The sequence below is a fragment of the Gossypium hirsutum genome, chromosome A12 (assembly GCF_007990345.1).
Source record: "Gossypium hirsutum isolate 1008001.06 chromosome A12, Gossypium_hirsutum_v2.1, whole genome shotgun sequence".
Lineage (NCBI taxonomy): Eukaryota > Viridiplantae > Streptophyta > Magnoliopsida > Malvales > Malvaceae > Gossypium > Gossypium hirsutum.
The window spans coordinates 98,520,110-98,581,662 of NC_053435.1; the positions used below are offsets into that span (position 1 = coordinate 98,520,110).

The window sequence follows — 61,553 nt, forward strand, 5'->3', positions numbered from 1 at the left end:
GTCAGAATTTATTTAAAAAAGATTCACTGATATCACTAATGTGTCAAACATTATCTAAAATTATTGTAACAAACATCCTATTTTCGCTCCCACTTTATTTTTATAATTAATTAATTTTATAAAAGAGGTAGTTGAAACTTAGGATTATTTATTACATTTGCCTCTCAAAATTGGGCTCCACTTCAGCCTCTTCTAAAATAGCCCATTCTATTCCTTCATGCTGAAATTTAACCTTTCAAGTATCATATATTGTTTTATGTCATGCCTTAATTATTTAGTCATTTCAACAAATATCTAGAACGGATAGCAGAGCATCTAAGCAATAAGAACTAAAAAGATGATACATTTATCTAAAAATATGAAAATTGAATTTTGGGATCGATTATGTTTGCCCAAAGAGAGGGTCAGAATTAGTGTATTTTGAGCAAATAAACATAGGTACCAAATAGAATCTCATATAGTATCGTGTGTAGTCGATAAATGGTAAAGACTTTTGTAAGCAGACCAATTTGCCCGGCCCATTGCAAACACAAAACAATAAATATAAAACCCAAATAAAACTTAAATCCTATAACAGTCCATTTACAGGTTTTGACCCAAACTAATACCCTATACAAGCCCAAATCAACCCATTTACAAATAAGCCCGAGCCCAAATACAATAGGCCTAAGTGGCCCAAAATTTAAAGCAAGCAAAAAACTCTAGCCTAATGCTTGCGCCGCAACCGGACAATGCCTCCATACGATGCCAACGTCTCAACCCCAACGCCGCTCGTGCCTCTACGTCGACAGCCCCGTACGCCACCCTCACGCTTAGTGCCAGCACACGCCCCGTACCTGCGAAAGAGAACAAGAGAATAGCAGTAGAATAGCAGCCAATAGGAGAACAAAAATTGTTGTTTTTTTTGTTTTGTTATTCAGCTATAAAGCCTTTCATTTTCGATTGTAAGGGCTCCTCTTTTATACGAACATAAGCAATACAAAGCAACAGAGAGAAAATGTGATTTCTACTCTTGAGTTTCTGGGTTTATCACGCTTTATTCTCGATTTATTCCCTTTGATTTTCTTTCTCTTTTCTTGTATCTAAAAATAAAAGAATAAAGGGAAACAAGACCTTACCTTGTAAGTTAGCCATCGTTTCCCCTTCGCTTCGTTGAAATCGAAGTCCAAATGGGGTCTCAAGGCTGAAAAATCACTCCTTTGGAGTTCGAATGCGCAGATCGCCGTTCATGGTGGCGCATAAATGACGAAGGGAGCATTCTGGGGGTTAACTGGACAGCAAAAGGGGGGAGGCTAATGTCCTGCTAGGGTTCGGCTGAATGAATCCACATTTAGCCTTTTAAAGAAGCAAAAACGGCGCCGTTTAGGCCAAATGTAATGGCCAAAAAACAACGTCGTTGGAAACTATGCCCGGTGACCCGACCCAATGGCCCCTGGAATCCGCGCGTTTTCGCGGTGAGGGGTTAATTCCGCATTAAATCCCTTCCCTTTTGCGCCGCGTTTAAATCAGCCCACCTGTTCTTCTTTTTGTTTTTTTTTTAAATTTTCTCCTATAATTTGCGCTATTTTGCAATCGAGTCCGCGCTTGTGCGCAGCGTTTTAGGGCCTGGATTAATTCCAGCTTGAGCCCCTATGCTTTGTGCGCTTCGCACTTCGGTCCTCTTTTTGTTTTGTTTTCAAATTATCTTTTTGTTTTGGATTGATTCAAATTAAATCCCTTTAGTTTATAGTCCTATTTTGTTCTTAATTTATTATTTTTAATTTTTAAACAACTTTAGGGAATTGTTATTTCATTATTGTAAATCATTTTTTTGATGTTAATATCACACTTTGTATACTTTAAATGATTATCTCCTTTATATTATTATACATATACACATTTTGTAGCAAAGTTAACGTATTTTCACGCATATAATATTTTTTATTTTTTTATTTTAACCATGTATTTTAACATATAATTTCGTTATGATAATATGTTTTGTATATATATGTTTTGTATAAAATTATTTTCATATACTTATTTATATTAGTACATATATTTGATTTATATACATTAATTTAATCCTATACATATTACCGTTTTTATGTTATTTTGCATGTACTCACTTTTTAATTTATATGTATATATATATTAATACACTCATTACTCTAATAGATTTTTCTACTCAAAACACTTTTGCTTTATGATTTCTCAAGTATTTTCTTTATATATATGTATATGGAATAATTTTAGAAACCTCATTTTTGTAATTATAAAATTATTATTTTTGGATGTTCCTTTGTATTAAATTACTTTGTGTTTTATATAGCCCCTTATTTAAACGTTTTGATATAAAGGTATGTATATAATTTTTAGACTAACTTAAAGTTTTTATATATTATTATTAATCTAATGATTATTTTCAAAGCTATTTATATGTACATATGTTTTATGAATATATTTTGTGTATTATGTTTTGTTATATATCTTCGTTATTCTTCTGTATTATATACTATGTAAATTATCATGTACTTTCTCAACTTCTAAATGAATTTGTGCCTAAAATATTTCACACGCAATTTGATTTAAACTCTCGTTCTGATATCTATTTCAAAAATTATATATTTATCCCTAGTTTTTTTTTTCATATACAAATTTGTCAACCTATATTTTATGCATCCATTTATGCGTCGTTACTTTAAAATAGTTTTATACCTCATTACTTCTTTGATTTGCATTTTGTTTTGTGTATCTCATATTATGTCATGCACATTGTCGCTGCATATTGTATTCATTGTTTTATATTGTCATGTTAATTATATTCCATGCATGATTGAAATTGAATAATATTTTCAAGCTAGTTATGCTTAGTCATTTAAGTTCTCGTTAGTTGGTTAAATAACTTGTATTGCCTCCACTCTTCTATTGTCGTGTTTTATGCGTACACATATTCCCCAAATCATGGTTTTCCACTTGATTTTTGAAATGTGGTTTTATAAAAACCAAATTTTATGATTAATTTCGTCTTATTTCAAATCGAATTAATGCGTTTTAAGCTAGTTTCACAACTATTAAAAATCCCTTAAATGAAGGCGATATGCGATATTTGGTAATTCGCGGAATCGTGCCCTAACGTGCTGGGCTGCAATTTCTCGTTTGGTTAAAGTAATCAAATATCCCTTCAAAATTTCACCCATGTCTTCTTAAAACCCTTTAAAATGAAGGCAATACTCGGTGTTTGATAATTCGGGAATCATGCCCTATCATGCTGGGTTGTGGTTTCTCGTTTGTTCAAAACAATCGAATATTCCTTTAGGTTTTCACTCATGTTTATTAAAAACCTTCCAAAACGAAGGCGATCTTAGATGTTTGGCGATTTGAGAATCGTGCCTTATCGTGCTGGGTTGCGCATTTTCGTTCGTTCAAAATAATCAAAGATCCCTTTGGAATTTCACTCTCATTTTCTAAAAACTCTTTAAAACGGAAGAAATGTTCGATGTTTGGCAATTCGTGGAATAGCGCCATATCGTGTTGGATTGCAATCTCTCGTTTGTTCAAAATAATCGAATATCTCTTTCGGAATTTCACTCGTATTTTTTAAGGTGAGGCAATGGTCAATGATTGGAAATTTGAAGAATCGTGCCCTATTGTGCTGGGTTTCGGTTTTTCGTTGGACGAAATAGTTGAGCATCCTTTTGTGATTTTCGAATCATAAATTTTTGGACGTCGAAACAAGAAGATTTTTGGCAATCAACTTGAGTTATTCAAATGTTATTAAAAAAGAACCACATTTCAAAAAACATTTTTAATTTTAGACATAAGGACAGTACTTAACCGATTTGGTACCAATTTTGGGCGGAGTGAGGGTGCTAATTCTTCCTCATACGTAACCGACTCCTGAGCTCGTTTTCTCATATTTTCGTAGACCAGAACTGTTGTTTTAGTAAACAAAAAATGTTTTATTAAAATAACCAAATTCTTAGGTGATCCGATCACACAAAAACAAAAAGATCGGTGGCGACTCCATATTTCTATTTTTCAAAAGTCGATTCCCATCATTTTTAAAACCTAAATTTTTTTAATAAAAAGGGTGGTTTCGACAGCTTGGCGACTCTGTTGGGGACTTGAGAGTCGAGCCATAAAATCGATTATTTACTGTCCTTTTGTCAAAAACTGAAATTTATTTTAAAAAATCATGATTGCATTCGTTTGTATGATTGTTATGGTTCGGATCTCGTAGAATAGTACCGCATTTCATTGCATGACCGCTGTGGTCACACCTTCTAAGTGGGAGTAAGAAACTACGCTTTCGTGAGGTTTTCACCTCCGCATGGGCTAGTGGATTGCTTCCAGGGTACATCCGTACCTATGATTTCGTGAGATTTTCATCTCCGCATGGTCATAGGGAAATGTATCCCCCTGAATCGAACTCGATCTATATGAGCATATAATGGGTGAGGATTGAGGAATCGGCTGGTTCGAGTACCTTGTCTCTAGAACCGAACCACATATAGTGAACCTTAGGAGCTATCCTTGGGTGGAGCCGCGTCGAGCCTTAGTACTTACCCGTATATGCATTGTAATTATCATTTATGTGCTTATCGCTATTATTTGATACTAACCTGTGTTTTGTTTTGATTATTTTTTGCATGACATTGCATACTAGATGAGGTGTTAATTCGTATTCAATTACCAAGTTAGAAAGTTTGACATGGAGAATGAATTTCTTAGTAAAGTCGAGGATAATGCGGCCGTTCGTGCATGGTCAGAGAAGCTACAATCAGAAAAAGGGGATAGCTTGGCGGAAGGATATATATCAGAGTTGCAAGATTTCACTCGTGTCAATGTAACATAGAATGAGTTGCAAGAGTTGAGAAATATTTGGGCTAGTTGGGATGAAGAGACCAAGCAGATGTTTTATCAAAGCTACGGAGACATATCCTACTTGCTAGACATTAGAGTGGATAAGCATCTATTCCGAGTTATTGTTCAGTTTTGGAATTCTGCTTACAAGTGTTTCACTTTTGGGGAAGTGGACTTAGTACCTACCATGGAGGAATACACTACCCTGCTTAAGTGTCTGAAAATTTAGGTCAGAAAGACTTATGCTCAGATTTTTAGTAGTCAAACTTTCATGAAGAAATTGATGAGCATTTCAGGGATGAGCGAGCCTTAGGTCACTGCTCGAATTCAACAAAAAAGAGATAGTAAATGTATCTCTTGGGAGAATTTGTTAGATTTGATCTTGACGCATCCAAATGAAAGAAAGAGGATCGACATCTTCGCCTTAAGCATCTACGGATTGGTAATTTTTCCTAAGGCTTTGAGGTACGTAGACGAGGCAGTCATTGACTTATTCAATTGCCTTGACAAGGGAATCATGCCGGTACAGGCGATATTGGCAGAAACGTTCAGATCTTTGAGCTCATGTCGGAAGACAGGCGATGGGCGGTTTATTGGATGTGCACAATTACTGATAGTATGGTTTCATGGGCACTTTTGGAAGGTAGACAAGGTTTCTTATCGGGTCTTTTCTGAAGGTTACTCCCCGCTGAAAGAGGAGGCAGCTATACAAAGGAGAAAGGATATCTCGGAGAAGTGGATGGAAGTTCTTCAAAACCTCAAGGAGGGAGATATCGAGTGGATAGCTTATTGGATGGTTCCTGATGAGATCATGTACCGATGTGGTAACTTTGATTGGGTGCCGTTGTTAGGAATTTGGGGAGCTACCGGGTATACTCTATTACTTGCGTTGAGGCAATATAAGTCGAGGCAGTTTGTACCCACGACCTACGGACTTGCTCAGAGTAAATTCTCTTTTAAAGGTGCTCACTATAAGAAGAAGAGTTCGGAGCTTGGGAAGAAGATCGAACAATTGGAGGAAGAGAAGATGCACTTAAGATTAGACGCTGATATCCAGAGGTCAGAGGCTGAAAAGTGGAGAAAAGAGAAAACTAAGGCCGAAGAAGATCTAAACAGCTTGAAGACTGACTATAAGAAGCTACGCCTATCTATGAGGACTGCGGGGTTAGGTAAGGCTTCAAAACAATGGCGCCATGAAATTTGAGAAGAAAAGGCCAATGCCGACCGGTGGGAAAGGAAATTCCGAGAAGCTCAGGCACGAAACGAAGATTTAGAGAAGAGTCTGTTGGAAAGCAGAAATGAGCGAGGTGAATTAAGGGCTAGAGTGGCAGAACTCAAGAAGTCTCTGCATCAGTATCGAAACCGCAACACCGCAATGAAATTGAGGGCAAGCTTGAGCAAGATAGAAGAAATGAAAGGAAGAATAGAAGAATTAGAGGCGTTACTGCAAAACTGCGAGATGCAGATTCAGTTTTTCGAGGCAAATGAGGACCGTTAGAAAGAGCAGCTTCACCATGCGCAAGACCAGGTCAGAAACAGATATTACCTTATGGGGAAGCCATAACCCAGATTCAGGAGGTAGCTGACTACTTGCAAGCTTTAGCGGTACAGGCAGACACACTGAGCGTGAAGTATGAGTTGGAGTCGGATCGCGGACAAGAGCTGACCTCGTTGCTTAGAAAAATTAAGACTTTGAGTGTTAGAGCGAAATTTTATCTGTAACTCAATTTTATGTAAAAGATTTTATTTTTAAGTGAAATTTTCTAAAGGCAATTGAATTAAATTTGATGCCTCATTTGTATTCATGCATTTGCATTACATCATATCATTATGCATTAAAGGCCATAAGAGGTTTCTAATTAATTAATTAAAAATCATTTCAGTAACCTGGAAACCAACCAACCACGCACCCTTACGGTACAAGAAAAAAATCAATGGATAAGAGACTCGAGAAATTGGAGCAAATGAAAAAGGACATGCAGGAACAAATGCAGTCTCAGATGCAAGAGCAACTAGCCAAGATTCAGCGAGAGATGAAGGAACAAATGATGGAATCCCAAAGGGAAATGATGAGTCAGTTATCCCAATTGCTGTTGGGAGGAACGGATAAGGGAAAGGGCCCCATAGACAAAGTCGAGGAAACTAATGAAGATCCTCAATACCCTCCCGGCTTCATTCCGACACATGTACCGATGAAGCCCGAGATTAATCTACAAAAATTATCTGTCACGATCATGCCCCAGCAGGTTCAAGCCGGAGCTTCAATATCGATGAACTTCCAAACTGGCTCAGGCTCTAACTTTGTCAACAACCCGAACTATCCGCCAGTTCCCGATTTGGATGAAGTTGCTGACAAAAAAAATGCGAGGATGGATTCGTAAAAACAATTGGAAGAACGGTGTAGATGGCTCAAGGAGAAATTCAAAGCCTTGGAAAGCGCGGATCATCATCAAGGGATTGATGCCAAGGACCTGAGTCTGGTCCTAGATTTAGTCCTTCCCCCTAAATTCAAAATGCCCGAATTCGAGAAATACAATTGAACAATCTACCCTAAAGCCCACATCACTATGTTCTGTAGGTGAATGACGGGGTACGTTAACAATGACCAGCTATTAATCCACTACTTTCAAGATAGTCTGGTCGGGGCGGCGTCTAAGTGGTATAACCAATTAAGCCGCTCTAAAATTAACTCGTGGAAGGACCTGGCTCAGGCCTTTATGAAGCAATACAATCATGTGACGGACATGACCCCCGACAGAATCACACTCCAGAACATGGAGAAGAAATCAAATGAAAGCTTCAGACAGTACGCACAAAGATGGAGAGAGGTGGCCATACAAGTTCAGCCGTCACTTCTAGAAAAGGAGATGACGATGCTCTTTATTAACACATTGAAAGCCCCTTTTATCACTCATATGTTGGGAAGCGCCACTAAGAGCTTCTCTGACATAGTGATGATGAGGGAAATGATCAAAAATGCTGTTAGAAGCGGTAAGATAGAATCAAAAGAGAGTGCCAGGAAGTCGACCCCGAGGAAAAGAGATAATGAAGTGAACAACACGAGCACATTCAATAAGAATCAGTCCAAGCCACTTACCGTAAATCAGCCAAAGACGGTAGCCACCAATCAACGTAGCTCCGTAATACAAGAACTTAACGCGAGGGAGAACACGGAAAGGCCATAATTCACCACTATACCCATGACGTATAGGGAGCTCTACCAGAACCTGTTCATCGCTCACGTAGTATCCCCTTTCTACATGAAGCCACTGCAGCCCCCGTATCCCAAATGGTATAACACAAACGCCCAATGTGAATACCACGCGAGAATTACCGGGCACTCAATCAAAAATTGCATTACATTCAAGAAAGTAGTCGAAAGACTCATTAAGATGGGGATCGTGAGGTTTGACAACCCAACTGTACCCAACATAGCAGGAAACCCGCTCCCCAAACATACCGACCAGGGAGTGAATGGGATAAGCGAAGGCAAAAACAAGAAGATCAAGTGTGAGGTTGCGGAAGTCAAGACTCCGTTGAGACGAGTGTGGAAGGAGATGGTCAAGAGAAATTTGATCGTGTTAGATTTGAGTAGAGAATCCAAAGAAGAGAGGAACTACTGCGAGTTCCACAATAAGGTGGGGCATGAAATCCAAGAGTGTGTGGAGTTCAGGGCCCTCGTGCAGAACATGATAGATAATAAAGAAATAGAGTTTTATCAAGAATCTAAAAACCTGGTAGAGGGAGATATATGTGCGTCGAAGGGAGAATCGACGGCACAGAATCAAACAGCTAACTATCCCGTTGTTATCATATCGAAACCTAAAAATAATAAAGTTGGAGTACAAATGCCACCGAGGGCCATAATCTAAAGACCTGCAGTCTTCCCCTACAAAGACAGCAAAAAGGTCTCATGGTATTATGATTGTAACGTGACGATTCCGGGGAAGAAAAGCCTGGTGGATGCTTCAAAAGAGGGTTAAGACAGGGGCTCCTATACACGTAGCAGGAGACGTTACGATACAGTAAATGAGGAGGCACAACCTACAAAAGGAAAAGCTCCAGTGGTCGAGGAAATGAAAGAAAAAGCAACCAAAACTGTTAACGAGCCAGTTAACAAAGAGGAGGCCAAGGAATTTTTAAAATTCCTAGCGAATATAGTGTGGTGGAACAGCTACGTAAACAACCGGCTCGTATCTCGGTGCTGGCCTTACTTCTAAGCTCGGAAGTTCATCGCAGCGCATTGATGAAGGTCTTAAATGAGACATATGTTGCCAACGATATCTTCGTTAGCAAGCTAGACTGTTTGGTTTGCAACATAAGTGCTGACAACCATATATTTTTCAATGACGACGAGATACCACCCGGTGGCATGGGGTCGACTAAAGCCTTGCACATTACCATGCGCTGCAAAGGGTATACACTGCCAGACGTACTGATTGACAACGAATCAACTTTGAATGTCCTGCCATTGACCACGCTAAACAGATTACCCATAGACAACTCTCACATGAAGGAGTGCCAGAACATAGTGAAGGCATTCGATGGCACGGAGAGAAAGGTGATGGGCAGAATCGAGATACCTTTTCAGATCGGGCCAAACACATATGATGTGGATTTCCTAGTAATAGATATCAAGCCCTCATACAACTGCCTATTGGGAAGGCCCTAGATACATTCAGCTGGGGCAGTGTCTTCATCGTTGCATCAAAAGTTGAAACTGGTATCAGAGAGGCGGTTGATAACAATCAATGCTGAAGAGGATATCATTGCAACTGTGAGCAATAACGCGCCCTATTTGGAGACAGATGACGAAGCAACCGAATGCTAATTTCAATCTTTGAAATTTGTTAATGCGACATTTATCGCCGAGGGAAGAAAGATTCCAGTGCCAACATTGTCCAAAACTACAAAGATGAGTCTACGGTTGATGGTTGGAAAAGGGGCTCTACCTGGAAGAGGACTTGGGAGACATCTCCAAGGAATGGTTGGAACGCCAGTATTGAAGGAGAAGAGAGACCACTTTGGCTTAGGATTTAAGCCAGATGTAAGACAAAGGAGAAAAGAGTTGGAAAAGAAGCAAGAGAGAAGGAGAGCACGGTTAACGGGGGAGGAAATCAAATGGGAACCAATGATATTCCCCCACATATTGAAAACCTTTGTGTTTGGAGGAATCATTCATCCTGAGAGAGGTACGACAATGAAGGGAGCCATAGAAGAAAGGCTAGAAAGCTTAGACATCAACGTCACGTACGACGAAGAGGCTAGAGGAGAAAATTTGTCAGGCATTTGTCCTTACACACTTGGAAATATTCTGGATAACTGGACTGCGGAAGAGATTCCTATAGTTTTTAGAACTAATTCAGAGTAATGTCCAAAACATACTTATTGCTCTAGGCCTAGGAGTAATATGAATCTTTTGTGAAATAGGCTGATGTTTAAAAACGTTATTTCAATGAAAGCACGGTTATTATCATTCTTGAGCGAATGTTCTCTCATTTTTAATCATATTATACAAACAATTACTCTCGAATTCTTTTATTCTTTAAACATTCTTCTAAATATTCTTTCATTCGTCATTCATAATCATACCATACTGATAAATGTTTTTGAATTCTTTTGATTCTTTGTATCTGCCGTCATCCTCATAACAGGTCCCCAGATATTAATGATACGAGTGACACTACTAGTGATTCAGAATTTCCTTTTGAGCGAGATGTGTGTATGGAGGATTCTCAGGATTTTGAGGATAACCAAGGCTGTAACCTATCTCCTGATTTGTTGAGAATGGTAGAACAAGACGAGAAACAAATCCTTCCTCACAAAGAATCAGTAGAAATTGTGAGCTTGGGAGAGGGACAAGAAGTAAAGATCGGAACGTGTATCACCATGGAGATGAAGCGAGACCTCATTGAATTGCTTCAAGAATTCAAAGATGTCTTCGCATGGTCATACCAAGATATGTCCGAGTTGGACACTGACATCGTGGTGCACCGACTCCCCATAAAGGAAGAATGTAAGCCAGTTCAGCAAAAACTCCAAAGAATGAGGCCCGATGTCCTGCTAAAAATAAAAGAAGAGGTTCGCAAGCAGTTCGACGCTGAATTTCTAAAGGTGGTAAAATACTCAGATTGGGTAGCCAACATCGTCCCCGTCCCCAAAAAAGATGAAAAAGTACGAATGTGTGTGGACTACAGAGATTTGAACAAAGCCAGCTCGAAGGACAATTTCCCACTACCTCATATTGACATCCTAGTGGACAACACGGTAGGACACTAACTGTTTTCATTCATAGATGGTTTCTCCGGATATAACCAGATCAAGATGCATCCTGAATATATGGAGAAGACCATATTTGTAACCATGTGGGGCACGTTCTGCTACAAAGCAATACCATTTGGACTGAAAAACGCAGGGGCAACATATCAAAAGGGTCATGGTAACCCTGTTTCACGACATGATGCATAAAGAAATCGAAGTTTATGTCGATGATATGATCGCAAAGTCTCGAACCGAGAAGGAGCACGTACAAGTCCTGAGGAAATTGTTCTTGAGGTTGAGGAAGTTTCAACTAAAACTCAACCCAACCAAATGTACTTTCGGAGCCAAGTTCGAAAAACTACTCAGATTCGTGGTCAGTGAGAAAGGGATTGAGATCGATCCAGACAAAGTCAAAGCCATACAAGAGCTATCTCTGCCGCGTACCCAGAAAGAGGTTCGAGGCTTTCTAGGAAGATTAAATTACAGTGCTCGGTTCATTTCACAACTGACCGAGAAATGTGACCCTGTCTTTCACCTCCTCAAGAAACACAACCCAGGTGTATGGGATGAAGAATGCCAAAAGACTTTCGACAAGCAGTACTTATCCAATGCTCCAGTGCTAATCCCACCTAACCCCGATAAGCCATTGATACTGTATCTGGCAGTATTTAAAAATTCTATCAGATGCATACTGGGTCAGCATGATGAGTCAGGAAGGAAAGAAAATGCTATTTACTATATTAGTAAAAAGTTCACGGAATGTGAGACAAGGTACCTACCGATAGAGATGCTGTGTTGTGCCCTAATTTGGACAACCCGAAGGCTGAGGCAGTATATGTTGTATCACACCACTTGACTCATCTCAAAACTGGACCCTTTAAAATACATGATGGAGTCAACAACTTTGAATGGAAGGATGGCCCGATGGCAGATTCTGCTTTCCGAATTTGACATAGTTTATGTGAATCAGAAAGTAGTAAAAGGGAGTGCAATAGCAGATTTCCTGGTCAGTAGAGCTTTGGAAGACTACGAGCCTTTGAACTTCGATTTCCCGAATAAAAACCTGATGTGTGTTGCGACCGCTGAAGAAGGTGATTCGGAAGAACTTCCCTGGAAACTAAACTTCGATGAGGCATCAAATGTTTTGGGTAATGGAATCGGGGCAGTCTTGGTATCCCCAAACGGAGATCATTATCTATTCACTAGTAAATTGGATTTTGATTGTATGAATAACATGGCGGAATACGAAGCGTGCATCATGGGTATCCGTGCTGCTATAGAACGCAAGATTAAAGTGCTAGAAGTGTATGTGGATTCTGCGTTAGTGATTTATCAACTCAAGAGAGAATGGGAGACCAGAGACCCTAAGTTGATCGACTATCGGAAATTTGTCATTGAATTGGTTAAAGAGTTTGATGACATCGCCTTTTTCTACCTTCCACGTGACGAAAATTAGATGGCCGATGCTTTGGCCACATTAGCTTCCATGATCAAGGTGAACAAACAAGAAGATGTCAAACCCATCCGGATGAGTATTTATGAAAATCTGGCTCACTGTTATAATATTGAAGAGGATGAAGAAAAAGATGATCACCCCTGGTATCACGATATATTGCAATACGTAAAGAATGGTGAGTACCAGGACCAGGCAAGCGAGAATGACAAAAGGACGCTGAGAAGATTGGCCATCGACTATGTCTTAGATGGGGAGATCCTATACAAAAGAAGAAAGGATCAAGTGTTGTTAAGATGTGTAGATATTGTAGAAGCTAAGAAAATCTTGGAAGAAGTCCATGAAGGCGTCTGTGGGACACACGCTAATGGCTTTACAATGGCTAGGCAAATTATAAGATTCGGGTACTATTGGTCCACTATGGAAGGGGACTGTGTCGATTACGCCAAGAGATGCCATAAGTGCCAAATCTATGGAGACAAAATTCATGTGCCTCATTCACCACTACATGCCATGGTTTCCCCATGGCCTTTCTCTATGTGGGGTATGGATGTGATTAGACCAATATCGCCGAAGGCTTCCAACGGGCATCGGTTCATCTTTGTGGTTATTGACTACTTCACCAAATGGGTAGAGGCTGCTTCGTATGCTAGTGTTACAAAGTCGACAGTGAGTAAATTTCTGAAAAAAAAAAGATCATATGTCAATATGGAATACCGGAGAGGATCATATCTGACAGTGCATTAAACCTGAACAATAGTACGATAGTGGAAGTCTGTAGTCAATTCAAGATCAGACACCACAACTCGTCGCCATATCGTTTGAAGATGAATGGGGCAGTGGAAGCAGCCAATAAAAACATTAAGAAGATTGTGGGGAAGATGACCGAGACCTACAGAGATTTGGCATGAGAAGTTACCAGCCCTCTTCGCTTATTGAACGTCAGTCAGAACCTCAACTGGGGCAACCCCTTTTTCTTTGATCTACGGAATGGAAGCGATTTTGCCAATCGAAGTCGAAATCCCATCCCTTCGAGTGTTGTCGGAGTTAAAGTTGGATGAAGTAGAATGAATCCAGTCTCGATACGATCAATTGAACTTAATCGAGGAAAAGAGACTAAAAGCTATTCGTCATGGTCAAATGTACCAAAGACGGATGATGCGGACTTATGACAATAAGGTTTGCCTTAGAGAATTTCACGAGGGAGACCTGGTTTTGAAAAAGATCCTTCCAATACAGAAGGATTTTTGAGGAAAATGGATGCCTAACTGGGAGGGGCCTTACGTGGTGAAGAAAGCTTTCTCCGGAGGAGCATCAATTCTAGCCGAAATGGATGGTAAAAACCTGCCCCATCCCGTAAATTCAGATTCCGTCAAGAAGTAATTTGCTTAAAAAGGAAAGGCCAAGGTGAAAACCCGCAAAGGTCGCTTTGAGACCAAATAAAAAATAAAAAAATGGAGAGGCCAAGGTGAAAACCAGCAAAAGGGCACTTTGAGACCAAAGGGGTTTTTGAGTTGAAAACCCGAAAGCGGGCAGCTCAAATTTTGAATGTGGGGCGTGTGGTAGTCTAGTTTTCCCGAAATTAATAAGAGGGAATAACAGTACATCTTGGAGCATCAATAAAATACGCGGGATCTCCTGAACACACATTTGGTTCGAAGAAGCCTTTAAGAAATTGGAATAGTGAAACTCGTGCTGCGATATCTGGGGCACCTCTTTTCTCATTTTGTTTTATGCCTTAGTAGATTTGCTATCCTGTTTAATGTATCCACTTCGAGTTTCGCTCAATAAAATTCCATTCTGTCCAATATGATAATCTTTTCCGAGCATTTTTGTTGAAATCACGATTTTTGGATTTATAATATTCACATAAAAGATGTTATGCATATTACTCTGGAAAGTCTCTAAATAGTACAAGGACCTGAAACAGGGCCACTAGTCAGGACTAACCAGGTTCAAAAGTTGGAAACATTCGAAAAAGAATAGTCCTAATTGTGACTATTCCTTTAAATTTTCTATCAAAGATAACGGCTAAGCAAGAGGGCGTGATAGCACATCAATGATAGAACCCGAATAACTATGAACAATAATACCTTAAGCGTTTAAAAAGGAATTACTTTTATGACATTTCTACATTCATAATCATTCATTTAGTTAGAAGCACTTGATTCATTTCGATCATAACATTCTAATTATTTGACATAAACACCACATTTAGTTAGGGGCATTTGATTCATTTTGATCATGGCACCCTAATTATTTGGCATACACAGATACAGGAAATCAATTCTACAAATCATGTCTTTTGGAGACAGTGTAGCGACATTGGTAAATTCTACAGATCTCGTTTCCCTGAAGTTGCAGTGAAGTAGATCGAAGACGGAAAATCTTGGCTTCCTAAAGTTACAGTGAAGCAGATTTAAGCCACCGGCCTAGCTCCTTAAAGTTGTAGTGGAGTAGGCTGAAATTTTAGATCTTGTTTCCCTGAAGTTGCAGTGGAGCAGATCAAAGACGGTGAATCTAGTATTCCTGAAGTTACAGTGAAGCAGATTCAAGCCATCATCCTAGCTCCCTGAAATTGTAGTAGAATAGGCTTAATATAGCAGATCTCATCTCCAGTCGAGCAGATAGAAGAAAACAAGCCTTAACCCCCTAAGTAGTAGGGCAACAGGCCGAAGACTGCAAGATCTTGTCTCCCTGAAGTTATAGTGGAGCAGATCGAAGTCACAATCCTTATCTCTCTGAAGTTCCAGTAGAGCAGGATAAAAACACACGAACCATGTCTCCCTGAAGTTACAGTGGAGCATATTGAAGTTATTTGAAGAAAAGAAGCACCGAAAAAGTCATGATTCAGTGAAACTGGGCAAAATTGGCCCTTTTTGAAGTCCTTGCTTTATTCTCGTTACACGACAATGAGCAAAGAGGGGCAGCTGTAAGCAGGCCAATTTGCCCAGCCCATTGCAAACACAAAACAATAAATATAAAACCCAAATAAAACTTAAATCCTATAACAGTCCATTTACAGGCTTTGACCCAAACAAATACCCTATACAAGCCCAAATCAACCATTTACAAATAAGCCCGAGCCCAAATACAATAGGCCCAAGTCGCCAAAATTTAAAGCAAGCAAAAAACCCTAGCCTAATGCTTGCGCCTCAACCGGACAATACCTCCGTACGATGCCAGCGCCTCAGCCCCAACGCCGCTCGTGCCTCCACGTCGACAGCCCCGTATGCCACCCTCACGCCTAGTGCCAGCACGCGCCCCTACCTGTGAAAGAGAACAAGAGAATAGCAGCCAATAGGAGAACAAAAATTGTTGTTTTTTTTTGTTTTGTTAGTCGGCTATAAAGCCTTTCATTTTCAATTGTAAGGGCTCTTCTTTTTTTACGAACATAAGCAATACAAAGTAACAGAAAAAAAAGGTGATTCCTACTCTTGAGTTTCTGGGTTTATCACGCTTTATTCTCGATCTATCCCCTTTGATTTTCTTTCTCTTTTCTTGTATCTAAAAATAAAAGAATAAAGGGAAACAATACCTTACCTTGTAAGTTAGCCATCGTTTCCCCTTTGCTTCATTGAAATCGAAGTCCGAATGGGGTCTCAAGGCTAAAAATCACTCATTTGGAGTTTGAATGCGCAGATCGCCGTTCATGGTGGCGCATAAATGATGAAGGAAGCATTTTGGGGGTTAACTGGACAGTAAAAGGGGGAAGGCTAATGTCCTGCTAGGGTTCGACTGAATGAATCCACATTTAGCCTTTTAAAGAAGCAAAAACTGCGCCATTTAGGCCAAATGTAATGGCCAAAAAATGACGTCGTTTGGAACTATGCCCAGCGACCCGACCAGATGGCCCCTGGGATCCGCGCGTTTTCGCGGTGAGGGGTTAATTGCGCATTAAATCCCTTTCCCTTTTGCGCCGCGTTTAAATCAGCCTACCTGTGCTTCTTTTTGTTTTTTTTTTTAAATTTTCTCCTATAATTTGCGCTATTTTGCAATCGAGTCTGCGCTTGTGCGCAGCGTTTTAGGGCCTGGATTAATTCTAGCTTGAGCCCCTATGCTTTGTGCGCTTCGCGCTTCGGTCCTCTTTTTGTTTTGTTTTCAAATTATCCTTTTGTTTTGGATTGATTCTAATTAAATCCCTTTAGTTTGTAGTCTTATTTTGTTCTTAATTTATTATTTTTAATTTTTAAACAACTTTAGGGAATTGTTATTTCATTATTGTAAATCGTTTTTTTGATGTTAATATCACACTTTGTATACTTTAAATGATTATCTCCTTTATATTATTATACATATACACATTTTGTAGCAAAGTTAACGTATTTTCATGCATATAATATTTTTTATTTTTTTATTTTAACCATGTATTTTAACATATAATTTCGTTATGATAATATGTTTTGTATATATATGTTTTGTATAAAATTATTTTCATATACTTATTTATATTGGTACATATATTTGATTTATATACATTAATTTAATCCTATACATATTACCGTTTTTATGTTATTTTGCATGTACTCACTTTTTAATTTATATGTATATATATATTAATACACTCATTACTCTAATAGATTTTTCTACTCAAAACACTTTTGCTTTATGATTTCTCAAGTATTTTCTTTATATATATGTATATGGAATAATTTTAGAAACCTCATTTTTGTAATTATAAAATTATTATTTTTGGGTGTTCCTTTGTATTAAATTACTTTGTGTTTTATATAGCCCCTTATTTAAACGTTTTGATATAAAGGTATGTATATAATTTTTAGACTAACTTAAAGTTTTTATATATTATTATTAATCTAATGATTATTTTCAAAGCTATTTATATGTACATATGTTTTATGAATATATTTTGTGTATTATGTTTTGTTATATATCTTTGTTATTCTTTTGTATTATATACTATGTAAATTATCATGTACTTTCTCAACTTCTAAATGAATTTGTGCCTAAAATATTTCACACGCAATTTGATTTAAACTCTCGTTCTGATATCTATTTCAAAAATTATATATTTATCCCTAGTTTTTTTTTTCATATACAAATTTGTCAACCTATATTTTATGCATCCATTTATGCGTCGTTACTTTAAAATAGTTTTATACCTCATTCTTTGATTTGCATTTTGTTTTGTGTATCTCATATTATGTCATGCACATTGCCGCTGCATATTGTATTCATTGTTTTATATTGTCATGTTAATTGTATTCCATGCATGATTGAAATTGAATAATATTTCCAAGCTAGTTATGCTTAGTCATTTAAGTTCTCGTTAGTTGGTTAAATAAATTGTATTGCCTCCACTCTTCTATTGTCGTGTTTTATGCGTACACATATTCCCCAAATCATAGTTTTCCACTTGATTTTTGAAATGTGGTTTTATAAAAACCAAATTTTATGATTAATTTCGTCTTATTTCAAATTGAATTAATGCGTTTTAAGCTAGTTTCACAACTATTAAAAATCCCTTAAATGAAGGCGATATGCGATATTTGGTAATTCGCGGAATCGTGCCCTAACGTGTTGGGTTGGAATTTCTCGTTTGCTTAAAATAATCAAATATCCCTCCAAAATTTCACCCATGTCTTCTAAAAACCCTTTAAAACGAAGGCAATACTCGGTGTTTGATAATTCAGGAATCATGCCCTATCGTGCTGGGTTGTGGTTTCTCGTTTGTTCAAAACAATCGAACATTCATTTAGGTTTTCACTCATGTTTATTAAAAACCTTCCAAAACGAAGGCGATCTTAGATGTTTGGCAATTTGAGAATCGTGCCCTATCGTGCTGGTTGCGCATTTTCGTTCGTTCAAAACAATCGAAGATTCCTTTGGAATTTCACTCTCGTTTTCTAAAAACTCTTTAAAACGGAAGAAATGCTCGATGTTTGGCAATTCGGGGAATAGCGCCCTATCGTGCTGCGTTGCAATCTCCCGTTTGTTCAAAATAATCGAATATCTCTTTCAAAATTTCACTCGTATTTTCTAAGGTGAGGCAATGGTCAATGATTGGAAATTCGAGGAATCGTGCCCTACTGTGCTGGGTTTCAGTTTTTCATTGGACTAAATAGTTGAGCATCCTTTTGTGATTTTCGAATCATAAATTTTCCGACGTCGAAACAAGAAGATTTTTGGCAATCAACTCGAGTTATTCAAATGTTATTAAAAAAGAACCACTTAACCGATTTGGTACTAATTTTGGGCGGAGTGAGGGTGTTAATCCTTCCTCATACGTAACCGACTCCCGAGCCCGTTTTCTCATATTTTCGTAGACCAGAACCGTTGTTTTAGTAAACCAAAAATGTTTTATTAAAATAACCAAATTCTTAGGTGATCCGATCACACCAAAACAAAAAGATCGGTGGCGACTCCATATTTCTATTTTTCAAAAGTCGATTCCCATCATTTTTAAAACCTAAAATTTTTTAATAAAAAGGGTGGTTTCGACAACTTTCAAAAGGTGACTTCTTCTCTTATTGAGTATACATTACTCTCTTGTATGAATATACATTACTCTCTTGTTTTTTTCTTAACTAATCTTGTAATATATTTCAACGCTTTTCCCTTGCCTTGAAGTAAAAGAAACCCCTTATTTACTACAAAGATTATTTTTAGTAATTAAGATTATTATATATCTAATATAAAAAATAAATTAACATTATTTTACGCATACATATTATATATACAATTACTTAATTTGAACAAAAACGAAAATTAAACTTTTAATGCTGTCCATTTAATAAAGCATATTTTTTTGATTAAATGTGTGAATTTATGAAAAGTGACATTGAAATCTAGTCAATTCCTTGATAATATTGGAATTTTTTAAATTTTGGTATCATTTTTTGTTAGTTAAGAAATTTAATACACGAGCTCAATTGATGTGATTTTTCCGTTCTTATTATTTAAATAATTTTATTAGATTTTTTGTGAATAAAAATATTACAAAAAATTACTTAGTGTGACATTCATGCCTCCAAGGAGGCGTTTTAAAAAATTGGATACAACCATTATTACTGACACTCATTTTGGCTAAATTATCAACCTCTTTATTATAAACTCTAGAAACGTGTTGTATTGACTAAAAATTCATTTTAGCCAAGAGTAAGATGATTCTCTGAACCAAAATGAAACTTAATTTATTGATAACACTCTCTTAAATCGTTTGTACCACCTCTATATTATCTGGAATGATAGATATTCTGTCAAATCTCTTATCTAAAGCAATTTTCACACCTTAAAAATGCCCCACAATTTAGTCGCAAAGAACTCTCCCCATAGTAGCAATCCCATCAATCTCTTTAACAGTTCCGTCGGAATTTCATTACCAAAAATAGTTGTTCTTTTCTAGAAAATATGAGAAGCATCTTGTCTGCTGGAGTCTAATTGTCTAAAAATGCGGGAGTTTAGCTATGCCAAATGGAAGTTTAAGGTGAAATGGTAATTAATATTTGTTGACTTAATAAAATAATTTTAATCAAACTAATAATCATGTTTAATTTTGACTTAAACATAGCCTCTTCTTAAGACTCTTAAAAAAATGTGAATCATGCATCCATGACCTATTAGGTTAGGTAAAGTCCAGTCCATCTATAATTTTAACACCAAACCTTTTTTTTTTCTTTTTAATTTTAAATCTAATTTGTTAATAAAACTTTAACTCAATAGTAAAATTTAAGTTATCAAAATTGTGTGTTTTCATGTTTAAATATTAACTTATGTAAAGATTTCAATTTTGTTTCAAAATTATTTTCATTAATTAAAATTTAATTAAATTCGTATAATTTTAACATCAGTTAGAACTGACAAAACAATGCCTTTGGTTCATTGTTTGACTTTGATTTTCTGACATTGGGGTGATGGAACAAGTTTCTTTGCCGTAAAGTGAAATTCCACACACATTACTTATTTCTTAAATTTAATGTTGCCATTTGTCGCTTCATAATTATCTTCAATTAATTAAAAAATAAAATAAAACTATACAGATAAATAAACTTGTCAAAATTTATACACACGAATGGAGAGATAACAAAATTTATATAAAAATATTATAATTGTTATGGGAATAACATATAAAAAGGATATAAATATATAAATAGGGGCGAAGTTAGGGGTGGCATGGCCCGGACTCGGTCCCCTTAAAATATAAAATTATTTTTTAAGTTTTTAAATTTTTTTAAAAATTTTAAATTAATAAAGGTAAAATTACACTTTGGCCCCCCTAAAATTATAAAAATTTGATTTAATCCTTTACAAATTATAAAGATATAAATTATAAAAAATTAAAATTTCATCCGGTCTCCCCTAAAAAAATTTTCTGACTTCGCCCCTGTATATAAACAAACATATAAACTTTTACAAAAGAATTTGACTAATCGTGGAATGAGTTTTGGTTTAATTCATATCATTATTATTACAGTAACAAGAAGGAATGTGCTTAAGTACGATTTTCTTTCAATTTAAAGGTTAGATATTATGCAGTGACAAAGTTTGGATTTTTTTAGAGTAGAATTGTATATTTTTATAAGAGTTAAAATGCAATTTCATTACTTTAATAGCTTATAATTTTATAATATTTTAACGGATTAAATCAAAATTTTATTTATTTTAGAAAGTCAAAATATTATGTTACCGTGTATTAATTTAAAATTTTATAAATTTTAAAACGCCAAAAAATAAAAAAATTTATTTTAAGGGGCAGTGCCCCTAGCAAGTCCCCTTGTGTTGCCTTTAAAATTATGATTAGAAGTATACATTATATAAAAAATTAACTAGTTAATTAATTAAATCGAGTTTAAATGAAATATTTTAAAATCAAATATGAGCCAAATTTATCTTAAATTTTTGTAGCTCTTTTATATTTTTAGGGCATGTTTAGATACCACATAGTAAATAGAAAGTGTCATTACTTTTAATTTCGTAAATATGTTTGGTTGATAAAGTATAATTATATTATAATTCTTTTGTCATGTATGGTAAGTAAGATGAGTTACTATAGCAGTGAAATTGAGTATTACAATAGTGAAATTAAAATCAAATGTGAGATATGTGTTTGGATTCAAATGCAACTATGTTGATGAGATGAGAATAGAAAACGGCTTTTAAATACATGAAATTAAAATGCAAATATATAAAAAAATATCAAAACATTTTACAAATTAAATAATAACTATAAATATCAAATATATTTATGCTAAATTATGAATAAAAATTATTTATATTAAAATTTTAATTAGAACGAATATTTATATTATATTAGATAATAATATACTAGGATTATGTTATTTATATTAAATAAAAAAATTATATTAAAAACAAAAAAAATAATTAAAAAATTGAAAGGGTATATAGATAATTTCCCTTATTTTGGAAAATAAGATTTTGAGGTTTCTATCTCACTGGTGGTGTGCCAAACACCCCAATAAATGGTTGCGTTTCAGTAGGAATAATTTTACTCTTTGAAAACTTAACGCACAAAAGGTGCCATTAATTCAAAGCATAGCTATATAATTTTAAATTTTAAAAAATATTAATTATTATAAAAATATTAATAACACTTGAAAAAAATTCTTTAATTAAGTAATAAAACCTAAAATGAAATTATTGTATATAATACATTAATCCAAGAAATTATTTGATAATATAATTATCAATAAAATTAAAAAGAAAGACAAATACTGTATATAATTTTATCTATTCACTCTAGCATTTTATATTTGTTGGCTTATTTTCTGTGACATTAAACATATACTCATTGTTATCAATGATTAGTTCTTGGTCGCGTATAAATAATTAATAATTAAATCCATACACTTTATTTAAATTTAGTATAAATAATTTATAAAAAGATACCATGTTATTTAGTTAATTATTTATGAGGTCAAAATGTATTAAGAAATTATCACTTATCAATAAAATTTTCTGATTATTTAAACAATATTAATAAAATTTATAGTATATGATGTACCTGATTAAGTTGGTGTTATGAGTTAACTGGACACCAACTCAGTTGGAAAATGACTAAAAGTTCCTCTTTTTACAAAGTAATAAATTAATTTGAGTTTTTTTTTTTATCTTTTTGTATGTTATATAAAATCACACAAACTAATATGATTTCTAAAATCTCAATTTTATCAATTCAACGAGAATATGTTTATTTTTAACATAAAATTTTTATAAATATTTTGTTATATATTTTTTTTCACCCACAGTTGGTATGCGATATGCTACTAACATATAATTATACTTTCAAAAAATAAATTATATATCTTAAAATTAAGATACTATTATTTTGTATAAAAATAAATTTTTAAACTTAATTCATGTATGGACATATTTGAAAAACTATAGAATAATTGAATTTGAATGTAATTATTTATAATTATCTATATAATTATTCTAATTCTAACTTCTAATTACAGTGATTATTCAAAAAGTAATTACACTAAAATCTAATCATAAGATACACTATCTCAATTATAATGTAGTTAGAGATAGATTTTGCAAATATAAAGGATAAATAAAGATTTAGATTTTAGGGGGGAAATAAATTTTTAAGGCATTTGTCACGTTGACATGTTACTATCAAAGCCATGGACATAAATACAATTTTTCTGTTTATCATTTATCCATCATTTTCGATCATATTATATATCTATATCATGAAATGGAAATAAAAAAATTAATATCGTTTATAAGGCAAGTTGAAATAAGAATAGGTGATATGTCTGATTCGATGACTTGATACTCTTAGGTACCTACATAATCTGGTCAAAAAAAAAAAAAGGTTCAATCGACAAAAGTTGATAAGAAATTGGACTGAATTTGTAAATAACTTTTTTAATATATTGTAAAAAAATTAAAGCCTTTAATCTCTCTCTCTCTCTCTTTTTTTAGTTAAAAGCCAAACCAGTAAATAATTTTTTAATTATCAACTACTTTAAATATTAAACTAATGTTCAGTTATTTTAAGAACAAAAAGTATTGAATCGATCGTGAATGCTAATATACTTTTTATTAGGTTTCGCTTGGAAATTTGCATACTTAAGCCTCCATGTATGTATGTATACAAAATAATTATAATTTTGAGTAAATCAAGCTTTAGTTTGATAAAAAGAAATGAATATTTACAAAGTTGTTTTCAAAATTAATTAATTTTGTTTACATGCCATTCATCATTGTTTGAAGCCATCTAAGCATAAATAATTGAAGTGCTAAAATATAGTAAATAGATAGGCACTTCAAATAATAATGGTAAAAATAAAATACATGTCATGTTTTTATTCCTATGTCGAGTTTAATTACTTGACAAAAAAATTTATAATTTTAATTATTAAAAAATAACTCAGATATTACATTTTTTTTTCAATAGTGATATATATGAATATATTTTTAAACAGGCCCAGTCTTTCTTAAAATGAATTTTTTTTCGTTTAGACCTTTTATATTTATAAAATTTTAAATTAGTAATGATAAAATTGCACATTGACCCCCAAAAAATAATAAAAATTTAATTTAATCCTCTAAAAATTTAATTTAATTTCGCTCTCCAAAAAAATATTCTAACTTTATCCGTGCCCCTAAATCATATTTTTGAATCCGCCACTGTTTTTAAAACATACTCAATTTTCAAAAAAAAAAACTAATATTCTATACCAAAAGCCTTGGTTTTGTTGTCATAAAATAAAAAATAAAAAATAATTCTAGAGCTTTCCTATAGTTCTTTCCAAAATATAGACATGCAAAATGTTACCATCGCTAATAGACTGGTGTAGAAAATATGTCATGCACAAAGAACCCAAGTTAAATATTTTTTCCAATGATAAATATGAAGGTGATCTTCTAAGTAGGACCACTCTGATTAATTAATTTTTATGCCCTAATTAATTAATTAATTAATTAAAATAAGGCGGCTTTGACTAAGCAACCAAAATAGTTTATGCATTATAAATAATGCTATATATAACAAGTCCCTCTCACTTTTGTAACATTACAAATGACATAAATATACAAATGTATTGAGATAAAAAACTTATATATAAAATATATAAATAATGGTCTTATAATGGAGTCCACATTGATTTCACACAATGAACTAACTATTTCCATTATAGTGTTATTAAATGGTTGAGATGTTTGATCAACCAATTAATGACACTGGAATTTGCTAATTTAATCTATTTTATTTATATGAACAAATTTAAAAAGGACAGCAAGAGTGAACAGGGAGAATGAAGTTAATTTTATCACATTCAAAGGATTGTAGTAGTTGAATGTTCAATTTTTACAGTTGACTAAAACTTATTTTACTCAGTTAGGTATTATCTTAGATATGTTATTAATATTATTGGATTCCTTTTGTTTTGACCAATATCATGGGAATAAATAATAATTTTAAAAAAAATATTATTTTTGTCTATTGAGTTTTAACTTAATTGATATCAGTATTGTTGTCAATATAAGAAGAAAGTGGGTTTAAGTGCGTTGAAGCGCATTATTCTTCTATTTATGAATTGGGAAAGGGTTATGAATAATTCTAAATATTATGTAAAATAGAATAGATATGATCGGAATTTATAATGAGATTGTTAAAATATATATATACATACATTTATAAATCCTTTTGATTTTCATATGCTCACGAGTCACAACAATAAAAAGAAATTAAAAAAAAACTTATATAATATTCTCATAATAAATGCATTCATGATAAATGCATGCATCTTTCTATGAGAGAAATCAGGTCGAATATATTCTTCAAAATTGTATATATTTTTTAATAAAAATATCAGTATATAAAATTGAATAAAATTGTTATTTCTTTGTTTTCTTCAAAAAATAAAATTGTTATAATTTCATGTTATAATTGGAGTTTTCAAAAAGTGTTGTTGCAATACCCCAAAAATTATTACAGTAAGAAAATAAGATATTATCCTTGTTATAGTAAAATAAGGAAATAAAGTGACAAAAAGGGAAATTTTGAGTTATGTTAACATTAGAAATTATATTATGATATATTAATTCAAGAAAGTGCTAAATCGCAAAAGTGAGAAAAGTTTTGTTGTCTAAGAGTAAATACTCAAAATTTGAGGGATTAAAGTGTAAATATAGAAAATTTGAAGGATCAATAGTGCAAATATTTCAAGGGTGGAATGATCTAGAAACTAAGGAAAATGGATGAATTAGGACCAAATTGAATAGTAAAAAATTATGAGGAACTAAATTGTAATTTTATCAAATTAAATGATGACTCAATGATGAAATTTTAAAAGACCATAAAAGGCAAAATTGTCAATTAGAAAGAGAGAGAAATCTAGAAGGCAATGATGATGTTGATGATATTTTATAATTATTAAATTAGATAAATATTATTTTATTAATATTTTAATGAGATATTTTATTATTATTTATTTAGTATATAAGGATGGAAAGATGAAGAATTCTCTTCATCTTTCCATGCACTCACGTTAGAAGAAGAGAAAGAGAAGATATTTTCTTTTTTTTACAATTTGGTCATTTACTATGAAATTCCACTTTTTTCCTCAAATTCTTTGGAAATTTTCATAACCACCGAAAAGAATAAGTGAAGTAGAGACATTAGAGAGTTAAATATCATGTTGGAAGAGAGAAATTGGAAGTGAAAGTGGAGAAAATGGTAGAAAATGTGAGGAAATTGAAGGGACAAGGTAAGTACTTTAAAAAATTTACTTTATTTAATTTTAATCAAGTATAGAGTATGCTAAATTAGTTGAATTAATTGTGAACGTGCTAATATTATGTATAAAAATTAAAATGGTATATTGAATAAATTGTAAAGTAAACAAAATAGGTTATGTGAATTTTAATGTTTAAAAGAGAATACAAATAAAGTGTGATGATATAAAAAGTGAATGGGCGGGAAAATTTCAAGGTACATTAAATTTTTTATAATAAGGACTAAATTATAAAGTGTACAAAATTTTATGTGTAAAATAAAGTATTGTGTTAGGAAGTTTAAAGGGAATGTTAAGTGTTAATAATTAGTTACATAGTGAAGTTAAAGTGAAATTATAGTAAATAATGAAATTTCCAAGATATTAGGAATTAAATTGTAAACATGAGAAATTTATAATTGAAATAAGAGAAGTTATAATAAAAGTTGATGATAAGTGAATTTTAAGGATTAAATTGAATAATAATTAAAAGTATAATAATTATGTAGGTCTAAAAGAAAGTTAATAGAAAGAATCATGAAAAAGTAAAATTAGCATTAAAATAGTTTCTAGATAGCAACAATGGTTCAACTTTGAAAAATTACCAAAAATTATGAAAATCAAATTAGAGGTTGAATAAAATATGAAATTAAAGTTTGATCAACCAATTAATGACACTAGAATTTGCTAATTTATTCTATTTTATTTATATGAATAAATTTAAAAGGACAGAAAGAGTGAATAGGGAGAATGAAGTTAATTTCATCACATTCAAAGGATTATAGTGGTTGAATGTTGAATTATTACAGTTAACTAAAACTTATTCTACTCAGTTAGGTAGTGTATTAGATATGTTATTATTATTATTGGATTCCTTTTGTTTTGACCAATATCATGGGAATAAATAATAATTTTAAAAAATATTGTTTTTGTCGATTGAGTCAATTCAATTGATATAAGTATTGTTGTCAATGTAAGGAGTACGTGGGTTCGAGTGCGTTGATGCAAGTTATTCTTCTATTTATAGATTGAAAATGGGTTATGAATAGTTTTAGATATTGTGTGAAACAATGACTGATATGTTCGGAATTTATAATGAGATTGTTAATATATATATTTATAAATCTTTTTAATTTTCACATGCTCACGAGCCACAACAATAAAAAGAAATTAAAAAAAAAGTTATATAATATTCTCATAATAAATGCATTCATGATAAATACATGCACCGTTCTATAAGAGAAACCACGTTGGAATATATTCTTCAAAATTGTACAAATCTTTTAATAAAAAATATCAGTCTATAAAATTGAGTAAAATTGTTATTTCTTTGTTTTTTTTTCCAAAGAATAAAATTGTTATAATTTCAGGTTATAATTGGAGTTTTCAGAAAATCCAATTTCTAAAGCAAAAACTTAAGTTCAGTATGTTTCAACGTAAAAGTATTTACAAAAATTATTTTCAATTTTTTTTATATTTGTTTCATGTAAAATAGGATGATCAAAGTAAAAGGTTCCCAGTTAACGTAAAATTATCCCTTTTTTATGTAAATTGTATTATCAATTTTTTTCCATAAGATATTTTTAAAACTGATAAGACTATGTTCACTATAACATTCCCATACTCGACTTGAATATAGGGTCAAAGCATCGAAATGTTACATTCTCTACTACATTCTTCACTTATTAAATATTTTCTTATAAACTTTCATAACTTTTCAATTTAGTCCCTTTTTGTCATAAAAATTCAATATTCACTAATTAATCGTATTAAATCAATATTTTTCCTTGTTACACTTTAATAACATAATTTATCTCAATATTTTATTTCACATATCAAAATTCTTATATGCTATTTGGATTTAAATGGATGATATTTTGTATTAACGTTGGAACGTAGGTTGAATATTAAAAAAATCTAGAATTTAGTTAAATTATTTTGTATAATTAAAATTAAAGATGATATAAGTATTATTAGATCATAGCATCCTCGGATGAAAAATATTATGTATAATATATATTAATTAAAAATTATACAGAAATAAATAAATGTAGTTTTAGTTAGAATATAAAAAACTAAATAAAATACTATGTAGTTTTAGTCATCCATTTATACGAGTGTAAAATTAGTTTTACACTCTAAGTATAATTCTATTAAGTGGTTTTTTTAATAATTAGGGGTAGGGGAATAGAATTGTTTTGAATCCGAGCTCTCATGTTTATGTCCCTAGGCTAAGAAGATGTGTAATTATATTTAGATAAAATTATTAATAGTTAAATCGTTAAAATATTAATGATGTAAAAAAATATTAAAACTAGTTTAATTTTGTTGGTGTAATGTAAGTGGATCTTTTCCTTTTATTTATACAAGATTAAAACAAATCCATAGTATAAAATATAAAAACACCATTATAATAATATAATTTATTTTGTAAAAAATAAATTTTAATAATTTTTTAATGAAATTGAATTACGAATTAAATGGTGCTTGATTAATCGGTGAAGTAAGTATTTAATATAAGAATAGGTATATATCAAATCCGGAGATTTTCGCGAGAAAGTGAGAGATCGAGAGAGAAAATAATTCGCAGGGAATTAGCGAGATACTGAAATTTTCTTGCGTTTTCTCTCTTCAATCTTTTCCGGCTACCTGATCTATCCGTCATCATGACAACATCAAGGCGTCTTGCAGAAAGAAAGGTGGAGAAGTTCCAATAGAACATAACAAAGAGAGGAGCTGTGCTTGAGACAACCACAAAGAAAGAAAAGGATTATCCTGTCGGTCTTGTGCTTCTTGGGTTCTTCATATTCGTCGTTATTGGATCATCTCTCTTCCAGATTATCAAGATAGCGACCAGCGAGGAGACTGGTCTTGCATTGGGCTTTGCTTTTCTGTTAGTTTTGTAGGGAAATTGATGATATATTTACTAGAGATAAGCTTACGTCGTGTAAGTGTTTGGAATTTGAACAAGACTTCCCCTTTCTTTGTCTGTTCAAAAAAATAATAATAAAAACAATAGGTATATAATTGATGTGACTTGAAAAGAAATATACTAACTAACAAAAATAGTGATAAAATTCCAAATTTTGTTTGTGAAAAGGAGTTGGTTTGGTCAAATACAAACAACACGAACAAATAATCCGAATCCAGGAGGAAAGAAATTATGTTTCAGGTTCCTTCTATATGGCTTCTTGTTGAGTCTTTGAGTCTATGGTCAAACCCCATGGCCTGAACCAGCCAACAGGGGCGGCTCACCAGCCCATTGCTTCAATTGCCTCTCATTTTCTCAGCAAATAACATCACAGCGCTAAACCAAAAAAATAAAAAAACTGATTAATATTAAGTTTATTTCCTAATTAATATTAATTAAGTAATGTTTTAGAAACATTACTGTTGGCAAACATTTCTTCAAAGCTTGGTCTATGTTCTTAAGTGCAGGCGCTGGTGTTATTCAACTGACTGTTGTTTTTCTTTGATAGGTGTTTAAGCAACTCATTCCTGCTATGGTAAAACTTTGCTGACAAAGATGAAGGAGAAGAAGAACCAAGCTTTTTCATGGCGTTTCACTTTGTTTATGTTCTTAATCCTCCTGATTACAAGTATGTTGGTACTTTTAATTTTTTTTTATTTATTAGTTTTTGGTTTTGGTTTAATTAGATGCTTATTTGGTGTTTGAGGAGCTTGAAAACTTGCATTTGATATTGTTTTCCTTATACATGAACGAAATTCTTTGACGGGTAGCTTTTACTTTTATGTTTATTTGCTGTTAATGAAATGATTTTTGTGTTTTTCAAGGCTGATTCCGTTGACTTTATCACAATTTTATTTCAGCTATTCGGTTTTTTGATCACCGCATGTTTGGAGTTATTTAAGGAAGGTTGTCTCTTATTACTTAATTTGCAAAATTTCTGAAATTTGCTTTGTAGGCACTGATGTTGCTGTTGGGGATTCTTTAGAGACGGACAAATATGTACTGCTGAAGCTAAAATCATACCTGGAAGAACAGAATCGTGTAAATCGAGGACGGTACTTAGAGTGGGATAGCAGAAACTCAACACCATGTCAGTGGTACGGTGTTTCATGTTCCCCTGATGGCCAAAGAGTCATTGGTATAAACCTTTCTGACAATAATATTTCCGGGGATATGTTCAATCAATTCTCTGCCTTATCTGAACTCCGAGAACTTGACCTTTCGGGAAACACCATCGGTGGAGCAATTCCAGAGGATCTGAATCGATGCAGTAGCCTGGTATACCTTAACTTATCACATAATATCCTAGAAGGAGAGCTGAAGTTGACAGGGTTAAATAGTTTAGAGAAGCTCGATTTGTCTATGAATAGGAGGATTGAAGGGGATATTGAAGTTAGTTTCCCAGCAATTTGCAAGAGATTGGTTATTGCAAACCTTTCAACTAATAATTTCAGTGGTAATATAGATAAGTGCTTTGATGAATGCTGGAATCTGCAGTATTTGGATTTGAGTTCCAATAATTTTGTTGGCCAAATATGGAGTGGATTTGCAAGGCTTGTCGAGTATTCAGTTTCTGAAAATTTCGTGTCAGGGGCACTTTCGGGATCAATGTTCACAAACAATTGTAGTTTGCAGGTTTTGGACCTTTCAGAAAACAACTTAGAGGGTCAGCTTCCGGGGGAGATTTCTAACTGCAAGAATTTGGCTGTGTTGAACTTATGGGGAAACCATTTTACGGGGAAAATTCCATCGGAGATCGGAATGATTTCAAGTCTAGAAGGCTTGTTCTTGGGGAAAAACAACTTTTCTAATGTAATACCAGAATCTTTATTGAACCTCACAAACTTGGCTTTTTTGGATTTAAGCAAGAACAACTTTGGTGGGAAGATACAAGAGATTTTTGGGAGGTTCACACAAGTGAAGTTCCTTGTGTTACACGGAAATGCATATACCGGAGGGATTATATCTTCCGGCATTCTCAATTTGCCAAAGGTTTCACGTTTAGACCTAAGTTTCAACAACTTCTCTGGTCCTTTACCTATTGAAATCTCTGAAATGAAGAGCTTGAATTTCTTGATGTTGGCTTACAACCAGTTTACAGGTGGTATACCACCTGAGTATGGCAACTTGCCTCAGTTACAGGCCCTTGATCTCTCCTTCAACCAGCTTACAGGATCTATCCCATCAGCATTTGGAAAACTGAGCACTCTCTTGTGGTTGATGCTTGCAAACAACTCTCTTACGGGTGACATTCCGTCTGAGATTGGAAACTGCAGTAGCTTGTTATGGCTAAACCTTGCCAACAATCAACTTTCTGGGGAAATCCCTCCAGAGTTGGCTAAGATTGGGAGAAATGCCATCCAAACTTTCGAGTCGAACAGGCTACGAAATGACCGGATAATTCCTGGTTCGGGAGAGTGCTTGTCAATGAAGAGGTGGATACCAGCAGATTATCCACCTTTCAGTTTTGTGTATACAATTCTCACTAAGAAGACTTGCAGAAGTTTATGGGATCAGTTGGTTAAAGGACATGGAATTTTCCAAGTATGCACTGCAGGTTCAACAGTGATGACAGATCAAATCTCAGGTTATTTGCAACTTAGTGGGAATCAGTTGTCGGGCCAGATCCCTTCAGATATCGGCATGATGCAGAATTTCAGTATGCTTCATTTTGGTTTCAATGACCTCAATGGTAAACTGCCTGCAAACATCGGACAGTTGCCGCTTGTAGTCCTAAACATAACCCGAAATCGATTTTCAGGAGAAATTCCAGATGAGATTGGTAATATGAAATGCTTACTGAATCTAGATTTATCATTCAATAACTTTTCTGGCATATTTCCAACAAGCTTCAACAACTTGACTGAGCTGAGCAAGTTCAACATTTCATACAATCCGCTCATTTCGGGTGTAATTCCGGCAACCGGTCAATTGGCTACCTTCGAGAAAGAGTCCTACCTCGGGGATCCACTTCTCGATATTCCAGATTTTATCGACAATGGAACATCTCGCCCGCAAAAGTACAATTCAATGCATAAAAGATCTGCTAAGTTGGTTGTATTCTTGGCGTTGTTATATTTGACACTGGCCTTTTTAGTTTTTGGGGTTCTAACGCTCATAGTTTGCGTTTTGGTGAAAGGTCCAGAAGAACCATACGGATATCTCTTACAGGATATTAAATATCGACATGAACTAGCTTCAAGCTCTGGAGGGTCATCACCATGGTTATCGGATACTGTCAAGGTCATACGTTTGGACAAAACAGCTTTTACGCATGCAGATATTTTGAAGGCTACAGGCAATTTTTCAGAGGACAGGATTATCGGAAAGGGAGGATTTGGAATGGTGTATCGAGGTGTATTGCCTGATGGGAGAGAAGTGGCAGTGAAAAAGCTACAACGAGAAGGAATCCAGGGTGAAAGGGAGTTCCGGGCTGAGATGGAGGTACTCAGTGGCAATGGCTTTGGTTGGCCCCACCCTAACCTTGTAACACTATATGGCTGGTGCCTTGATGGCTTAGAGAAAATATTGGTTTATGAGTATATGGAAGGTGGGAGCCTCGAGGATATTATATCGGATCGGTTGTGGTTCACATGGCGGAGAAGGATCGATGTGGCGGTTGATATTGCAAGAGCATTAGTGTTCCTACATCATGAATGCTACCCTGCAATCGTGCATAGAGATGTCAAGGCCAGCAATGTCCTGCTAGATAAAGATGGGAGGGCAAGAGTTACAGATTTCGGTTTGGCTAGATTTGTCGACATCGGAGATAGCCATGTGAGCACTATCGTAGCAGGAACTATTGGTTATGTAGCACCAGAATACGGGCAAACTTGGCAAGCTACTACAAAAGGTGATGTGTACAGTTATGGGGTATTAACAATGGAACTAGCAACTGGAAGGCGAGCAGTAGATGGAGGGGAAGAATGCTTGGTTGAATGGGCCAGACGTATGATGGGAAATTGTCGAAACGGGTTAGGCCGAACTGTGATACCGGTTGTGCTTTTCGGATCAGGGTTAGCTGATGGTGCGGAAAAGATGTGCGAGCTGCTTCGAATCGGGGTCCAATGCACAGCAGAAGCTCCACAAGCTAGACCAAACATGAAAGAGGTTCTAGCTATGCTAATTAGAATAACAAGCAGTAACGGTCAAAATCTCAAGTGTTCATAGTGTTGGTATGTGAAAGGGATATACAAAATAGTAAATAGGTTTAAATACACGTATATTTTCATGTACTGATTTTTCTTGTAAAGGTATTTCTCCATTCATCATGTTGAAAAAGAATTAAATCAATTTTTTGTTCCAAGCAATTTCATGATCAACTTTAGCAATTACCTTAATTTCTTTGCTTGTTTGTAGGGACAAATGAAGTTAAGAGCAAACAAGATTGAAACAGAACATAACAAGATTTTTTGGTCACTCGTAGGGGTGTAGTTAGGGAGTACTGGTCCCTAAAATGGAAAATTTTCTGAATTCGCATTTGGTTACTCAAATTCAAAAGTAAGTATTCAACATAGATATGTATGGTTAAAATTTTCCCTATATTTTTAGAATAATTGAAAGGGCAAATTACCAAAATAATCACTTTTGTTTACTTCAAGTTACATTATAGTAACTTATATTTGAAATGTTACGATTTAGTCACTTATGTTATCGCATTGTAACATTTTAGTCACTGAACCGTTAATTGTGTAACAGTAAACTGATGTGGCACGTTAAATCATCATTTCAAACAAAAATTTTAGGTTAATTTATGCAATTGATTCCCATATTTTTTCGTTTTTAACAATTTAATTTTTTTCTTTTATATTTTTTAACGTCTTTCTTTTTTCTTTATTTTCCGTTCTCTTCTGCTTCTCCTCTATTTTCCTCCCTTATTCATTTCTTTTAACGTAATTTTTTATGTTTTCCATTTGTTAAAACTAGTCCCTATACTTTTATTTTTTTGAACAATTTAATAAAGAAAAAAGAAGAAAGTTAAAAGAACATAAAAGAAAAAAAATTAAATTGCTCAAAATGAGAAAAAAATATAGGGATCAATTATAGAATTTAACCTAAAATTTTTGCTTGAAGCGATGATTTAACATGTCACATCAGCTTAACGTTACATCATTAACGGAAATTAACGACTTAATGACTAAAATATTACAACACAATAACGTAAATGACTAAAACGTAACATTTCAAATATAAATGATTAAAATGTAACATGAGTCAAATAAAAATTACTATTTTAATAGTTTGCCCTAATTGTAATAGTACAAATGTGGCCAACAATGGTATTAGTATTTGGCTGAGAGAAAATATTTTATTAATATATATTAATTAAATTGTATCTGTCTTGATTCATTGCTGCCTGGACATATTGGTCGGTACAGTATCTGATACCCACACTTTTGTTGTGCCATCGTCAAGCAAAAACTTTGCTATTTCCAAAGAAATGCAAAGATGAAAACTTTGATCAAACTCTGATTTCTTTTTTCAGTATTATCAAGAGGGTAACCTTTCATATTGCTAATCTGCCTTCATCTTCTATTTTTGTCAAGATTTTCGTGAGTCTTGAACATGGATATTAATCACTTAGTAATTGAAGAAAAAACGAAGTGTTATTTCTAGTGTTTTTGTTTGTTTGCTATTGTTAATTCCGTCTTTGTTTTTTGTGGATTGAATAACACCATATTTAATTGACGATCTGTATTTTGAGAATTTTTGTGCAAAATACTGAAACATATATTTTTCCATTAAAAAAGGTTTACAGAGCTTCAAAGCTTACACAGTGAAAAAAATGTTACAGAGAATAATAAAATTGGAAAAGAAATGGAAGAGAGGAGGGCGCTGGCAAAGAAAATGAAGATTGAAGAGTTGCAATGTCAACCATGTGTTGATTATGGAGATGAAACCGTTGCAATGCAGGTGAGAGCTCGTCTAATTTCAGTAACATATTACTCGGGTCGGGTTCTGGTGTTAGGATCAGGCTATGTATGTGCATAGATATCTTCAATCTTTTTCAAGAATTTCATGTATTTAAAGGGTTTAGCAGGTCTTGAGTCTAATTGGTTCTCTTAAAATGTGGCATCCAGCAGGTCTTGAGTCTAAATATCAACATCTTGTAGACATCAATAGTTCTCTGTAGTCGATTGTTTTCTTTCTCGAAAATGTTCTTAATATAGAATCATTGATTTGTAAAGGGAAAGCCTAGAAGTAGTCTAGTTAGTTCATGCTTAGTCTAGTTAGTTCATACAATTGTTTTTGGCATCCATAGCTCAAATTTCAGTATTTACAACCGCTTTTGGTCTCCTTTCTGATATTGAATAAAGCTATCAGCAAAAACTGCTTTAAACATTGAATGATTTTCTGCTTGCTTACGGTCACAAAGTCGAATGGTTTGTCATCTCAGATGCAATATCCAAATCGGAACCCTTGGGAACCGAATCCGAATTTTAGTCCAAGGCGGTCTGAGAAAGTGCAACTAACATCACTGAACAACTTTGAATGCCAGCCAAACAAAAATCCTTGTCCAAGTCTGAATAGCTGTTCCGGAATAAAGCAATTGGAATCATCGAGCAAGAACGCATCTCAACAATTAATCCATTTTTATTGTGAGGTGTGCCAAGTGCCTTGTTCAGGTTCCCTCAACTACAAAAACCACATAAATGGTAAAAAAACACAAAGACAAGCTTTAAGAACTAAAATTTGGTAGGAAAGATGCTGATGACGATTACAAAATGGAAAACCCGAAACTGAGATGTGAATTGTACAACATATGGTGCGTCAATGCTAATGCGTTAAAACAACACTTAGCAGGCAAAAAGCACAAGAAAATACAGGGAAAAGTAGCAACAGTTGAAGATGACATAGGAGATGAGCTGAAATGTGAATTGTGTGGCATTGGTTGCCCAAGCAAAGATCTGCTTCACTTGCATTTCAATGGGAAGAAGCACCAGGAGCAATTAAGAAAGGAAGGACAGGCTGGGAATGGTGGCGATGGAGCGCAAAATCATGGACAGAAGAGATGCAAATGGCATGGCATTTGGTGCATAGACAAGAGTGGTTTGCAGATTCATTCGAGGGAGAAGAACCATTTCTTGAATAAGTTAGAAGTGAAAAAGAGACGATGGCAAGACTTGATCCGAGACATTGAAGCAAATAGTTCAAACTCACACTAGTGTGTATATATATTGAGTTCTATTTTTTTTAGACCTTAAATAACAGTGGAGGGATTAACTTTTAAATTTATGAAAAATATAAGGACTTAGAGTATATTTCAACTAAAATTTCTTAATTTATTATTTTTAAACTAATTTTTAATTTATAAAATTAACTATCAGAGATTTTATATCGGAGATATATAATTAACTTTGAATAAATTCAAATAATAATTTAAAATTATATTCAGATTATAAATAATTATCTTTAAATTAAACCGGGCTGAACGAAAATCTAACCCGTTGACAAATCTACTATTAAACCTTAGCGCCAAAAATTTTAACCCTAGCCACTCTCATTTTCTTTTGTGATTAGTGATCTCTCCCACTCTTTTTAGCTTCAAAGCCTAACAAAAAACATATGGCAGAAAGAGGCGGAGAACGTGGTGCTTTCAGGTGTAGCTTTGGCGGCAGAAGATCAGACCGTGGCCTAAGAGGCAGGTGTTGTGGATATAGGGACGAAGAGGAAAAATGGGTTTCGGTGACAAAACTTAGCCGCTTAGTCAAAATTGAGAAAATCACATCCCTCAAGCAAATCTACCTCCACTCCCTCCCCATCAAAGAGTACTAAATCATCCACCAACTAGTCAGCCCATCGCTGAAAGACGTGGTCATGAAGATCACTCCCGTGAAACACCCCTAACCTGTATCCCTCAGTGGAACCGAGTTACGGAGCATTACCGGAGTTTACAGATCAAATAAACATAAATTTCAAACATTTCATATCATCAAAATAAGTCATCAAAGCATCATCTTAATCCAAATTATAAACATACCAAATCTAAATCAATTTTCCTAGTTCATGAGCACTTAAATATAAATTAAATTCACATGCACCTATCTAGATTTAGTTCAATTTACCATGTCATAATATGGCTTCAAATATAAACACATTTATATGTATAAAACCAACCAAAATTAAACTTACAACCTCATTTACAATCAAACCACAAAATAACTATTATTTAAACACCCTAGGTTCATGCCGACACAAAGATAAACATCACCACATTTGATTTCGGGATCGTTGTTGGATGCTAAATTAGCGATCAAAAGTTAAGAACCTAACTTGCACACGGAAAACAAAACCGTACGCTGAGTATAAACTTAGTGGTATTTCTATAATCCGAATATTTAAAAAATAAGAAATTACAAATATACAATTTAGATATAAACACATATTAATATTTAATTATTACAACAACCATAATATATTTCATTTGTTTCACAAATATCTCAATTCTCATCATTGCTTTGTCGAAACCATTTTTTGTAAAAAACGGGGATCGACTTTTAAAAACGAGTTTGGAGTCGCCACCAATCCTTTTTGTTTAGGTGTGGTCGGGTCACCTTGTGGTCGATCATTTTAATAAAACATTTTGGTTTATTAAAACAACGTTTTTGGTCTACGAAAAACTAGAAGACAGATTCAGGAGTAGGTTACGCGCGAGGAAGGATTAGCACCCTCGCAACGCCCAAAATTGGTACCGTATTGATCGATTAACGTCCTAGTGTTGGAAAATTTGAAAAGATTTTAAAATACAATTTTTAAAAACGTTTGGAAATCTTGAATTGGATATTGAGATTCTCTCGTTCAGAAAGACTAAAATATCATATCCAGCACGATAGGACACAACATTTCAAACCCTGAATACAAGATTATCCCATGGTTCCCAAAATACATGCACTTAAAACTTTTAAAAGGATATTTGGCTATTCGGCCCAAACGATAAATCGAAACCTAGTACGATTGGGCACGATTTATCGAATTTTCAAATACGAAACATTGCCTCATTTTAATTTGAGAAAACATGGACGAAATTTTAAAAGGATATTCTGTATTTTAGTCGAATGGAAAATTGAAGCTCAGCACGATTGGGCACGACTCCCCAAACTTCCAAACACGAAATATTGCCTCGTTTTATTTTAAGAAAATGTGGATGAAATTTCAAAAAGGATATTCCATATTTTAGTCGAATGGAAAATTGAAGCCCAGCACGATTGGGCACAACTTCCCAAACTTCCAAACACGAAATATTGCCTCGTTTTATTTTAAGAAAACGTGGATGAAATTTCAAAAAAGGATATTCTATATTTTAGTCGAATGAAAAAAACGAAACCCAGCACGATTGGGCACGATCTCTCAAACTCCCCAAATACGACATATTGCCTCATTTTAATTTTTTTAAAAAAACATGGACAAAATTTCCAAAGGATATTCCGTATTTTAGCTGAACGAAAAATCGAAGCCCAGCACGATTGGGCACGATCCCTCGAACTCCCAAACACGAAATATTGCCTCGTTTCCATTTAAGAAACATGGATGAAATCTCACAAGGATATTCCCTAGTTCAATTGAATGAAAAAGTCGTAACCCAGCACGATTGGGCACGATTTCTCCAACTTCCAAACACGAAATATTTCCTTATGCTGAGGGTTTTCTTTCTTTTTTCTTTTTTTTTTAAAAAGATGCAAGTGGTTGTAAGATGAATAAAGATAAAAATAAAATGTAGAAAATAATGATTGATGAGAGTGCTTCAAAAATATGCTAAAGTAGGATATTTTAAAAGCAATAGATAATACATAAGTAAATCCTTAAGAAGATCCAAATATGATACAGCATGAGGTTTATAATATACATAAATAAAGCTAATGTCAATTTTGTGTATGCAACCATATATAAAGGTGACCTCATTAAATATCTCACATAATTTCAAAACTATATTATATGAAAGTTTTTTAAACAACAAGAATAACAAAAAAAATAATAACGTTAATGAACCACTATAGTATTTAAAAATAATGGTAAACTAATAATAGTAAAAATAGTACTAATAATGCATATAATAATAGTATATGAATGATTATTTAAAATATATAATATGCAATGAGAAATTCAAAATACATAATATGTAACATAATCCTAAATAAAACAAATTGATTTGACTAACAATATATACATGAAAATGAAAAAATAAGGTCAATAATATATATACAGAGATACTAATATGTGAAAATACTTAAAAAAAAAACCCAAAATAATAATTCAAAATAGGATCCTTAAGAAAACAAATTATGCCTAATGAATTTAAAAGAAAATATATATACAACAAATATAAAAGAAAATATCTACATAAAATAATATGAAAACAATAATGTATATAGAAAAGAGCTAATTTTATCACAAACTATATATGTATAATAACAAATAAGAGTTATTTAAATGTAATATCATACAAAATTTTAAAACAATATTATGTAAAAGAAATTTTTAAAAATAATAATTTTATAGTCTAAAAAAATAAAATAACAACATAATCCATCAAAATAATTTAAAATATATGTATAAAAAAAAGATGAACGCCCAAATGAATTTAAAGAAATAATGAATTGTACAAATTAAAATGAGAAAACAGCTCAATTGAAATAAAAGCAAACTAAGAGAGACAATTAACAAATAAAACCATTGAACTTGAAATAGGGACTAAAGCGCAATGCGCGCGAGTATACAAGGGCTAGAAATGAAAATGTTCCCAACCCCAAAAACAACACTCATGATCGGACTAAATTGGAACAGTACGCAAACTTCAGGGCAAAAATGCAAGGAACAGAATAAGGTCAAGTCAAGAGAAGTGCAAATAAGGAGGGACTGGCCGCGAAATTATCCATTTAGAGGAACATGCGCATCTCCCACCTATATTCAACGTACAGACTACTTTTTCCCTTCCCCAGACATTGCTTTTAAAAGTAAAAAACAAATAAAGCCTTCACTTTGATTTCCTTTTTTTTTAAACATTTAAGAACCCTTTTTTTTTTTAAATGTTTTTAACTTTCTCTGCTAGGATTCCAAACCAAAATGTGCAGCCACTAAACCACTACCATACGGTGGCCGACAGCGCGCAAACGAAGGCCAACTTCACCAACGGAGGAGAACTCCGACCATGAATGGGAAGGGCTAGGTAACATTCCTTTCTTTCCCTTCTTTAAAAAAAATTAAAAATTAAAAAACTGAAAGAAAAATGAATGAAGGAAAACCAAGTAAAAATCACCTTTCAAAACTGTTGTTCTCGATCTCTGTTTGTGTTTTGTTTTTGTGTATCTTTTTTGTATTCAAATCGTAAAAAAAAGTCCGCTTTTTACATTGTTTTTGAAGGCTTTTATAGCCTTTTTTTTTACAACTCGTTTTTCGTATTTGCAGGTTCGATTGAGCACAACTCTGACGTGGCTTGATGGAGGAGCGTACGGCACGGAGGGGCGCACGATGTGCGGCACGTGATATGTGGGCGTGGGCACGAGCAGCAGCTTTTCTAGGGTTTTCTTTTGCTGGAAAAAAAATTAAGTTATTGGGCTAAAAACTTGGGCTATGGTTTCGTCTATTTTTTGTATTTTGGGCTTAAAACTGGACTGTTTGGTTCTTTGATTTGGGGGTTGTGTTTAATGAATTGTATTTTGGGCCGGGTAAAAATTGAGTCCAACAGCTATATAAATAGCTTTTTACAATTTATTTCACATTTCATTATACAATTGCAATATCCATTTGATAGTCATTTCATGAGTATATAACTCATATATTCCATATATTTGCAACATATTTCACATTCTATTTTCAATTCACTATTTCTTTTCCATTTTTTATACCATGTCATTTCAATATCAATTATAAAATTCAATTATTCATTTATCCCTATTAACACGACTTGGACTTGGATGGATACATGGGTCCAACCAAATCATTGCAGTTTGGCACTCAGTGCCTCATCGAACAATTCGAAGTAATAATTTGATACCCAGTGTCTCATCAGCTAAACCAAAGTAAATTGGTACCTAGTGCCTCATCAAATTAATCCGAAGTAGTAAATTGACACCCCGTGTCTCATCGACTCGAAGTCGAAGAAATCCCTGAACTATTCTAATCCTATGGCGTGCCACCTATATTCTACTCAGCTCGGTACTGTTAATAGGGTTTCAATTCACTTTTCAAATACAACCAATATTCATTTCAATTCAAATAATCAATATATTCAATATATACCAATGCAATCAATATAAATTCAATAAATTCATCACAAACTAAATCAATTCATTTCAATTGCAAAACACAATAATTCTCTCCTCAACACTTACTATGTACATTAAATTAAATTATAACAATTAACAACTAAATTCAGATTATAGAAATATAAACCAGGAATTCCGAGCTATGCCACGTCTGTAACACCCCCTAACCATTATCTATCCTTGGAACAGGATTACAAAGCATTACTAGTCAATACAGTTCAATCACTTTAAATCACATTCAAACCTACTCAAAAACATGTCAAATTAGATATTTTATGTGCCTATATGATAAATCTTTTTAAGTATTTCACGTACATTTTCAAACAGTTCAAATTTGTACTAATTAAGCCAATTCCTACCATATATCATTATTAAATCTAAAATTTAATTATTTCACCTTTACTTTCATAATTCAAAATGACACTCATATGAATATGATATCCTAGGTACATGCCATTACCAATAAATAATATACCTTTCCACTTAGAGTTCGGAATTGGCTTGGGATGCTGATCCAACGATCTGACTTTAACTTATCCTGCTCACGGAAACAAACCGTATGTTGAGTATGAACTCATTGGTATTTTTATAATCCGAACACTTAATAATATGAAAATATAACATTTACTTAAAAATCATATAACAATCACAATTATATAATTGTTCAATTCATAAATAAGTCCTTTATAACTCATTCAATTCTTTCATCTACTAACCCGTATAATTTTCCACAATATGTTCACAATTCACTTGAACAATAATATTATTCACTTATATCCATTTTAGAGTTAAATAAATTCATGTGTTTCAATCATGTTTCACTTTATTATTCAATATCAATAAATAATATTCAACAACTCACATTTCAATCAATAATCCGTTTTATTCCAAGCTCAATATCAATCTGTGTTTTTCAATATCAATCAATTTATTAGTATCATTCAGTAACAATCAATTATTCAGTAGCAATCAGTTATTCAATAACAATCAATCATTCAGTAATAGTCAGTCATTCAGTGCCTTTATTCACCCCTATTAACATGACTCGGACATTGACGGATACACGGATCCAACCAACACACCAGTACGGCACTCAATGCCTCATCGGCTTTGCCAAAGTAAACAGTAACAGTACGATCCTCAGTACCTTACCGGATTAAACCAAAGTAACAGTAACAGTACGACACACATGGTGCCTCATCGACTCGAAGTCGAAGTAACAGTACGACACTTATAGTGCCTCATCGACTAAAGGTCGAAGTATCCCCAAACACTTTCAATCCTATGGCATGCCAATTATATCCGGTTTATCCCAATACTGTTAATAGGGTTTTAATAAATTTTTAGTATTCAATCGATACACATTTCAATTTAATCACATAAATTAGTAATTCAATAGAATTTACTTTACTTTTCATTAACATACACTCAAATTTCACAATAATCACCTATTCATATTTATTTCATTACATTCCCCATCAATTTAATTTTCAATATAACATACTTTCAATATTCAATTTACACATCAATCACATATATCCATATAAATTCAATACATTTATCACATACCAAATCAATCCATTTCAATTGTAAAACACAATCCAAATAATTCTCACCTTAATTACTTATCATAATATTTAATCAAAATACAACAATTAATAATTAAATTTACTTTTCAATTTCAACCAAGGTTCACTCCAATTCAAAATAATCATCTCAATGCACTTACCATACATATTAAATAATAATTTCAACAATTAAATATTAAGTTCGGATTATAGAAATTCAAACTGTAATTTCCGAGACCCTCGTTGACTTTGTCTTTTCCTTTCTTACCCGAGGTTTTCCAGCACAACGTTAACTACGAAAATTAACACAATTTTCATAAGCATTAATACAATACTAATTTACATTTAATATTTAAATTTCTTATTCAATTTCTATTCAATTTCTACTTTAATTTCAATTTTAATCTTACCTAAATTCATTTCCTTTTCTATCTCAATTCATACTTTATTTCTACTCAATTTTCAACCAAACTTAGACATAACTGTCTAAATTTTATCATAAAACCCTAATTTCAAAATTCTTACAATTTAGTCTAATAAATTTCCACTTAAAACAAGTAGTATTTATCTCTAAGATTCCATAAACATCAAAATTACAAGAAAAGAGACTAAATTAACTTACCATTTAAGCTTCAAACTATAAAACCTCAATTTCTCCTCCTTTTTCTTCCCCTTTTTTCTTTCCCCTGCTACGTTTTTGCTATTCTGTTCTTTAGTCTCTTTTTTGTTTTTTTATTTCTTTCTTTTTGTTATTAAATTATTATAATATAATATAATATATTTATTTATTCTTAAATAATAAATAAATGTATATGTATATTACAAATGTATGTATGTATTTATTACAGTTGTACATTTTTATTATCATACAATTGTATTAATTTGATTTATTTATTTATTTTATTAATATAAAATAATATTAATATAATAATATTTACTTAAATAATAAGTAAACAATAATAATTACTAATATATGTATATAAATATTCCACATGTATTTCACTATTACCACACATTTATCACTCATGGCTTAATTCTCATTTAGTCCCTTGAATTTCCTCTATTCTATAATTAAACTTTTACACTTTATTCAATTTAATCATTATACCTAATTAACCTTAATTGAAGTTAATTCACCTAACTAAACTCTAATTAACCACTCAATTAACTTCGTAAATATTTATTATTTACGAGTCTATTTTCCAAAAACAGAGACCCGATAATACACTTTCTGTTAATCATAAATTTTGGGTTGTTACAACGTTGACTTTATGTTTCCCCTTTTTAGTCAAAAATTCTGGTACGACGTTAGCTATGGAATTAAAACAATTAAAATTCATTAATACAACATATTTAATTTCATATTAAAAATTTCAATTCTTACTCAATAATTGCCTAATTTCCAATTTAGTCCCTAAACCAAGACTAATTTCATTTCTTCACAATTTAATTCTTTATTTTCATGCAAATTTTGACTAATTTAACTCCCTATTTTCACATAAATCCCTAAATTTCAAAATTTTCACAATTTAGTCCATATTATACAAAATTTACTATTTGTTCTACAATTTAATCTTTTTTCATTTCTAACTTAAAAAACTATCAATTTAATCTCTAATACTAAAATTATTCAACAAAGACATCACTTAAAAACTCAATAATTTTTAAAATTTTGAAATGGGTCGGGTAGTATTTAATACCGAGATTCCAAAAACATAAAAATTACAAGAAAATGGACTAAATTGACTAACCAACTAAGCTTGAAACTTTGAAACCGTAATTTTCTCTTTTCCTTCTTTTTCTCCTGCTTCGTTTTTGCTTATCTGTTTCTTTCACTATTTCTTTTTCTTTTATTTCTTTGTTTTATTATTATATAATATAATATATATAATATATATAATACATATATTTAAACATTAAGATATAATATTATAATATTATAATATATGTAATAGCCAATTTTGGCTTAAAAGAACCCAAACCAATAAAACGAAAAACAAACCCACCAAATAAATGATAAAGTCCAAATTGGCAGTCCATTTTATAAATATCAGGGCCCAATTCATTAAAACCAAACCCACTACCCAAATTTTATAAACCCTAGCCCAAATCCCAGCCTACTATCTTAAAAATTTTCAGCAGACAAAAAAACCTAGCCACTAAGCCTTCAGCCACCGCTCCTCACCAGCAAGGCCACCATGCGCGCCACCACCACTCGGCTTGCCTCCACGTGCCTCTGACACTTGCAAAACGAAGCAAACACGCAAGCAGTAAAAACAAGAAAGAAACAACAAATAGAAGAAACAAATAACAAAATGATAAGAAAAATAGATGTAAAAGGTTGTAATCCGGCTTTAAAAGCCGAAGGATCCCCTTTTTATTTTTTTTACGAAACAGTACGCAATCAAAAAGCAAAAATAGAAGCAAAAAAAGGTTGATTTCGATTTCCATTTTCGTGTTCTTTTCTTTTTTATATTTTTTATCTTTTATTTTTAAATCTTTTCTAAACAAAAATAATAAGAGAAGGAGAGGGAGAGGGCTTATCCGGAATCCCTGTGATTGTGTCGCCGGAGACTCTCACCGTTGCTGAAATTAGACCCAAAATGAGGAGAGAAGAGACTTTCTTCCTTTCAATCGACGGGCTGACGATGCAAAGGCTAGGGTTCATAACCCTAGCAGAGAGTTGAGAAACAAAGGGGAGAGGGTGTTTTGTTCTTTTCTTGAAAAATAAAGGAAGAAACGGCAGATTGAAAAAGAAGGAAGATTTTGGTTTTATTTCATCTTTGAAATGACGTCGTTTGGTGGGGTGAGGGTTTGCACATTCTCCCTAAAGGGAAAATTTGTGCGATTAGTCCTTTTCATTCGCAACTCCATTCAATCGGACCCCATTTCCTGTTTTCTTTTGTTTTTTTAATTTTAACCCTCAGATTTCGTTTGGTTTTTGATTTGGTCCTTTGTGCTATCAGCGTAAACGCGCGCAGAGCATTTAGGGGATTTTTTTCATCTAGTCCCCGCTAGTTTCGGCGCGTTTCGTTTAGATCCCTGATTAACTTTCCAGTATTTATAATTTTGTACCCCGAATTTTAACTTGTTTTAACCATGTCCTAAATCTATTTAATCCATTTATTAACATCTTTTAAAACAAAATTCATTTATATGTTATTTCAAATATTTTATATGTTATTTACTTTACATCTATTCTAACTTATTTTAATATATTGCTTGTTTAAATTCTTATTATTTATTTTAACTTGCTTTATGCATATATTTTATCTTGATCTATTTTATATGTATTATTTATTTTATATTCCTTACCTATTATATATATGTATACATATAGTTTTCTTCAAGCCTTTTTATATATTTATAATTCTTTTAAAAATCATTTTGTTATATATTTATTTTATTTTAAATTATTTTATATTGTTTATTTTTAAGTTATTGTACATTATATATTTCAAACAACCTTTTTCATTACCTTTGAATTGTTATTATTATAAAATATATTTATATTGTCTTTTTTTAATTCTTTTACATATTATATATTTTTTAAACTTGTTATATATCATTTTAAATTAACTTATATATTACTTATTTTAAAATTATTTTATATACCTTATTTTAAACCCATTTTACTTATTTCAAATGATTTTATTATTATTTATTTTAGGTTTTTTTACATATTATTTTAAACCTTTTATATATACATATTATTCATTTTAAAATTATTCATTTTTTTAAAATTCTACTTTGTGCGGTTATGGATATTAAAATACTTTTTTACATTACTTATTTTAAACTTATTTATTATCATTCTAAAATTTGTTCACACTTTATTTATTTTAATTTGTTTTATACCTTTTTATCATTTAATTCATTGGTCCTTATTTATTGATGTTATCATTTAAATGTTGTGTGATTATTGCTATTGCATGTACTATGATTCGTTATTTGTATTTTCATATTATTGTCATTCACTTGTGTAATATTTTATTCATGTATTATTATTCCATGCCCATTATTGCATTTTTATTTCATGCCATCTCATTGTGAATTAATATTTATCCAACTTGGATCGCTTGATTTTATTCCAAACAAAATAACGGATGTCGTTTAAATATCGTGTTCACTATTATTTAAAAAGAAATATTTTAAACAAGGCAATGTTTCGTGTTTTGGAACATCGAGGAATTGTGCCCTAACTTACGAGGTTTTGGTTTTCTCGTTCATTCTAAATAGCCAAATATCCTTTCGAGTTAAAAAAAACACGGAATTCCAATTAAAATTAAAGACAAACTTGCGCTCAGGAGTTCATGGTATCGTGTCCTAACTTACGGGATGTGATACTCCGATATCTCAAGATGAGGAAATCTTTAGCAATTGTTTTGATCTAATTCAAGCCCCTTTAAAATCTACATTAATAAAAAGAATTGTATTTTAAATTCGTTCCCAGTTTCCAACTTTCGACATTGAGACACTAACTAATCAATTCGGTACCAATTTTGGGCGTGACGAGAGTGCTAATCCTTCTTCGCACGTAACCGACTCCCAAACCTGTTCTCTCAAGTTTCGTAGACCAAAAACACTGTTTTAGTAAACTAAAATATTTTATTAAAACAAAGGTGATCCGATCACACCTAATAAAGATTGGTGGCGACTCCCGTTTTAATCTTCGCTTTCAAACAAAGTCGATTCCCGTTTTCAAAAAAATGGTTTTGAAAGCTTACAAATCTTATCTCCCTGAAGTTGCAGTGGAGTAGATCGAAACCATTAACCTTATCTCCCTGAAGATGCAGTGGAGTTGGTTGAAATTACAGATCTTGTCTCTCTGAAGTTGCAGTAAAGCAGATCAAAACAAACCTTATCTCCTTGAAGTTGTAGTGGAGCAGGTTAAAGTCACTAGTCTTATCTTCCTGAAGTTGCAGTGGAGCAGATTGAAGCCACAAACCTTACCCCCCTGAAGTTGCAGTGGGACAGGTTAAAACTACGAGTAGTCGCAGTGGAACAGATCAAAGCAACAGTTCCTGTACCCCTGGGGATACAGTAGATTGGAATGAAGCTACCTGAAGAAGAGAAGATACCAAGAGGTCAAGATTCTGCAGGACCAGGCAAATTTGGCCCTTTTTAAGTCTTTGCTCCATTCTCGTTACACGACAACGAGCAAAGAGCGGCAGCTGTACGGGCCCAAATTTTCCCGGGCCCAATAAACCCAAAATTAAACCCTAACCCAAAAATAACAAAACCCAGATGGCTCAAAACTTTAAACATTTTCAGAAAATCAAACCCTAGCCCTTGACCCTTGCGCCGCGCCTCCCATGTGCCTCCCATGTCAGCCACCATGTGCGCCCTTAGCGCGCACGTCGCCCGAAGGTTGGTTCCCCTGCGACCTTGCACCAAAATAACCACCAGCTCTTTCCATTGACCAAGCCCGTGCCTGCAAAAACACAGAAGCAGAAACAAGGCAGAGCAGAGGCAATGACAACAGAAGCAACAGTATCAAACAGTGATAGAAAACAATGTATTTCGACTATAAAGCCATGATAAAATCATTGTAACGAGAGGGGAGAATGAATAAAAAAAGGGATTTAAAAAACACAAAAAAAATCCACAAAGAGATTTGGAGAAAAGAAACAAAGGTTACCGCTATTTATTTATTTTTCTTTCTTTTTATTTTTTTTACTTTCTTTCTTTTCTTTTCAAATCGATTGTACACATGTTTTCCTTATTTTATCTTTTCAAAACAGTATATACATGTATATTTATATATATAAAAAAAATTAAAAAATTTACCTTTTTGGTTTTACACGGTGGCCGGCACGGGGAACGATGTCGGTCCGATGATCAGACCTGTAGCAGGAAATGGCGACCCCCCAGAGAGAACCCAAAGCTTTTCTCTCAGTTTTTTTTGTAAACCCGAATGAAATGAAATTTTAAAAAAAAATTGACTTTTATAGGTAAAGTAAACAACTTCGTTTAGGGCATATTTCAGTGGCCTCAAAACGACGTCGTATCATGGCTTCAACCCACATATGACCCGACCCAGTTAAAGGATACGCGTGTTTTCGGAGATTGGGCTATTTACGCCTTGGACCCTTCCGCTTTTCTGGGTTTTCGTTTTGATCCCATTTTCCTTTTTTTTTCTTTAAATTCATCTCTTCAATTTTATTTCATTTTTAATTTAACCCAGGACCTTGTTAGCCAAAACGCAACGCATAAGGACTAGGGATATTATCCCATTTAGTCCTTGCTAGCTTTAGCGCATCACAATTTGGTCCTTTGACTTTATTTTATTTCTATTTTTTACCCAAAAACCCTATTTGGCTTTCAAATGGGTCCCTTCTGTTTGTTTATTCATTCACCTATTTATTTGTTTATATATACATTTTTTCATTATTCTTTAGTTTTATTTATTCATTTATTTATTAGTAAATATTATTCATTTACATTATTGGAATCATTAATTCATAATTCTTTTATTTCCTTTCAATTTTATTTACTTTTGTTGTTACTATTTTATTATCTTTTATTACTTTATTATTTATTCATCTATCATTCATTTTTTTATATATATTTTCTTTCATTAATTACTCATTTTATTTTTTATCATCATCATCATCATCATCATCATCATCATCATCATCATCATTATTATTATTATTATTTGTAATAGCCTGAATTTCAACGATGTCGAAAATAGTGGTTCGAGACCATCAAATCCGAAAAATGAACTCGTAGATTATATTATTTAATATTTACGAGCCAAATGTAGTTTTTAAAATATTTTTGAAATAGTAAATTGTGTTTTATAAAGATTTATTTGGTCAAGAAATTGAGAAAAAGAGGTATCGAGATCTCGATGTTATAAACCGAGCCATAAATATTTTTATAAATATTTACAGAATGTCAATAAGGTAGTATTAAAATTTCGTTAGAAAATTTTGATGTTTGGGTGGTCAATTAAATAAAAGGGATTAAATTGGAAAATGTGTAAAAGTTGCTAAAAGGATTAAATAGCTCAATTGTCAAATGAGGAAGGACCTAAAGTGAAAATAATCCCAAATGAGATATTTTGGGCGGCAATAGAGAAAAATCAGGAAATGGGTGAAATAAGGGCAAAATTAGAAAATTGCCAAAATTTGCTAAATAAAAATGGGACTAAATTGGAATATCTAGAATTCTCTTCATTTCTCTTCATATTTATCAGTTGAAAAACAGCCATGGAAGGGGGTTCAAGCTGGTTTTCATGCTCTAGCTTCATGTAAGTTTAATTCTTGCTTTCTCCTTGAAATTTCTATGTTTTTGGAATTTTACAATTGGGTCCAACTTACTATTTCATTAGTTTTTGATTCCATGGCTAATTTTTAAAGTTTTTATGGATGAGTGCTGAAACAATATGATGAATAATCATAGAATTGAAGCTTTACTTTTGGTATATGATGATTTTATCAAGTAAAATTGATGGAAAATTCATTTTAGGACCTAATTAAGAAAGAGTTTGGAATTAATGTCTAATGCTAAAGTTCTGATTTTTAGGGGTTATGAAGAAGTTTAAAATGATAGACTAAAGTATTAATTGAGAAAAATTAGCTCAATTGAGGGGTTAACTGAGGAAGGACTGAATTGTATAAACTGTGAAATTTGGGGCAAAATGGAAATCAACATTTTTCATTAAAACTGTTTTGGACAGCAGCAGTAGTGTAACTTTGAAAAATCATCAAAAATTGTAGAAATCGAATTAGAGGATGAATAAAATATGAAATTAAATCTTATTGAGTCTAGTTTCTTATAAAAGAAACTATGTAAGCAATGGAATTGTGAATCATGAGATATAATAAATTTTATGAGACAAGGTCAGAATGATTTCGGGTTTCCCTGTTTTGACTTTGGAAAATCATAAAAAAATTGGAGAAAAATAATTACGGGATTAAATTTATATGTTTAGAATCCTTAATGAGCCTATTTTCCATAGAAACAAACAAAAACATCATTTGAATCTTGTACGAGGATATAATTAATTTTTAGTGAAGAAGAGTCGGAACTATTAGATAGCACAACAAGGGTAAATTTAAAGAATAAACTGTACTTATTGGCTAAACCAAAAATTCTGAAAATTTTATGGTAAGAATATATATGAGTCTAGTTTCAGAAAAAATTATCGGATCTTAATTTGGAGTTATATAGCTCCAGATATAAATAATTTAGTGACTATGACACAGATGGACAGCTTGAATATTCATAAAAGTAAATGATAAAGATTATAGATAATGTTACTTACAAGTGTGTTATATACATTAAGGATGTGGAATGGAGAGGAGGAGGAGGAAAATATATATGAATATCCAGCTAGCATAGCTAATTTGCATGTTTTAGGTTTAAGGACTGAATTGAATAAAAGTAAAACTTCAGGGGGTAATTTTGTAAAAATATCAAAAATGACCAAATTGAAGGGAATGAATTTTTTTATTATCTAAATTAATAAATTGAATGAAATTTTCAATTTAAGATCGGGTGAAAATTGGGAAAATGGTAAATTACCAAAATGCCCCTTAATCTTGATATTTCTGCAATTTCGCCAAGTAAGTTCGTGTAACTTGAATTATATTCTTAAATGCTTGAAATGCATGTTTTTTTATATGAATATGATTTGAATGTTCATTATATGGAAATTTATGAAACATTGATATATTTGAAAAAAAAAAGGAAAAAAATCACGGTTGAATGGAAGGAAAATTCGATGGATCTCTGAAAAGGAATTGACGGTAAAAAGGACCTAGCCCGGACGGGTGATCCTATCCTGATATAGCCCTCCCGAAGAATATGTGGAAAATGGATTTAGCCCGAACGGGTAATCCGAATTAGGGTCTGAATTTAGCCTGGACTAGTAATTCAGATCCAAGCTCATTAGAGTAATTGTCGTTGCAGGGGATTTAGCCTGGGCTGGTAATCCCGGCATTACTCTATGAGTTTATATTACAGGGGATTTAGCCTGGACTGGTAATCCCACTGTTAGGATGAGGTTCGCGGGAGTGTGCTCTTTGATATGGAATGTGTAAGACCATGGTTGAAAGATACCATGGCAACCTGATATGAAATGTGTAAGACCATGGTTGAAAGATACCATGGCAACCTGATATGGAATGTGTAAGACCATGGTTGAAAGATACCATGGCAACCTGATATGAAATGTGTAAGACCATGGTTGAAAGATACCATGGCAACCTGATATGAAATGTGTAAGACCATGGTTGAAAGATACCATGGCAACGTGATATGAAATGAATAAGACCATGGTTGAAAGATACCATGGCAACCTGACATGAAATGAGTAAGACCATGGTTGAAAGATACCATGGCAACATGACGGGAAAATGAATAAGACCATGGTTGAAAGATACTATGGCAACATGATAGAAAACGAGTAAAACCATAGTTGAAAGATACTATGACATCATGTCGAAGATAAATAAGACCGAGGAAGAGAAACGCCAAGATATCTATTGAACAATCGATATTCAGGTAATATGTATAAGATGGAATGGTTATATGAAATGGTTGTGTGAAATGTTTACAGGAATTGGTCATATGGAAATATATGTACAAAATAATTGTATGAAATAATTAAGAAGATAGATAAATGAAATAAGTATGGGTACATGAAATTTAATTTATGTTAAGTTTAATACGAACTATTACCGAAATAAATATATACAAGATATAAGGAAATGATGGTGCATGAAATATTGACATAACGAAATGAATGATATATGCTTATGAAGAAACAGTAAGAGACTAATATATTTTGTGATATGTACATATATAATTATCTTTTATATGTTGATACAAGGAAATTATGTAAGTTGAGACTATTATTAAATTCAAGTGTGATATGTTGAGAAAATAGGTATATTAATGTTGAATTTATATGAAATATGTGCAAGTATACTAATAATGTTGTTGTTTAACGCTTAGACAAGTGCCAAGCTATTGATTGAATTGTAACATGTTTAATTATAAGGAGCATTGAAATGGTAAGTACTTAGATGAAAATATAATTTAAGATTTTGCGAAAATTTTATGATCTCGATTTTATTCCAGTTGGTTTCTAATGTATGTTTTGGGCTTCGAGAGCCCAATGGAGAGACGTTATGATTATTTTAAAATATGAATAATAAATGACTCAAAATTATCTGAAAATGTTCAGTAAACTCCGGTAATGCCTCGTACCCTATTCCGGCAATGAATACGGGTAGGGGGTGTTACATTATTATTATTATCGTTGTTTTTTATTACTATTATCATTATTATACTATTACCATTAGTATTATATTTATATTCATGATTATTTTATTTTTCTAACATTACTACCGTTTCTCTAAATTTTATTTATTTATTTATGTTTCTATTATATTTTCATTCATTATACTTCTATTTATATTTATATATTAATATTACTTTTATTTTTCATATATACATATTTTATTCTTGTTCTTATCGTTTTATTTATTTATATCCTTTTACATAGTTTTTAAACTTCAGATTCTTTTATTTATATTATTAATGTCAATTTTTGTCTACTCTTTTAAATAAACTTTATTTATTTTCATCGTTTCCTATTATTGTCATTTTACTATTTATTTATTTATTTTATATATTTACATATTTACCTTCTATTTTAAATTATTTTATATATAATATATTTTAAATTTCTTAGGTGTTATTTAGTTATACTAATTTAGGTGTTAGTCGTTTCTAAATTCCTTTTATTGTTGTTCGTTTTGAATTTTCTGCACATTACTTAGTTTAAAATATTTTTTTATATATTTTTTATTTTAAAAATTTTATATATATGTTATTTTGGATTATATTTATCTATATTTTTGTTTAAACTGTTTTTGTATATTATTTATTTTTTTTAGAATTTCTCTTTTACATATCATTTATTTTAAGTGCTTTTATATGTTTTAAATGCCCCTTTTTATTTTACCTTATGTATTATTTTAATTTATTTAACATATTAATTATTTAAAATTTGCTTTATATATTACTTTATTTCAAATTGTTTATATTTTATTTATGTTGAATCTTTTTTACATGTAGTTCTTTTTGAACCATTCTTTGGCATTATGTGTTTTAAATCTTAGTTATTTCATTTGTTATTTATTTTAAATTTTTATCCTATTTACTTTAAATTATTTTTTGTATATTATATTATTTCGTTTGTCTTTGATTGTTGATTGATATAAAAAAATAATATGCATTGTGAATATTGTCATTACATGTAATTATTCATTAACATCTTCATATTGTGACATTTATTAACCTTGCACCTAATTCACGCATTACTATTCCATGCTCTATAGTGCCTTTTATTTTTTATTTAAATCATATCATGTGTTAAGCTCTGACGTATCCATCCAATTTAGACTGTTTAGTTTTACTCCGAATAAAATAACGCGCATCGTTTAAATATTGTACTCGCTATTGTTCAAAAAAAACAAAAATTTCAAATAAAGGCAATGTTTCACGTTTTGGAACATCGAGGAATTGTGCCCTAACTTACGGGGTTTTGGTTTTCTCGTTGATCCTAAATGGCCAAACATCCTTTCGAGTTTTAAAACACATGAAATTTCAATTAAAATTAAAGATAAACTTGCGCTCGGAAGTTCAAGGTATCGCGTCCTAACTTACGAGATGTGATACTCCGATATCTCGAGACAAGAAAATCTTTAGCAATGGTTTTGATCTAATTCAAGCATTTTTAAAATCGACATTAATAAAAATGATCGTATTTTAAATTCATTCTCGATTTTCAACTTTCGACATTAAGACACTAACTAATCAATTTGGTACCAATTTTTGGGCGTAACGAGGGTGCTAATCCTTCCTCTCACGTAACCGACTCCCGAACCCATTCTCTCGAGTTTCGTAGACCAAAAACACTGTTTTAAACATGTTTTATTAAAACAAAGGTGATCCGATCACACCTAATAAAGATCGGTGGCGACTCCTGTTTTAATCTTCGCTTTCAAACAAAGTCGGTCCCCGTTTTCAAAAAAATGATTTCGACAATGTATATATATTTTAACTTTAATTTTTTTAATAATAAAAACTTATTCATTTATGAGCAATGGCATAATTGCTTATTTATTTCTTTTATTTTTTCTTTAATCTATAATTCAACTTTCACCCTATATGCAATTTAGTCCTTATACCTAATTTACTTTTAATTCAAGTAAATTCACTTAACCGAGACCTAATTAACTACACAGCTAGCTTTTTAAATATTTTTAATAAATATTTACGAGTCCGATTTATGGGAATAGAGTCCCAGAATGCACTTTTTTTTAATTTGGTCCTTTTTAATTAATTAACTATCGAAACGTTAAAAATTTTCAACGAAACTTTAATACCACCTTAATGACACTCCGTAAATATTTATAAAAATATTTACGGCTCAGTTTATAAAAATAAGGTCCCGATACCTTATTTTCTAAAACTACTTGAACTTAATAAATCACTTATATAACATAATTTATCAAATAAAAAACCTTTTTAAAAATCACATTTGTCTTAATATTTACAAACTTACTCGTCGAATTTGGTGGCCCGAAACCACTGTTTCTGATACTACTGAATAACGGGCTGTTACATCCCGTCCAGAAACAAACATGTGCCAGACAGCGCACGCGTTTCAAGGCCTTCGTCGTTGTCGGCGACGGAAATGGACACGTTGGACTAGGTGTCAAGTGTAGCAAAGAAGTTGCCACTGCTATAAGAGGCCCTATAATATTGGCGAAGTTGTCGGTCATACCTGTGAGGAGAGGGTACTGAGGGAACAAGATCGAAAAACCTCATAAGGTGCCGTGTAAGGTTATTGAAAAATGTGGGTTTGTTTTCATTAGGATGGTCCCGGCTCCAAGAGGTGCGGGGATTGTGGCAACAATGGTGCCCAAGAAGGTGCTTCAGTTTGCTGGGATTGAAGATGTTTTTACTTCTTCAAGGGTTTCTAATAAGACCCTTGGTAACTTTGTCAAGGTATATAAGTTTGTCTCTATAATGTGTTATTGTTATCTAGCATTGTTTATGGTTTCACTTAGATCTATAAGGAAATGCTTGTTACATGTTTTAGTTCCTACACTTGAACATTAGGATAGTTGGTTAGTATTTGTTGCTTTGATACTAATGGTATGTTTGATTTATTTTGGATTGTTTTAATGATCTGAATCACATATTATGAGGTTTATGTATTGAATTGGTTGGATAGATATTGTGATTTAGGCTAGGTGGTCACCTCTACGCTCTTTGATAGTGTGTCTAACCCTTATTAAATCATAGATATGGTAATATGATACTCTAACATTGAAAATTTAGAAATGAGTATGCCTGTGTTATTCGGTGCATGTGTAACCAGCACTCAATGTCAAGTCCGAGTAGCATTGGTCACTAATGCATTATGTTCCTTTTCGTGTTTGTGAAATGAGTTATAGATGATTTCCATCAATGATATTGGCTTTCTTATTTTCTTGAACATGTGCTAGTAGTGACCAACCAACCATATATTCTTTTCCTGATTTTTGAGAAACTAGTGTGCTTTAATGTTTATTTGCTGAATGGCGATTGAGAGATACTTATTGGGTTATTAGTGATATCGGATTACTCATTGTTCATGCAAACGTGATTGTAGGCGACCTTTGAGTGTCTCCTGAAAGGGTATGGATTCTTGACTCCGGATCTCTGGAAAGAGACACGTTTCACAAGGTCACAAGTCCAGGTTCTGATCTGTTGGGAAAGCCGGCAAAGACTCTGTTACTTGAAGAAGCAGCAACCGTCGATGTATGATTTTCTTACATGAAGAAGTTCCCTTTTATCTTGTTAAGAAGATGCTTATCTTCACCCATTTTTGCTGGTTTGGTTTTCTTACGAGATAGATATTCGATAGTTGTTCAGCAACTGCAGTTTTATTCGTTCTTATAATCTAATATTGATTCTGTTGACACCATTTTTTTGGATGAAAACGGGGTCAACTTGGGTTTTGAAAAATGAAACGGGAGTCGCCACCAATCCTTTTTTATGAGGTGTGATTGGATCACCTCGAAAAGTGGTTGTTTTTAATAAACGATTTGATTTTATTAAAACAACAAGTTTGGTCCACGAAATTCAAAAGACGGGTTCGGGAGTCAGTTGCGTACGAGGAAGGATTAGCACCCTCGTAACGCCCAAAATTGGTACCTAGTTGATTAGTTAATGTCTTAGTGTCGAAAAATTGAAAACTTTAAAGAAATTTAAAATATGATCCTTAAAGAAACTCGAATAGCATAGATTAAAATTCAAGAAGATATTTGTCAATTTGGTTAGACGAGAAATCGAAACCCAGCACCTTAGAGCACATTCCTCGAATTTCCAAACGCAAAACATTGCCTTATTTTGAAATTTTAAAAGGATATTTAGCTATTTGGTCGAACGAGAAATCGAAACCCAGTACCTTAGGGCACGTTCCTCAAATTTCCAAACGCAAAATATTGCCTTATTTTGAAAATTTTTGAAAAGGATATTAAGTCATTTGGTGGAACGAGAAATCGAAACCCAGTACCTTGGGGCACGTTCCTCGAATTTCCAAACGCAAAACATTGCCTTATTTTTGAAAAGTTTTTAAAAGGATATTTAGCTAATTGGTCGAACGAGAAATCGAAACCCAGTACCTTAGGGCACGCTCCTCGAACTTCCGAACGCAAAATATTGCTTTATTTTGAAATGTTTTCCTTTTTTTTGAAATATGATATTTATGTGCGTAATGGAATAATAGACATGATAATGCGAATAGAAAAATGAGCAAAAACGAATAATAAAATAAATCAATCATGCATATACTATAGCAAATAAATAAATAAATAAACTAAAGCATAAAAATGGGCATATAAATAAATACATAAATGAACATAAAAATAAAGGAAAATATATGAAAATTATAAAATATGAAAAATATGTAGGCACATATAAGGGAAAAAATGTATGTATATACATAAAATTATGTAAATATGAAAAAATATATAAATTATAAGATAAAAAAATATAAGTATTTACATGTATATGTATATAGATCATAAAATACAAAGATATATAAAATATAAATATGTACGTAAATTTATAAAAACATGAAAAATATGTGTATATATGTATTATAAAATATATATATATAAGTAAATATGTACATATATACGTATATAACTATCATAAAATATAAAAAGTATGTATATAAGTATATATATAAAATATAAAAAATGCTCCTATATATATAAAAGCAATAATAATAATAATAATAATAATAGTAATAGTAATAATAATGTCAACTTTATTAATTTTAATAAGAAGATAACCAAAATAATAAAAAGGGGGCTAAATTGGATTAAAAATGAAAAATAAGGGGCGGATTCAAAAAATAAAGAAACAAAAAGAATTAATGCCAGACACGCGCAAAAGGAGGGGGACCAAAAGGGAAATATTCCCACGTGGACCAAACGACGTCGTTCTAACAAAGCCTGAGCAGACGGTCGATGGACCAAATCGCAAGAAAGATGGAAATTTAGGGCAACATTAAAACAAATAATAAAAGGGAATAGGACCCAATTGTAAACGGCCTCAAAAGTGGAAGGACTGAGGGCGCAAATAACCCCTCTGGTCCAAAAACACGCGGATCCCAGGCGGTACGGGTCGGGTCGATTTGAACCAAGTCCAAAACGACGTCGTTTCGGGGCTTAAGAATGCCGGCCAAAACGGCGTCGTTTTACAAGGGTATAAAAGGTACTCTTTTGAGAAAAAATATCATTTGGGCATTGAAAAGAAAAAAAACAGAAGAAGAAAAAATATTCCCTCTGGACCAGGTCCAGATTTCGGCCAAGGCTCACCGCTCCGGCGTCTCGCCGGCGTCGCGCCGGCCACCGTGTACGGTGGCCGAAAATTTCAAAAAAGGTATATTTTTTTTTACACTTTTCTCTTTATATTATATATGTATGTAAGTAAATAAACAAAAAAATAAAGAAAAAAAATATATATCTGAGAATAAATCGAAAATAAAAGAGAACACTGGCTAGCACCTTTAAACTTTTTTTTGCCTTTTTTATTTCTGTAAATGCTACCAAAAAAGGAAAAGAAAAGCCCACTGTTACAAGAATGAAATTCGCCCCCCCTTCTTTTCAATATGTTCGGCTTTTATAGCGAAAGAACAAAAAGAAAGAAAAGGATTCAATATTTCCTATTGTTTTGTGTTGTCTGCTTCTTTTTCTCCTTGTTGCGTGTTTGTTTCTCTCTTTGCAGGTGGAGCAGGTGGAGCGACGTCAGAAAGGCAGGTGGCCGTGACTTGCGGCGCTGGAGGCTGAAGACCTAGGTGCGGCGCACCTAGGGTTTTCCCTTAGCTGGAAATTGGCCTAAGTTTTTTTTTGGGCCATTTGGGCTTAGGGTTAAATTTGTTTGGGTTGTGTTGTATTGGGTTTGGATTATTGGGTTTGGGCCATTGTAAGGGTTATTTGGGCCCCGGGCAAATTTGGGCTTGTACAGATTCTTTACAAGATTGTGGTTCCATGAGGGGTACATCATTTTTACTTGAGCACAAGCAGTGACAATTTGGGTTCAGAATAAGATATGGAGATGCTAAGTGGCCTTCATGTTTTATATTAACATCGACGCATATAAATTAGTTTATGTGTTGTTGATTAGCATTTATTTTGAAATTTATATATTTTCTTTTGATTTTAGGATTTAGGGTTTTTGGTCATTAATTTTGTTAATTTATATACTAATAAATTTTGACTTTTGACTTTTAATCGTAATGTAGGACGGTGGGGTTTTGAATTAACAATGAAGAGAGAAGGCTATTACCGATAATCCAAACAAATGCCCCAATTACTAGGCCCGGCCTCCTAAAGAGCAGATCCATTCCATTAATTTAATGTAGAAGGTTGGGCATCTCTTCTCTCCTCTCAAACTTGTATTGGTCTTCTCCTCAAGCAATCTCACTACTTCTCCATGACACAGACGACGAGGCGGTCCCAAGAAATCATGACTGGAAATACAATTCAAAATTGAGATCTAAGAAAATTAAAATTGGGATAAGAAGAGATGAGACGCAGATGATAAGAAAGTTTCTTCCCAGTAATGTGGTTAAAAAGTTCCAAAACAATAAAAATAAAAGCCAACTAATAAAAACCTGTTAAATCCATAATTTTTTTTTAAAACAATCAATTCAAAGAAAGAGAGAATATAAATCGTTACTTGATAAGACTTGGACGTTGCTTGTTAGAATCATAAAGTTTTAAAATAAAATTTAATAAATTAGGATTTGGTATATCTAATCATCAAGAATAAAAATTAGATGTGGAAGTGTATACTTGAAAATAGAATATCAAAAGTAGGGGTGTGCATTCGATTGAATCGAGTGAAAAAAGTTTCAAGTTGAACAGTCCTATTTTATCATTTTAATTTTATTTAAATTTTTTTCAAAATCAATTCAAGTGAATTGATATTCGAATAGAGTGAAATTATTCAAGTTAGATTAAAAAATTAAACATATCAAATTAAAGTCTTATTACAATATAACTAATTCTATGTTAGAGCATATAAATTTGAAACCATATATATTTGAAAACTTTTTCAAAGCAAAAAAAAAATAGTATGATAAGCTTGAATCATTAATTAACTTATTTATGTCCTTAAAATTATTATTCTAGAAAATTGTTAAAATTTTATATATATATATTTTGAAATTCTATAATTTTTAAAATAATATAAATTTTTGGATTTTTTTATAAATATTTTAAATTTTAAAATTTATTCAAAATTTTTGAAAACTATTTTGATTTTTTTTTGTAATTTTTGTTGAGAGAGACTAATTTGCTCATTTTCAAACTTGATAGGGGCTAAAAGAGTATTTACACCAATATGTTATTCAAATTATTCGAGTTGTTTGAATTGTAAAATTCAACTCGATTCGAACTCAAAACTCGAATTACTTATTTGAGTTGACTCGAATATTTCGAATAACTTGATTTAACTCAAAATATGATTTTTTTCGAAGTATGTGTAATTTAGGGACTATAACCTTAATATATAACTTTTGCATATTAACTTTGATTTCTAATAAACTCATTATTAATTAGAAATTAGTTACTGATGTATCTACATATATTTGACCCATAGTTTATTTGGTAAATGAAACCCAATAAAAAGCATTAACTATATTAGATCATTTTTTTTATTGGGAGATATCCCAAAACTATACATGAATTATGGTTTAATATGTAATTGTATACATGAACTTTGATTTTGTGTATTTTTATACATGAAATTTTTATTTGATCCAATTTTTGTAAATTATTAACACAATTATTGATATAATATCATTTTATGTTTATGTATTGCATACATAAATAATTATATTTATCTAATATAAAAATAACTTGATATATTTATTTCTTTAAATGTGCATGATTAAATCAAAAT

General features: G+C 32.4%; 2 protein-coding genes, 2 long non-coding RNA genes and 2 pseudogenes across 6 annotated transcripts; 5 read left to right on the forward strand and 1 right to left on the reverse strand.

Moving 5' to 3' along the window:
* Positions 1 to 437: 437 nt before the first annotated feature.
* LOC107951256 (uncharacterized) lies at positions 438 to 1,643 on the reverse strand. The gene is made up of 2 exons (XR_001698365.2): positions 1,119 to 1,643; positions 438 to 836 (listed from the first exon to the last, which is right to left on the reverse strand). It is a non-coding gene; the product is annotated as an uncharacterized lncRNA (long non-coding RNA).
* A 24,372-nt stretch (positions 1,644 to 26,015) lies between these two features.
* On the forward strand, positions 26,016 to 33,875 carry LOC121211036 (probable LRR receptor-like serine/threonine-protein kinase At1g74360). Of its 3 annotated transcripts, XM_041083216.1 has the most exons (4): positions 28,981 to 29,206; positions 29,739 to 29,858; positions 30,186 to 33,405; positions 33,590 to 33,875. In XM_041083216.1, the coding sequence occupies exons 2-3, from the start codon at positions 29,786 to 29,788 to the stop codon at positions 33,398 to 33,400; spliced, it is 3,288 nt and encodes a 1,095-aa protein (XP_040939150.1). In that variant the 5' UTR covers positions 28,981 to 29,206; positions 29,739 to 29,785; the 3' UTR covers positions 33,401 to 33,405; positions 33,590 to 33,875. The 3 variants fall into 3 exon arrangements, with proteins under 3 accessions (XP_040939151.1, XP_040939150.1, XP_040939149.1); XM_041083217.1 differs by lacking the exons at positions 28,981 to 29,206; positions 33,590 to 33,875 and adding an exon at positions 26,016 to 26,253 and having other exon boundaries at positions 30,186 to 33,523; XM_041083215.1 differs by lacking the exon at positions 33,590 to 33,875 and having other exon boundaries at positions 30,186 to 33,523.
* LOC107952224 (probable stress-associated endoplasmic reticulum protein) lies at positions 28,926 to 29,165 on the forward strand (annotated as a pseudogene).
* Positions 33,876 to 34,657: 782 nt separating the features above from the next.
* LOC107952544 (uncharacterized) lies at positions 34,658 to 36,441 on the forward strand. The gene is made up of 2 exons (XM_041083218.1): positions 34,658 to 35,143; positions 35,628 to 36,441. Exons 1-2 carry the CDS (start codon positions 35,048 to 35,050, stop codon positions 35,928 to 35,930), a joined length of 399 nt encoding a protein of 132 aa, XP_040939152.1. The 5' UTR covers positions 34,658 to 35,047; the 3' UTR covers positions 35,931 to 36,441.
* Positions 36,442 to 36,774: 333 nt separating this feature from the next.
* Positions 36,775 to 56,900, forward strand: LOC107951253 (40S ribosomal protein S2-4-like; annotated as a pseudogene).
* LOC107951254 (uncharacterized) lies at positions 39,821 to 40,937 on the forward strand. The gene is made up of 2 exons (XR_001698364.2): positions 39,821 to 40,394; positions 40,634 to 40,937. It is a non-coding gene; the product is annotated as an uncharacterized lncRNA (long non-coding RNA).
* Positions 56,901 to 61,553: the final 4,653 nt, after the last annotated feature.

What these genes read in the sequence shown, in the direction of transcription:
- LOC107952544 (XM_041083218.1), top strand. Translation starts at nt 35,048, where the DNA reads ATGGAAGAGAGGAGGGCGCTGGCAAAGAAAATGAAGATTGAAGAGTTG. An exon ending in ATGAAACCGTTGCAATGCAG is followed by an intron (nt 35,144 to 35,627) that starts GTGAGAGCTCGT and finishes TTGTCATCTCAG; the next exon opens with ATGCAATATCCAAATCGGAA.
- LOC121211036 (XM_041083217.1), top strand. Translation starts at nt 29,786, where the DNA reads ATGAAGGAGAAGAAGAACCAAGCTTTTTCATGGCGTTTCACTTTGTTT. An exon ending in CTTAATCCTCCTGATTACAA is followed by an intron (nt 29,859 to 30,185) that starts GTATGTTGGTAC and finishes TTTGCTTTGTAG; the next exon opens with GCACTGATGTTGCTGTTGGG.